Here is a 64339-nt window from a genome sequence, read left to right on the forward strand (position 1 = left end):
AAGGCTCCAGTACCAGTCAAAAGTTTGGACACACCTACTATGCAAGGGTTTTTCTTTATTTTTTACATTGTAGAATAATAGTGTGGACATCAAAACTATGAAATAACAAAAAAAAGTGTTAATCAAATCAAATTGTATGTTTTATTTTAGATTCTTTAAAGTAGTCACTCTGCCTTGGTGATAGCTTTGCACACTCTTGGCATTTTCTCAATCAGCTTCACCTGGAATGCTTTTCCAACAATCTTGACGGAGTTCCCACATATGCTGAGCACTTGTTGGCTGCTTTTCCATCACTCTGCAGTCCAACTCATCCCAAACCATCTCAATTGATTTGAGCTTGGGTGATTGTGGAGGCCAGGTCATCTGATGCAGCACTCCATCACTCTCCTTGGTCAAATAGTCCTTACGCAGCTGAAGGTGTGTTGGGTAATTTCCCTTTGAAAAACAAATGATAGTCCCACTAAGAACAAACCAGATCGGATGGCGTATTGCTGCAGAAGGCTGTGGTAGCCATGCTAGTGTGCCTTGAATTCTAAATAAATCACAGTTACACCTCCTCCACCATGCTTCACGGTGGGAACCACACAACTGAAAAAGCGTGTGCGAGCAAGGAGGCCTAGAAACCTGACTCAGTTACACCAGCTCTGTCAGGAGGAATGGGCCAAAATTCACCGAACTTATTGTGGGAAGCTTGTGGAAGGCTACCCGAAACGTTTGACTCAAGTTAAACTATTTAAAGGCAATCCTACCAAATACTAATTGAGTGTATGTAAACTTCTGACCCACTGGGAATGTGATGAAATAAATAAAAGCTGAAATAAATCATTCTCTCTACTATTATTCTGACATTTCACATTCTTAAAATAAAGTGGTGATCCTAACTGACCTAAGACAGGGAATTTTTACTCGGATTAAATGTCAGGAATTGTAAAAAACTGAGTTTAAATGTATTTGGCTGAGGTGTATGTAAACGTCTGACTTCAACTGTATATATTACACATATTTAACCTACTTATTTGGGTAGGCATAAAACTTCCTCCATACTTCCATAAATGTTTTAATCCAGTACCAGTTACCTTCAGACGAGTCTCTAGATTTTGGGGATGTCTAATGGTCTGCCAAACACCGCTCTAGCTCTGCCGCCTTTCACTGCAGATGCGTAAGAGCGATATCGGTGGATGCGGTGGATTGAGACGCATCCAATGCAAAAAAACAGAACTGTATCTCTAGTTTAAACCGACAGATTTTTATGAGAATTGTTTTATTATCCTAATTTGATTTCCGCGGGGCGTGGACATCGACCTTAGGGGGTTAAGGCCAGATCGTTGTGTTTCAGGAACATTATGGGTTATATTACATTAGTTTCCCTCAGAATGTTTTTCATTCTTTAGCATTACATTTGCTTGCGTTTAATGATACTATTGTAATTATGATCATGTACAATTTTCCAGGTGCTGTGTGTCGAACTCCTGGTGTCGCTGGGGACAGCGGTTCTCACCATTGTTGCCATGCCATTCTTCGGCATCGTGACCAATGTGATGATGCTGAACAGCATCAGCATCCTGTCCTCCATCTTCCAGGTGTGCGCTCAGTGCATTGCGAGGGAGAGGAAGCGATTCATAGTGCCCCCAATCATCTCATTAGTCCTCATACTGTCAGGCTACGTGCTCTTCATCCTCAGTTACCTGCTGTTGAAGGAAGATAGGGGGATGAACATCTGGATCGGACTGGCAATTGTGGGGACCATCTTTGTCTCGCTGAACTGGTGGGAGAACTACAGCACCCTCTTCAAAAGCGCCTTCCTGAACAGTATATGCGAAGACATAGCGAGATCCAGGAATGTGGTGAGCATCCTCTCCAGTCTGGTCCGGATTCTTGTCACTGCAGCCGTGGTGGGGGCATACGTCCCTCTGTCTGGCAGAGTCTGGTCATCGGTGACATCAGTTCCAGGGGATGTGGGGTTGGTGATCCTGATCTTGGTGGCCATCCAGATAGTGTCCTCCGCTCTGTGCCATTGGTTTGTGGTGGTGGCTTGCAAAATGCACGCCGTGCGGCGAAGCTTCCTGTTACCCATGTACCTGGCCTCGTTAGGTGTTCTGGCAGCGTTCGTCGCTCCTGTCATTATCTTCTTCCAGAATTCAAGTGACCCCAGAGGTGCTAACTACACCATCACAGAGTACTGCAATGATATCACATATGGCAGGGGCCTAAGCGGCGATACTGTCTGGTTTGAGAGGCTAGTCAGGGACATCACCCATACCCTCTGTCCCCAGGACATGACCGACCTAACAGAAATGGGCCTCTTGGGAGGCTCTGCACTCTGCTGGTGGTTGGGTTGGATGCTGTGTACTATGTACATCTGGTTCCTCCAGCTTCAGCGCATCGAGAGGACACAGAATCTGTTTGTGCGGAGGATGTACGAGGGGGCCTTTCTGGAACAATCCATACTGCTCAACATGCGTTTTGAGATTCAGAGGAAGAAAAAATTGTAAGAATATTGCAAATTCTGTGGAGGGTGGGAGAGTTTTGTATGTATGTGCATGAGAGAGAGTGCCAAATTACGATTCTAACGTTTTCTCCAGCCACAGGCAAACTGACCCAGTCACAGTGTACCTGTGTGCAACAATGTGGCATGAGAACTATGACGAAATGATGAAAATGATCATCTCAATGTTCAGGTACAGTCTGACGTGTTTACATGATTGAGAACGACACAATTGGCAGAGTTAGCAGCTTTTTAACGCAAATCATGTGTTTTTTATTTGTTTCTTTACCAGGCTGGACAAATACAGGCCAAGGAATAACTCCAACAATGATGTGAGCTTCGAGTCTCACATTTACTTTGATGATGCTTTTAAAGACGTGAATGGTAGTAAAGAACGGCATGTGAACGAATACGCAGAGAACCTGGTGGAGGTTATCCGAGAGGTTTACAAGTAAGCAGTGTAACAAATGTTAAAATAAATGATGATCCAATATGCACAGAATTAACTGCATATATACTTTATGTAATGTTTAATCTGTAAAGAAATTAATACATGATATCATAATGTCGATGTACTAGAAAAAACAAGAGACATTTATCAAGAATAAGTTTTTAAAAAAGAAACCACATATTCCTCTGAAAACCACCAGGGGGTGCTCTACCCACATTCTCCTCCATTTGTAACAAATCCCAAACCAATGTCATTGTTTGTTGAAGTGTGTGCCTGATAAAAAAAAATCTGAAGAACTGGAATGATGGCCAAATTAATGATTTTAATAACTCTTACGCAATCAGGAATGTCATTTTTGTCCAAGTAGAAAACAAACTCAGACAGTAGGGAAAAACGTTTAAAAAAGGGTAAAAAGTTGAGTCTAAAGTAAGCATAAAAACCTAATGGGACTTTCCATGACAATGTCATCAGGGTAAATTGTCACTTCAGGGAACGCGCACAGTTGACATCTCCTCTGACAGCAGACAGGTGCTGGATTGAGGCCAAAGGGCATTTGGTGTAGTGAAAAATACCTGCATGCGTCAAAGCAGTGAGTTTGGTCCCTACTGCTGTGGTGATCAGTGTGCTAATGTAACTCAATCCCAGCACTGCTAACCCAGTGTACACTGCAGATTTAACAGTACGGGTGAGAATAAGAATGTACATAAACTTTCCCTCATTTCATCCTTTAAACCTCAGTATCTTCAATGAGGAGGATTCATGCATCTTCAGAGAGAGCCCACCCCTTCCATGCCAGAGGATCCTGCGCACCCCTTACGGAGGTCGACTGGAGTACACCCTCCCTAATGGCAACCTGCTGATGGTGCACTTTAAGGACAAGCTACTGATCCGCCACAAGAAGAGATGGTCTCAGGTGAGACAATGCTGTCAATATACAGTTTACCATGTCTCTGTGAAAGGTCTAACACTATTTCAATTTTGATTGTACAATCACGAAGCTATGCTTTCATTGAAAGTGATATACTTGAATTAAAGTTGGATGATGGAGTTAAATTAGACATGAAACCACAGACTTGATTAGTTCACTCACTGTTTCAGATTATGTACTTGTACTACATTCTCGGCTGGCGACTCACCAGGAAGTATTTCAAGAAGTTTGAGCAGGGTGAAGATGAGAGCGAGCTAAGGGAAAAGATGATGGTAAACAGCATAAACAATCATTTTTTATAATTTTAGCATCTTTACTTGGATAAATTGTTAAATTACTCTTATAAAGGAAATGGGACTGATACTCGTGTATTCTGTTAGAAAGAGAAGGACAATACCTATCTACTGGCTTTGGATGGAGACACCGACTTCCAGCCCTCTGCTGTAATGCTCCTAATAGATCGACTGAACCTTTATCCACGTGTGGGTGCGGCATGTGGGAGGATTCACCCAACAGGCACAGGTAGGTAAATCTTTCGTGTGAATCGTAATAAGAATCAAATGATTGTTAGGGAGATGTCATATCTGATAGACAGCCACAACTGAACAATGTACCCGGATCATCTTTTTGGTTAAATTGTTTATTGGATGTACTCACCAACCAAGACTATTTAAGTTAAAGTTTGAGTGCAATGGTACCTGCTTTTTTTACTATATGTACCCGGTCCTAAAACAATATTGTATGTGAACACTATATGTACAGTTAGGGTATAATATACATCATCTATCATACAGATATCTACTCAGGTCCTATGGTCAAATGGAATAAAATGTGTTTAAAGTACATTCATAACACTTTTTACAATATAACACTAGAGATTAAAGGCAAGAATATATCCTATGGTGTGCTAACACACGTCGGATCATTCTGTTATATTGCCCCAGGTCCTATGGTATGGTATCAGAAGTTTGAGTACGCGGTGGCCCACTGGCTTCAGAAGACTGCAGAGCACGTGTTTGGTAGCGTGCTCTGCAGCCCCGGCTGCTTCAGTTTGTTCAGGGGTGCAGCCCTCATGGACGACAACGTCATGAAGAGATACACCACTAAGGCCACGGAGGCTTGCCACTACGTACAGTATGATCAAGGTAAATCTTTATTGCTGGACAACACTCATTCGAAGAACACAGCTGCTTGTCTGTGTAGTCCTCTCTCGTCTACAGTTCCTCCCTCTGCTCTGTCACAGGTGAAGACCGCTGGCTGTGCACTCTCCTGCTGCAGCAGGGCTGGAGGGTGGAGTACAACGCTGCGTCCGACGCCTACACCAACGCCCCCCAGGACTTCAAGGAGTTCTATAACCAGCGGCGGCGCTGGGGGCCCTCCACCATGGCCAACACCATCGATCTGCTTGGCTCAGGGTCTCTGACCTCCCAGAGGAACAGCTCCATCTCCAAACCCTTCATCCTCTACCAGATTCTCAGCATGGCCGCCTCCATCCTAGGCCCGGCCACAATCTGCCTAATGATCTCAGGTATCCATGGCAACCTGCCTGTCAGGGGCCTCATACAGCTCTAGCTTTGGGGTAGTTTGTTGTTGGAATGTAACAGGATACAAACATTTTGTAAACTGAAGGAAGATGAATATCGTTCATAATAATTCTGGTCCTTTCTCTTTTTCAGGAAGCTTGTCATTCATCCTAGACATCGATCCCAACGTTGCTTTGGTCCTTGCAACAGTGCCCCCTGTGGTGTACCTGTTGCTCTGCTTCAAGCTGAAATCGGACACACAGATCACCATAGCAGCCGTCATGAGTGTCTTGTACGCTTTCCTCATGATAGGAACGGCATTATCCATCGTAGGTAAATGATGACACTAGACTTCATCGCCATCAACATAAATTAGAACCTCAAGAATACAAACCTCAGATTTACGGACTAACCGGTCAACGTAATTGGCAATATCAAACTGGGACATTCATTAAATACAAAACGTCAATTCTTTGTCATTATGTTAACTATCTCTGTTCATCTCAGGTGCTATGGTTGAGCAGCAAACCATTTGGACTCCTAGCGGCCTGTTTATCATAGGCCTGGTGCTGATGAACATCATCACAGCAGCGCTCCACCCCAAGGAGTTCCATCTGGTCGTCTACGGCCTCCTCTACTTCATCTCTATCCCCAGTGGTTACCTCCTGCTGACCATCTACTCCATGGTCAACATGAACAACGTGTCCTGGGGCACTCGGGAGACAGGTGTCCAAGTCGCTGCGCCACCAACCAAGTCCATCACACAGCGCATCCTACAGGCCAAGTGCTGCAAGTTTCTCTGCTGGGACAGTGGCAAAGTGGCAGACCAGAATAGTCAGGCGCCAGAAACTGTTGTGTTGGCTAATGAGCCAAAGGTGAAACCTAATCTGACCTCTCAAGACAATAACAGGTATTTACATTTTGAGTGTCTGGAGTGTTTACATGATCCCACCACTTCTGTGTAAAAGCTAAGCATTGGATCTGTTGTTTTTTTTAAGCATAACTCCAATATGTGAAATACTTGACAGGTACCAATTTGTGCACCTCAATGATAAGTCCTTATTCTCCAAGGCTATATGTGGTATTCCGCAAGGCGCTGGTTCGGGAGTGTTTCATTATTTGCATATACAATATTTGTCTATCTAACGTCTTCAAATCTTTCTCTTAAAGTGTGTATTTTAATTTTCTCCTATTTTGATGTGTGTATTGAGAAAGTTGTGTGGAATGCACACCAAATAATGTTTGATTTATTTCGTTCTCATCAGTTCTCATCAGTCTACTGAACAAAGTGAGTATATTTTTTAATAGATCTATTACAATCTTTCCACTATGTGACTTTAAGATGAAGACATTAAGATACTTTCTCACATTTGTAAGATAATAACACGCACATTTAGACTTCACCTAGTAACCGTTACTCTGCACACTGTGCTAACTATGTCCCCTCTTCATTATACTGATACTCCCTGTATATAGCTACATTTTAGTGTATTTTATTTTGTTCCTCTTGTGTAAGTTACTAGTTTATTTTATATCTTTTTAAACTGCATCGTTGGGAAAGGTTCATAACAAAGCATTTCTCTGTAAAGTTTACACCAGTTGTATTCGGCGCATGTGATAACTAAGATTTGATTTGATTCTTTGTATCTACAGACTGGGTAACACAACTGCAGACTAAGTCCTTTGACTTCCCTCTAAATGAAGATTTTCTTGTCAAGGTAGATTTCCTATATTATTACCAACATAATATTATGAATGACATAAAAGTTACAAGATACATATAAAGTTGTCTAACCGCTTCACGTTGTTGGTATGTCACTATATCCAGAATCACATATGTTTCACTATACACTGTAGATATCTGACTTGACTATTTAATAAGTGTCTCTTGGTGTGCTTCAGGAAGAGGAGGACTTTTGGAGACAGCTCCAGAAGCTCTATTTGGAACCTCTGGCTGAGGATAAAGAAAAACAGAAGAAAATCACAAATGACCTAAAGGAACTGAGAAACAAGGTATGCTGTATGCATAGCTCCTGTTTTGAGTGGGCGGTTCTGGGGGGGGGGGGGGGGGGTCCCCTTTATGATAAAGCATTGCATGCATCTATAATCACATTTGTGTTGTGTCATACAGTTTAGAAGATGCGTTTTTAGGATTTCCACATATGGGCTTTTTTGTTGTTGCAGGGTCTGGGAAGAAATGGGCCTTTTTATAAACCCATTTCAACATTTACATGAAATAAGATATTAGCATTATCTTTTTTAATACCACACAAATGACAGAAATGAGTGGCTACTCTGACAGTGACAAACTGACAGCAAGATGCTTTTGGAAAACTGGGCCTGGGTCTTGAATGCAAACAATAGCCCAGGCCAATAAAGAGACACACAGATTGTACAATATTAATAGGAATATACATAAAAATGTATTACAAATAAAACTATTTAAATAAGTATTCAGACCCTTTACTATGAGACTCGAAATTGAGCTCAGGTGAATCCTGTTTCCATTGATCATCCTTGAGATTTTTCTACAACTTGATTGTGGTAATTTCAATTGATTGGACATGATTTGGAAAGGCACACATCTGTCTATATAAGGTCCCACAGTTGACAGTGCATGTCAGATCAAAAACTAAGCCATGAGGTCGAAGGAATTGTCAGTAGAGCTCTGATACAGGATTGTGTCGAGGCACAGATCTGGGGAAAGGTATAAAAGAAATGTCTGCAGCATTGAAGATCCCCAAGAACACAGTGGCCTGCATTTTTCTTAAATGGAAGAAGTTTGGAACCACCAAGACTCTTCCTAGAGCTGGTTGCCCGGCAAAACTGAGCAATTGTTGGAAAGGGCCTTGGTCGGGGAGGTGACCAGGAACCTGATGGTCACTCTGATAGAGCTCTAGAGTTCCTCTGTGGAGATGGGAGATCCTTCCAGAACGACAACCATCTCTGCAGTACTCCACCAATTAGGTCTTTATGGTAGAGTGGCCAGACGGAAGCAAATGACAGCCCACTGGGAGTTTGCCAAAAGGCACCTGAAGGACTCTCAGAGATTCTCGGGTCTGATTAAACGAAGATTGAATGCCAAGCTCCATGTCTGTAGGAAACCTGGCACCATTGCTACGTTACTACCCTGCCTGAATCTGGAGCTAGAGCCAACCAACTAAGTTCAATGTTAGCCAACTAGCTAACATTGTGCTATAACTAGCAATGCAAATGGCTCTGAGATACAAATAATATTACTACACAGATCATACACCTAACATTAGCTAGCCCTGCCAGCCAGGTAACGTTAGCTTGCTAGCTAACAGTAAGCTTTAACTTGTAATGAAAATTATTTTCTGACAAAATTAGAAACGTATAATATCTGAAAATGTAGCTAGCTAGACTCTCTTACCTGCATGTCACGTATGCCATGGTTGCCCTTAGTTTGAAGATGTAATCCGGAGTCAGATGTTTTATACAACAGCTTTCTGTGTGTTCTCTTTTTGACTCCCTCCGCATATTTGCAATCCAACGCCAGAATTTTCTTCATCTCCTTAGCTATCATACTCTGCATCAACTGGGCATTCCACTAATCTCAAAACTCAGTCCTCCAGAAAGTGAAAAGCATTAGCTAGACCTTTGCAGTTCTTCATGTTTTTCAAAAAAGCTGCGTTAGAAAGGATTACCTACACATACCGAGCAGCTCATGTTATAGACAGAATCTTGCTACATGGCAGACCAATCCGAACTCATCTCTCGGATGTCCTGCCCATACATTATCTCAGCCAATCACGGCTAGCGGGAAGGTTCCCTGACTTTTTCCATGGCTAAACCAACTAGACTCGTAATTTAACAACTTTCTTCTTTTTTACAGGATGCATAAAAGTTTGTTATTAAGGCACATTAAAGTTCATATTCCAGAAGGCATTTCTGCCCAAAAAACACATTTTAGTAATGATGCGCAACATGACTTCCTGTGAAGTAATGATGCGCAACATACGCCTTGTTTCCTGAAACGAGTCACATTTTTTAAAATTTTCTTAATTTAATTTAAGCTAAATTATTTCAATTTATCAGGGGGTGCTGCAACACTCCTACTTCCCTGCGGCTATGGCTGTATGCTGTCTTTTCATTTCAATGTACATGATATTAGCATCAAGTAGAAGATGTAGAACTTTATGTCTGTCTCTGGTATTAAAGAGATTGTTTCAATAGCACTAAACTATCACTAGTCGGAGAAATCCACTGTTTGTGCATGCTTGCCTGTCTTGTTCATATCCCTTTAAATGAAACTCATTCTCTCTTCATACAGGCGACTTTTCTCTTTTTCATCTGCAATGCCATGTGGCTGGTGGCAACGTTCACTCTTCAGGCCATTGGAACCTCACTCACCATCAGAATCCCAAAATCCAATCTCAATCTGACTCAGACTAGGGAGTATCTATTTATCGATCCAGTAGGACTGATGTTCCTTTTGGGATTTGCATCCTTACTGCTGATTCAGTTCTTTGCCATGTTCTACCACAGGTGATTATTTAAATTATTGATGTATTTATTTATAGGCAGGATCACCAAATTCTAAACCACATTTTCAAAATACTATTTTCTTAAAGTAATTTAGTTTGCCTTGATATTATGATAAATTAACCCATGAAATCGTACCCATTTTATTGCTATTACATTATTATCATTTTGTTTTTGTTCCTTTAGAATTTACACTCTGATCCATTTTGTGGCATTTGTGAACACGGAGTCCAAGACTAAGAGAAGAAAATCAGACGATGACATGCAGGTAAATTAACATAATCTTGTTGACGATGAAGAGGAACATCTCGAGGGCACAAAAAGGAACCAACACTTTGTTTTCATTTTATATCACATAATTGACATTCCTGTTGGTGGATGACTAAAGATGTGTCTCTGTACCTTCTGACTCCAACTTCACAGATTCCCGACATCCTGGAGATAGAGCTCAAAGACGACAAATACTTTGACACATTTCTGTCTATAGAGAATCCAGCAGCAATCCAGCAACATAGCTAAGAAACTCTAGTGTGAGGTCTTACTACTGAGTGTCTCTTAATGGTAGCAGTTGTAGCTAAAATAGTAGTAGGAGTCGGATAGGGGTACTGCAGTTTTGTGTTAGATGTTGCACAGTTAGATATAGTAATATTGAGGGAGAATGTTCCAAGTAGTATAGATTATAGAGAGTATTTATTGGATTTGATATAGTTAACCTTTGTTTAACCAGGAAAAGACCCTTGAACCTCTTTTGCGAGGGCAGTGTGAACATACAATACAAGAGCAAAGACGGGGACAAAACATTAAAAACAATTGCAGCGGTCAACAACATGTATTATAGCATAACGGAGTATAACAATTGAATGTGAGTTAAATCTCAGAGAAATGTGATATAATGTTATCATATTGTGCTATTTCATGTGTGATCAATTGTTGTAGCTTGTATTCTTTGTATGCTCTGTGTGCTTTCCCTTTTTTTATCAAATGCTTTATTGTGAATCACTTCCTATTAGTATTTTGGTTAGCAGTTATACTTTTCCCTTTTGAGGATGTGGAGATATTTAATTAACTTTTAGTGGAGTTATGTTTGCTATGTATTTATTATGTAACTGAATAGAACGTATAATTTCATTTTTTTAACTAGGCTAAGTCAGTTAAGAACAAATTCTTATTTACAATTTATAAGCCCTCTATACCGATAACAAATTGTGCTTTGTTTCATTCTGCTATCTGTATTCTAATCAATGCGTAATAAAACTATATACATACTGTATTTCTCTCATAGTTTCTGTGTACGTCTGATTCAACTTATCAAAGTTTTGATTGAAGACAGATAACACCTGTGATGAGGGCGAATATAATCGGATGCATGTTGGGGAGTAAGAGGGTCACTTAAAGGGGAATTTAAAAATGTAAAAATAAATGTAGTCCTGCTTTGTGGCATTTCGTGAAGGCTCTATGTTAACTGATCGGACTATACGTTTTTATGGGTGTAGATATGGTTGTCCTTGTTCGATAAAGCCATTGGACGTCTTTCAACGATGTTCCTATCACTGGATTCATTGCTAAATATACAAGCAGACACATTTTTTCCAGTTTCTGAAACACTACAATTTGGGATGGGCCTTGTTCTCTGGCCCCCGTCCGTCCCCCAAGGCGGGCTTTTTTGAAAAGGAGGTGGACACTAATAACAATCCTTTGGGCACAACTGAAAGAACTGACCAGACGCAATGGCTTCAAGTGATTCCTCTCATCAACACAAATTAGACGATGGAACATCTATTAGCTATATAGTGACATCCATGTTTCAACCGGAATATAGCGATGAGGATTCGAAAACAAAGAGTTGGATTTAGCTAACGTTAGTAGCTCAGCTACAGCCGATGTCAGCACCAAGAGGGCAGATGACAAATACCGTGCCTAGCTAAGTATTTTTTTTTTTCGTGCAAGCCACCTAGCTAACTTTAGTTTATCTACTGAAACCCATATGGTGTACTGCTGGCTAACATACTACTGTGTTACAGTGGTGGGAAATCAAATAATTTTACTGTTTGCTAACTTAGCTAAGTAACTATATACATATACATACTGTAGGTGTGTGTATTTTGGCCATTTTACCTTCACCTTGTGTATGTTGGTGGAATCAGATTCTGGATCACATACAACCAGGGCTCAAATTTTTTATCGTCCCGGGGACGTTAAAAAATATGTCTGGGACGCTTCAAAACAGACTTTGGGACAGTTGCGGGACAATAGGACAGAAAAATGTCAAATGCATACAACAGTGGTTCCATAATAAAATGTTTAAACACAAAGATGAGGCTGATGAAACAAATCACAACATTCAGCTTGATAAACTATGAATAATTCCCATTCCAAGCTCAACAATGTGTTCACTCTCTCGGCCATATGCGTGGACATTCCAAAATGCTATTACGTGAGAACACCATTCTCAAACGCGCACCTGATGCGAGCGGTTTTATACTGTGACAGAGATGGATATACATTTCTATGGTCAGATTTTGGCTGTACACTTACATTATTTAATATTTTTTTATTGAACCTTTATTTAACTAGGCAAGTCAGTTAAGAACAAATTATTATTATTTTACGTCCTGCTCCCTAAAAAATCCAAGATGGCTTAGTAGTCAGACGTCTTTGTCTTGTGTCCCTTGTATATATATTTTTCTTCGCATATCTTTAAAAAAATATTTTACTAAACCTCAACTTCTAAATACTCTCCTGCAACCCGCCTCACCCAATGTGGCGTGGATCAGTTTTTTTCCCCTAAAGTATTTATATTTACTTCGGATCTGGAATCCCTCAACTGAAGCTAGCCAGCTAACTATCTACCAGCTATCAGTCAGCAAACCACTGCTAGTCGTCATCAGCTAACCTTTAGCTCGGAAAGCTCTCGCCAGTTCGTAAAACGAGCTCTCGCCAGTTCGTAAAACGTGACTCAAACCAGAGCATAACGGACCTACAATAAGCATTTCTCTATGGCTGGCCATGCCCCGGTCAACTGCCCGGCACCCTCCACAGCAACCCGCCAAAGCCCCCACCATTTCTCCTTCACCCAAATCCAGATAGCTGATGTTCTGAAAGAGCTGCAAAATCTGGACCTCTACAAATCAGCCGGGCTAGACAATCTGGACCCTCTCTTTCTAAAATTATCTGCTGAAATTGTTGCAACCCCTACTACTAGCCTGTTCAACCTCTCTTTCGTATCGTCTGAGATTCCCAAAGATTGGATTGCCGCGGTCATCCCCGTCTTCAAAGGGGGTGACACTCTAGACCCAAACTGCTACAGACCTATATTTATCCTACCCTGTCTTTCTAAGGTCTTCGAAAGCCAAGTTAACAAACATATTACCGACCATTTCGAATCCCACCGTACCTTCTCCGCTATGCAATCTGGTTTCAGAGCTGGTCATGGGTGCACCTCAGCCACGCTCAAGGTCCTAAACGACATCATAACCGCCATCGATAAGACACATTACTGTGCAGCCGTATTCATCTACCTGGCCAAGGCTTTCGACTCTGTCAATCACCACATTCTTATTGGCAGACTCAACAGCCTTGGTTTCTCAAATGATTGCCTCGCCTGGCTTACCAACTACTTCTCAGATAGAGTTCAGTGTGTCAAATCGGAGGTCCTGTTGTCCGGACCTCTGGCAGTCTCTATGGGGGTGCCACGGGGTTTAATTCTCGGGCCGACTCTCTTCTCTGTATACATCAATGATGTCGCTCTTGCTGCTGGTGATTCTCTGATCCACCTCTACGCAGACGACACCATTCTGTATACTCTGGCCCCTCCTTGGACACTGTGTTAACTAACCTCCAGATGAGCTTCAATGCCATACAACTCTCCTTCCGTGGCCTCCAACTGCTCTTAAATGCAAGTAAACCTAAATGCATGCTATTCAATCGATCACTGCCCGCACCTGCCCGCCCGTCCAGCATCACTATTCTGGACAGCTCTGACTTAGAATGCGTGGACAACTACAAATACCTTGGTGTCTGGTTAGACTGTAAACTCTCCTTCCAGACTCACATTAAGCATCTCCAATCCAAAATTAAATCGGCTTCCTATATCACAACAAAGCATCCTTCACTCATGCTGCCAAACATACCCTAGTAAAACTGACCATCCTACCGATCCTCGACTTCGGCGATGTCATCTATAAAATAGCCTCCAACACTCTACTCAACATATTGGATGCAGGCTATCACAGTGCCATTCGTTTTGTCACCAAAGCCCCATACACTACCCACCACTGCGACCTGTACGCTCTCGTTGGTTGGCCCTCGCTTCATACTCGTCGCCAAACCCACTAGCTACAGGTTATCTACAAGTCTCTGCTAGGTAAAGCACCGCCTTATCTCAGCTCACTTGTCACCATAGCAGCACCCACTCGTAGCACGCGCTCCAGCAGGTATATCTCACTGGTCACCCCCAAAGCCAATTCCTCCTTTGGTCGCCTTTCCTTCCAATTCTCTGCTGCCAATGACTGGAACAAACTACAAAAATCACTGAAGCTGGAGACTCATATCTCCCTCACAAGCTTTAAGCACCAGCTGTCAGAGCAGCACGATCAGCTCCTTTATCTTGCTCACATTGAGGGAGAGGTTGTTGTCCTGGCACCACACTGCCAGTTCTCTGACCTCCTCCCTATAGGCCGTCTCATCTATAGGCCGTCTCATCAGGTCGAAAGCCATGCGTCCTCCGAAGCACAACCCAACCAAGCCGCACTGCTTCTTAACACAGCGCGCCTCCAACCCGGAAGCCAGCCGCACCAATGTGTCGGAGGAAACACCGTGCTCCTGGCCCCCTTGGTTAGTGCGCACTGCGCCCGGCCCGCCACAGGAGTCGCTGGAGCGCGATGAGACAAGGATATCCATACCGGCCAAACCCTCCCTAACCCGGACGACGCTAGGCCAATTGTGCGTCGCCCCACGGACCTCCCGGTCGCGGCCGGCTGCGACAGAGTGCGAACCGAGAGACTCTGGTGGCGCAGCTAGCACTGCGAGGCAGTTCCCTAGACCACTGCGCCACCCGGGAGGCCCCCTACCGAATATACTTTAAGTATTTTTATTTAACATAAGCAATAAATGGTAAATGCAATTTTCGTATATACGTGTTCACTGTATCACCACGCAGGGTAAAGCAGAGAACTGATCAAATGTAATTAAAAGTAATTCCAACCCGTCTGTTGGCCTATCACAGTAGAGGCTGAGTGTGGTTTAAACTTGCTCAGCCTATCGCCGGCGCTCAGGCTGGTCCCAGCCTCTTGGCGCACCTTGGTGTCCGGCGCTGTTGCTATGTAGATTACGCTCCCACACCCTAGAGACTGAGGTCAGACAGTTTTGTAACACTGTTGGGCTATTTGCACCTGCATAGAAAGCATACTGTTCTCGCTCAAGGTTAACCACAGCTTCTCAGCACACTGTCTGGGGAAAAATGTTACTTCCAGCACACACACACAGGCACTCATGCACAAAGCAGATACAGCATACAATATTCAATCACAAATGATGTGGTGGCGGGCTATCGTGCATAAAACACAGATCCTCACAATAGTCACTTTGCCCCAGACTACGACTAGGGTGGCTGAAGTCTGACACTTTTTAAGGCCTTCCTCTATGTTGAGCGTCAAAGTGATCATTTGAAACAGGTCCTATACACATTATTTAGAGTTACATGGCAACTTTAGTTGATACAAACCTTAGTATGTCTTAGAAATCAAAACATAAATGGGCTGCATGATGCGACTATAGGCTATTGATGATTTGAGAAAGTCGGGAAAAAGCGTCCTTGACTCAAACTGTTCTCTCATCAAATTATCACATTTTCACCCATTAGACTATTCTAAATTGAATCTAGTCTTTAGTAATATGTCAAATTAGTTTCGATTTAGAATGGCCCATTATTAAATAGGCAGGAACAGAGGCAGGGGAAAAAATACTTCATCAGTATGCACTTGAAAAGCGAATGAAGGCCGCGCGCTTCTCCGCCGGTCCATGTTTTAATGACCGAGGTAAAACAGTTTCAGGTTGGTTATTCGCCTGTAGTTTGACTTCCGTTCACCAACAGCAGTTAGGGACCGTCAACATAGTGACAAATCAAATTTTTCACATTTCAATAGCTATTACGCATAAAACTGGTTCTAGCTAACCCGATGGCATAGACACACATTGCACACGTTTATTTTTTGTCAATTTACATCTCGCACTATTTTAAATGATTTACAATTTTTAATTTCAATAGCTCATTGATCATATGACCTACTGGACTCAAACATGGTTCAGAATGTCCACTGACTACCCTTCTATATTGCACACCCTTTAGTTTGTCCATTTTCATCTCACATGATTTTACATGAATTTTTCTAAATGTAAAATTTCAATAGCTCCTTGGTCATGTGACCTAGTGACTTCAATCAAGGTTCAGAATGTCCACTCAGTGGGCCTACATATTGCACACCCTTTAGTTTGTCAATTTTAATCTCACAAGATTTTACATGAATTTTTCAACATTTAGAATTTCAATAGCTCCTTGGTCATGTGACCTAGTGACTTCAAACATGGTGCAGAATGTACCCTTCTATATTGCACACTCTTGTTTGTGTACTGTAAAATCATGCGGTGTAACGTACATTTTTCATAATTTTAAATATTAATAGCTCCTTGGTCATGTCAATGGGGTGGCAGCGTAGCCTAGTGGTTAGAGCATTGGACTAGTAACCGAAAGGTTGCAAGTTCAAATCCCTGAGCTAACAAGGTACAAATCTGTTGTTCTGCCCCTGAACAAGGCAGTTCCTAGGCTGTTATTGAAAATAAGAATTTGTTCTTAACTGACTTGCCTAGTTAAATAAATGTAAAAATAAATGACACACCTAAGAAGTGTGCAGTGGATATACACCCATTTTGCATAACCTCTAGTTATGTCTCTTCTATATTGTTGTACATTAATATTAGTTTGACAATTAGGGGGTTCAGTCCAGTGTTGTGTTTACCTTTTTCTTTCATATTTATCTATAATAATAATTGGTAGTTCAAAGTACTTATTTTCCCACAGTATTTAACAGCGGTACACAATAGGAGAGAGACAGATAATATCTCCTTTCGTCGTTAATATCAACCATAAAGGGCAAAGTACGAGAGTCATGCTATTAATTGTCCAAAGCAGGGATGGAGAGTGAGCTAGTGAGGTAGGCTGCAGTGGGTTTGCTGGTCAATACATATACTGAACATGTAACCACAGTAATTGTGGCCAGTAAATCAATGAAAAAAAATGTAATAGACAAATTAAACAGAAATTGGAGACCTTTAATCTTTTCCAAAATGTCAACAAACAGTTAACTTCAAATAAGTATGAAACATATCACAGTGTTAACTTTCTCTTTATCCCTGGTTGATGTACATTTCAGACTGCACTTCCAGTTTGTGTTCATTACTCTGTTGAACTCTTTTGTCTTCATTCCTAGTTACAGCACATGGAACCACAGTTGGCATGCAAAAAATTCTAAAACAAAACAAAGCGTAACACGTTATAAATCATATCAATGCAGTACGATGAATGACGGATTAGCCATCCATTGTGTTATATCATAAATTGTCTTACTGTTAAGACAACTGTTAATAAGAGATTATTAACATGTTAAATAAAGTTACTAACCCAGTCAGTCTTTGGGCCACATCCAGGTTCGTTATCAGTGGCACACATGAAGCAGTTGTTGGCTTTGTTGAACTCTGAAATCATAGGCATGAACTGAACATATGGCTGTCCCACACAACTACCCCACACAACTACATAAAAATAAAGAATTTACATTTACTTTGAATTAAATGTCATTACATACCAGACATTTTTAGTATATCCTCAGCCATTTCTTTTCGCAGTTGCGCCATGTGTTTTTGAAGGTTCCATATCAATTTGGGAGGGGATGTTGGGGAAGTTCTGTGCAACTTCCTTGGCCATCTACACCAAAAAATAAAATAGAGCTTTTGATCTAATTGTCACATAATAGCTAACCATTCATTATTGAAAATATAACTATCAAACCTGCATTACAAAGACACCACAGCTGAAGGTGTCCTGCTGCATGGTGTGAGTTATTTCCCCTCCTTTACACTTTATGTCCAACCAGTTGTCTTTTCCATGGCAGGATCTTCTCATTTTGAAGTATTCTCGTTTTTATGTAAACATAATGGAATTATGATTAGTTATAGGCAAATGAATACACAAGCCAAATTTGTATGCTGTTTTCCTTATCACTATAATCTAGTAGTAATTTAGTAGTAGAGGTAATTTCCTTTATGCCCCATTCTACACACAGCCTAAATTATAGGCACTGAACCATTTACAGGACAACAATAAAAGTATCATAAACGATCCAACCCTATCACAGAGTGAATAAATGTAGAGCTTTTGTAGACTTTAAGAAAAAAATATTAAGTGACAGTTTCATCAGTATACGTGCTGAAAGAAAGTCATATCACAAAGATCACAGATGACAGTGCCCACCAAATCTATGACAATAGAGAGTTAATTGTAAGCACCAAATTGTGTTAGTCAAAATAATATCTGAAAATGTCAGTTGTTGAACATAATACTTCTATTTGCAATAGCAATTTATGATATATGCAGTTGAGGAATATTCCATGTACCAACAATACATGTAGAACAGACATAAGACATTCCCACATACAGTATATATTTTTTTTTATTAAATGTTTTATTTCACCTTTATTCAACCAGGTAAGCCAGTTGAGAACAAGTTCTTATTTACAACTGCGACCTGGCCAAGATAAAGCAAAGCAGTGTGACAAACAACACAGAGTTACACATGGAATAAACAAACGTACAGCCAATAACACAATAGAAAAGTTTATATACAGTGTGTGCAAATGTAGTAAGATTAGGGAGGTAAGGCAATAAATAGGCCTTGGTGGCGAAATAATTACAATTTCGCAAATAAACACTGGAGTGATAGATGTGCAGAAGATGAATGTGCAAGTAGAGATACTGGGGTGCAAAGGAGCAAAAAAAATATATTAAAAAATAACAATATGGGGATGAGGTAGTTGGATGTGCTATGTACAGGTGCAATGATCTATAAGCTGCTCTGATAGCTGATGCTTAAAGATAGTGAGAGAGATATGAGTCTCCAGCTTCAGTGATTTTTGCAATTCGTTCCAGTCATTGGCAGCAGAGAACTGGAAGGAAAGGCGGCCAAAGAAGGAATTGGCTTTGGGGGTGACCAGTGAAATATACCTGCTGGAGCGCGTGCTATGGGTGGTGCTGCTATGATGACCAGTGAGCTGAGATAAGGCGGGGCTTTACCTAGCAAGGACTTATTGATGACCTGGAGCAGGGAGGTTTGGCGACGAAAATGGTGCGAGGGCCAGCCAACGAGAGCATACAGGTCGCAGTGGTGGGTAGTATATGGGGCTTTGGTGACGAAACGAATGGCACTGTAATAGACTGCATCCAATTTGCTGAGTAGAGTGTTGGAGGTTATTTTGTAAATGACATCGCCGAAGTCAAGGATCAGTAGGATAGTCAGTTTTACGAGGGTATGTTTGGCAGCATGAGTGAAGGATGCTTTGTTGCGAAATAGGAAGCCAATTCTAGATTTAATTTTGGATTGGAGATGCTTAATATGAGTCTTGAAGGAGAGTTTACAGTCTAGCCAGACACCTAGGTATTTGTAGCCATTTGCGGATCTTTTCAATGTCCATGTGAAAGATAGTTATTGCGAGGATGGAACATTTGTTTACTTCAAAAAAAATGTAACACCCATGTGAAATGGAGGCCTGCAAAGCTTACAGATTTAAGTCTAATAGCATGATATGAAAGTAGAAAAACAGAGTGTGCGATATTAAGGTATAGTCAGTGGACATTCTGAACATTGTTTGAGGTCAAGAGGTCACGTGACCAAGGAGCTACTGAAATTCTAAATGTTGAAAAATTCATGTAAAATCTTGTGAGATGAAAATGGACAAACTAAAGGGTGTGCAATATAGAAGGGTAATCAGTAGACGTTCCGGACCTTGTTTGAGTCAAGTAGGTCACATGACCAATAGGCTGTTGAAATTCAAATGTAAAAAAAGAAAAATGAATTAAACTAGGAATACAAAATGCTGCTCACATTTCCACATGTTTATTAGCTTTGGAAAGCGACGTAATGTCCAAATCGTGAAAATAAGACCTATGCAATGTTGCGCGCAATTTTTCCAACATAATAACACTTATTTGGAGTCTGTGGTTCAAGTGGTTTGAAAGCTATTGAGGTTTGAAAGTGTGAATATCCAACTTGAAACTGTCTTTACCTCGGTCTTGTTTGCGTAGCGATAATGAAAAGAATGTCATGTAGGCTGTAATGATCTCCAAAATTCTAATCATTACATCATCACACCATTGATATAGCAACGGACACTAACAATTGATCAAATCCCATGACAGGCCCAAAGAACCTGCAACACAACCACAACTATTGGTCTGGTGTGCATTAGCTCTGGTCGAGGGTGCAGCTAGCTAGCACTGGTTCGAAATAGCTCTGGTCTGCACTATAAATTATAACGACTCACATTTGCATAAATGTGCACATAATACCCACCAACAATAATTTTAACTCTTTAACCGTTCAAATTAGACACCAAACCAACTTTCACATATTCAGGCTATCCTATCTACCTACTTTTTCAACTATAACCAGTTACCAAATCACATTAAAAAAAACAAGCTAGCAAGCGCACCACATTTTCTTCATGAAATGTACTCATTGTTAGCCTAAAGAGTTTATTAATTAGACTTACAGCTAGCTAGCAGTAGGTCTATATACAAACCTATTCTACATAGTTCAACTTACCACAAAAATACTTTTAAAAGAGATGTCATCACTAGATGCACCATAATATTTCTCTCCCCAAATAATAACCTAAAACATTCTAATCATTACATCATACAACTAAAATCAACCTTCATTTACACAAATGTTTTACAAAAGTAAATCGTGCATTTATTTAAAAAAAAAACATTGTTTCAGAGTTGCTTTGTTTTCCTGAGATTGTTGTCCTTATGATCCTGCCTTTTATTCCCATCTTCTGACAGAAGATCATTTTGTCTCGTGTCAGCTTTCACACGCAACAACCGTAGTTTTGACATTTTTGTGATCCAACTTCCCCACAATCCAAAGTAATAAGGTTGACACACTCAAACTGGTGCACCTATCACCTACTACCATACCCCATTCAAAGTTTTAAAACGTAAATCTTCTGTCTTGCCCATTCACCCTCTGAATGGCACACATACACAATCCATGTTTCAATTGTCTCAAGGCTTAAAAATCCTTCTTTAACCTGTCTCCTCCCCTTCCTCTACACTGATTGAAGTGGATTTAGCAGGTGACATCAGTAAGGGATCATAGCTTTCACCTGGTCAGTCTGTCATGGAAAGAGCAGTTCCTAATGTTTTGTACACTCAGTGTATGTAACTGCTTTGCTTTAAATAGTATAGTAAAACTTAACTTATTCCATTATCACAAAAATTATTGAAAGAGTTCAAACAAGCTCCACAACTTTACTTGTAAAGTGATCATCTAGTTTGGTCTTGATACTGTAATGACCTGGCTAGATGATCCATAAATTAGCAAATGTCCAGACAGATTATCGCGTTTACGAATTCCCGGTTTATTAACCAAATTCAACACAGGCTACTGTTTGGCCGTAGCCCACACCAAATAAACCAAGGAAAACAGTATCAAACAGCAGTGACCCATCTCTTGTTAAGACCAGACGTAAAGAGCGAGAACAATGCCTAAGCATGGTCCAGGCTGTATCACATCCGGCCGTGATTTGGAGTCCCATCCGGCGGCGCACAATTGGCCCAGCGTCGTCCGGGTTTGGCCGTCATTGTAAATAAGAAATTGTTCTTAACTGACTTGCCTAGCTAAGTAAAGGTTACATAAAAAAAATATAATAATCATAATTTAAACTTGCGATGCTCCAACCACCTTCCGAACCCCTCGCCGCTCCACCAACCACAAGGATGCCCGGCACCGGAACATTCCAGGCATTCCCGTGGTTGGCAGATAGTAAATTGACTGGCATGTCGGACCCCGCGAACACTGGGTACTGATAAGTACAACACAACACAAATATATGGTAAATCAAACTGGATGGACATCAGAAATAGAGGAAGGCCAGGACAAAAAATAAACAAAATATAACCATTGTAAAATAGATTATGTCTGTAAAATGTATATAGTATGTATAAGCTGGAAGTAGAAGCCTAAGTGTTATTGTTTATGAATATATATATTTACCCCCCCAAAATATATGGGGGATTGGAAATGATGCAGACATTTACATTGATTGAAGCGACAATCTATCCGCAATACTAAAGCTGATCCACCCCCTAAAAAAAATGAAAGTACAACACAACAAATGAACACCATAACTCATAACACACAGCTGTCTGTGAAAGGTCACTACAATACCATGACTTGTTTTGAGGTGTTGACTGATGTCAAGTCTATGCTAATATGGTTAGAATTGTAACAATGTATTTGAGAGACTAGTGCTCATTGTTCATTTATTTATGTTTTCAATAAACATTGGAGATGAAATATGCTGTCAACAATCTAAGCCACCCCGTCTATTCTGCCCCATTTACACACGTCAGTTTTGTTGCTAAACAACCAACCACTGTATTGGAGAAGCAGTATATATTTAGAGTTTGGCCAACTTTTAGAATTTTGAATATTTACATTTACATTTAAGTCATTTAGCAGACGCTCTTATCCAGAGCGACTTACAAATTGGAAAGTTCATACATATTCATCCTGGTCCCCCCGTGGGGAATATTGTTCTAATTCTAGACATTCAGTTACATACCATTGTTTAAATCAACATGCGCTGAATACAACAAGTGTAGACTTTACCGTGAAACGCTTACTTACAAGCCCTTAACCAACAGTGCAGTTCAAGAAGAGGAAATTATTTACCAAGTATGCTAAAATAAAAAGTAATAATAAAAAGTAACACAATAAGAATAACGAGGCTATATACAGGGGGCACCGGTACCGAGTCAGTGTGCAGGAGTACAAGCTAGTTGAGGTAATCTGTACATGTAGGTGGGGGCAAAGTGACTATGCATAGGTAACAAACAAACAGCGAGTAGCAGTAGTGTACAAGAGGGGAGGAGGGGTGGGTCAACGTAAATTGTCTGGTGGCAATTTTTATGAATTGTTCAGCAGTCGAATGGGTTGGGGGTACAAGCTGTTGATGAGCCTTTTGGTCCTAGACTTGGCGCTCCGGTACCGATTGCAGTGCGGTAGCAGAGAAAACAGTCTATGACTTGGGTGACTGGAGTCTCTGACAATTTTATGGGCTTTCCTCTGACACCGCCTATTATATAGGTCCTAGATGGCAGGAAGCTTGGCCCTAGTGATGTACTGGGCCGTTCGCACTACTCTCTGTAGCACCTTGCGGTCAGATGCCGAGCAGTTGCCATACCAGGCAGTGATACAACCGGTCAGGATGCTCTCGATGGTGCAGCTGTAGAACCTTTTGAGGATCTGGGGACCCATGCCAAATCTTTTCAGTCTCCTGAGGAGGAAAAGGTTTTGTCGTGCCCTCTTCACGACTGTCTTGGTATGTTTGGACCATGATAGTTTGTTGGTGATGTTTACACCAAGGAACTTGAAACTCTCGACCCGCTCCACTACAGCCCTGTCGATGTTAATGGGGGCCTGATCGGACCACCTTTTCCTGTAGTCCACGATCAGCTCCTTTGTCTTACTCACATTGAGAGAGAGGTTGTTGCCTTGGCACCGCACTGCCAGTTCTCTGACCTCCTCCCTATAGGCCGTCTCATCGTTGTCTGTGATCAGGCCTACCACTTGTTGTGTCGTCAGCAAACTTAATGATGGTGTTGGAGTCATGTTAGGCCACGCAGTCGTGGGTGAACAGGGAATACAGGAGGCGACTAAGTACACACCCTTGAGAGGCCCCAGTGTTAATATTCCCCATGTAATGTTAATGGGGAACCTGGCTGCATGTTATTAAAGTGTCATGTAAATGTATCATAATGCTCATTACAGACGTTCAGATTTATAGTATTTTCTTCAGACTGTACTGTCTTTGGTACAGTAGCTAACGTAGCTGTTACTCAGTCAACCACAGGCAGCAGGGCAGGGGAAGGGAGGACTGACGACGAGGGAAAGTGGGGAGAGAGGAAGAACTCGTGGCCTGCCTGACCTACCACCATATATTTTCATGCGAAGAAACTGCACGATCAATAACGTTAGTAGCTGGTTATAATTATTGTTGATGCATAGCATAGTTTGTTTTACCATTAACGTTATATCTTACTGTTGGGGAAATGAATAGCTAATATGAATTGTTTCCAATCTGACCAACTAACGTTATCACCTGCGAGTTTTCTCTGGTTGGTTGTTGCACTACGCTAGCCAGCTAGCTGTACCAATGATACAAAACGCTCATTCCTTTATTTTGCACTGTCTACAGGCCAATATTTTGTCGACTCAGCGTTTGTAGCAATCTAGTTAGATAGTAATTGTAGATAGCTGACGTTAGCTAGCTAAGTGGTTTGTTATTAGCTTGTTCTGTTACCCAGTCGGGCTAGGCTAGTTAGCCAGCAAACGATATGCTTCTTGGCCAAAATGCACACATACACTAATGAGAATGGGTCCTCATGGCTCATGTTAGGGAAGACTTAACTGTCAACGCACGGGTCTCATGCCAAATGTAGACATTTGCGGCTGTTATTTCATTATTTTGTTTTGGATTTTTTTCAGCGCTGTTTTTGGTCCGGGCTCACTCAGTCCGCGGTCTTGAGTTGGGCAGGGTGATTGAAGCACGTTTATCGGTGTCGCAGCGCGTCTTTTCCACCAAGGAGGCAGTCATGGGCGACAGCAGAGGTAAGAAGGCCATCGGTGTTTTGAATGAAGTTCGCTAGCTGTCAAGCCACGTTTACACTTTGTCTTTATGTTCCAGTGGTTAACTATACTAGTTAGCTTGCTAACAATATTTGACTTGCCTAGTTAAATAAAACATTGGCTCAAGGCATAAGTTACTAACATAAGTTACTAAGCTAACGTTACCTTACTGAATAGCTTAGTTAGCTATAGCTACCAGGATGCTCTCACAAACTACACAAAAAAACCATATCACCCCAATTGTCTGATTATTTAGCATCTAATACACAATTATTGGTATATACTGCTTGAAAATAATGACCGCTAAATTGTGTAAATGTTCCTTTCAAGCCAGAATGTTGAATAAAATGATATTTGAATTTACCGGTTGTCTGTGGTGTAAGTCCTTCAGATGATCGAAATTTAATAGGAAAGTATTGTTTACCAAACTGTTTAGAGTGCTGGTACTGAATTAGAAATGTCTATCACCTGGCACATGCGTAAAACCATGTAAACACCTGGTGACACAAGTATCAAATCAAATCAAATGAATTTATATAGCCCTTCTTACATCAGCTGATATCTCAAAGTGATGTACAGAAACCCAGCCTAAAACCCCAAACAGCAAGCAATGCAGGTGTAGAAGCATGGTGGCTAGGAAAAACTCCCTAGAAAGGCAAAAACCTAGGAAGAAACCTAGAGAGGAACCAGGCTATGAGGGGTGGCCAGTCTTCTTCTGGCTGTGCCGGGTGGAGATTATAACAGAACATGGCCAAGATGTTCAAATGTTCATAAATGACCAGCATGGTCAAATAATAATAATCACAGTGGTTGTCAAGGGTGCAACAGGTCAGCACCTCAGGAGTAAATGTCAGTTGAATTTTCATAGCCGATCATTGAGAGTATCTCTACCGCTCCTGCTGTCTCTAGAGAGTTGAAAACAGCAGGTCTGGGACAGGTAGCACGTCCGGTGAACAGGTCAGGGTTCCATAGCCGCAGGCAGAACAGTTGAAACTGGAGCAGCAGCACAGCCAGGTGGACTGGGGACAACAAGGAGTCATCATGCCAGGTAGTCCTGAGGCATGGTCCTAGGGCTCAGGTCCCCCGAGAGAGAAAGAAAGAAAGAAAGAAAGAGAGAATTAGAGAGAGCACACTTAAATTCACACAGGACACTGGAGAAGTACTCCAGATATAACAGACTGACCCTAACCCCCCGACACAAACTACTGCAGCATAAATACTGGAGGCTGAGACAGGAGAGGTCAGGAGACATAAGTACGTAATTAGGACCGTGCTCCCACCCATGCAGGACGTCTACTCAAAACGTCTGCTCAAAATGGTGCCTGAGGAAAGCCATCAGCATCAAGGACCACAGCCCCGAAGTGTTCACTCCCCTATCGTCGGGCAGACAGTATTGGAGTATGTCTGATATCAACAGGCTCCGAGACAGTTTCTTTCTACAAGCCATGAGACTGCTGAACGGGATGGACCACCTACACTGACTCTACGCACACATGCACTCACACACAGATATCCACTCATACAACACAACTGCTGCTACCAGACTCTTATTATGAGTATTAAATACTGCACCATTTAAACACTTGCCCCCAAATCTCCCTTCCCCTAAACACGTGGAAATATTGGGCTATACATTGTGTTTTCCTGTATTAACTATTCTACTGAGCCTTTGACTTTGTATTCTTATATTTTATTATTTCTTATTGTTGCATTGTCGAGAAGGAACCTGCAAGTATGCGTTTAGTTGGACTGTGTATCCCGTACATACGACTAATATAACTTGACTTCAGTAAGTATGCGGGCTTTGCGTGCATGTACTTCCATCTTGTGCACATGCCTTCGGTCATGCGCAAACGATGCATGCATACGAACTGAAGTCATCAGGTATTTACATGGTTTTGCACGTGCCAGGTGATAATAGAAACTTCACTACCGGCGCTCTTAACAATAAACAATACTTTCCTGTTGATATTTTGTCTTGTATTTCGACCATCTGAAGGACCAACACCACAGACAACTGGTAGATTAAGTTCAAATGTAATTTTATTCAACATTCTGGCTGGTAAGGAACATTTACACGATTTTACAGTCATTTGTTTCATGCTGTATATACCAATTGTTTAAATACAGCCTGATTAATCAAACTACTCTGCTTTATTCAACCTCCATTGGCTTCCTGTTCAATACAGGCCCTCAAGGGTGATGCACCTAAATACATATGCCAACGTATAGAGAACTATTCTCCTGCACGCACACTACGATTGTCAGACTCAAACAGGCTGGTCACACCAGCTACAAGCCTGTGCATCATGGGTGACCTACACATGTCAAGGAGGCAGCTTCAATTTCATTTTTTAAAACACAACTAAAGACCTACCTATTCGAGCTAGCTTTTTATGTTTTATGATGGTGTAGGCCGTCATTGTAAATAAGAATTTATTCTTAACTGACTTGCCTAGTTAAATAAAGGTTAAATAAATAAATACAAAATGAATTGCTTAATCTCTTGTTTTGTATTAGTAGGCAATGGTTTGATGTATTGTGATTTGTTTTCTGTACATCTTACTGTATTGTTGCTGAATTTTGTTTTCTAACAGTGCCTTCAAAAAGTACCCCACCTCCCCTTGACTTTTTCCACATTATGTTTTACAGCCTGAATTTAAAATGTATTACATTTAGATTTCGTCACTGATCTACACATAATACCCTATGTCACAGTGGAATTTTGTTTTTCGAAATGATTACAAATTAATAAAAAATGAAAAGCTGAAATGTCTTGTCAAGTATTCAACCCTGTTATTATGGCAAACCTAAATTATTTCAGGAGTAGAAATGTGCTTAATAAGTTGCATAGACTCAATCTGTGTACAATAATAGTGTTTAACTAGATTTTTCAATGACTACCCCATTGCTGTACCCCACACATACAATTATCTGTAAGGTCCCTCAGTCGAGCAGTGAATTTCAAGCACCGATTCAACTATAAAGACGAGGGAAGTTTTCCAATGGTTTCCAAAGAAGGGCACCTATTGGTAGGTGGGTAAAAAAATAGAAGCAGACATTGAATATCCCTTCAAGTATTTATTAATTACACTTTGGACAGTGTGTCACTACAAAGATACAGGCGCCCTTCCTAATTCGAGTTGCCAAAGAGGGAAAAAACGCTCAGGGATTTCACCATGAGGCCAATGGTGATTTTAAATCAGAGTTTAATGGCTGTGATAGGAGAAAACTGAAGATGGATCAACAACATTGTAGTTATTCCACAATACTAACAGAAATAACAGTGAAAAGGAAGCCTGTACAGAATATAAATAATCCAAAACATGCATCCTGTTTGCAATAAGGCACTAAAGTAATACTGCAAAAAAGTTGTATTCAGGACAGAAAGTTATGTACGGGGCAAATCAAACACATCACTAAGTACCACTCTTCATATTTTCAAGCATGGTGGTAGTTGCATCATTTTATGGGTTTTCTTGTCACCGGCAAGGACTAGGGAGTTTTTTAGGGTACAAAGAAACGGAATAGAGCTAAGCACAAGCAAAATCCTAGAGGAAAACCTGGTTCAGTCTATTCCACCAGACACTTGGAGATACCCTAGTCATGGACTGTTCTCTCTGCTACTGCACGGCAAGCGATACCGGAGCGCCAAGTCTAGGTCCAAAAGGCTTCTTAACAGCTTCTACCCCCAAGCCATAAGACTCCTGAACAGCTAATCAAAGGGCTACCCAGACCCCTCTTTTACGCTGCTGCTAATCTGTTTATGGTCTATGCATAGTCACTTTAACTCTACCTACATGTACATATTACCTCGAATAACCGGTGCCCCCCGCACATTGACTCTGTACCGGTACCCCTTGTATATACATTTACATTACATTTAAGTCATTTAGCAGACGCTCTTATCCAGAGCGACTTACAAATTGGTGCATTCACCTTATGATATCCAGTGGAACAACCACTTTACAATAGTGCATCTAACTCTTTTAAGGGGGGGGGGTTAGAAGGATTACTTTATCCTATCCTAGGTATTCCTTAAAGAGGTGGGGTTTCAGGTGTCTCCGGAAGGTGGTGATTGACTCCGCTGACCTGGCGTCGTGAGGGAGTTTGTTCCACCATTGGGGTGCCAGAGCAGCGAACAGTTTTGACTGGGCTGAGCGGGAACTGTACTTCCTCAGAGGTAGGGAGGCGAGCAGGCCAGAGGTGGATGAACGCAGTGCCCTTGTTTGGGTGTAGGGCCTGATCAGAGCCTGAAGGTACGGAGGTGCCGTTCCCCTCACAGCTCCGTAGGCAAGCACCATGGTCTTGTAGCGGATGCGAGCTTCAACTGGAAGCCAGTGGAGAGAGTGGAGGAGCGGGGTGACGTGAGAGAACTTGGGAAAGTTGAACACCAGACGGGCTGCGGCGTTCTGGATGAGTTGTAGGGGTTTAATGGCACAGGCAGGGAGCCCAGCCAACAGCGAGTTGCAGTAATCCAGACGGGAGATGACAAGTGCCTGGATTAGGACCTGCGCCGCTTCCTGCGTGAGGCAGGGTCGTACTCTGCGAATGTTGTAGAGCATGAACCTACAGGAACGGGTCACCGCCTTGATGTTAGTTGAGAACGACAGGGTGTTGTCCAGGATCACGCCAAGGTTCTTAGCACTCTGGGAGGAGGACACAATGGAGTTGTCAACCGTGATGGTGAGATCATGGAACGGGCAGTCCTTCCCCGGGAGGAAGAGCAGCTCCGTCTTGCCGAGGTTCAGCTTGAGGTGGTGATCCGTCATCCACACTGATATGTCTGCCAGACATGCAGAGATGCGATTCACCACCTGGTTATCAGAGGGGGGAAAGGAGAAGATTAATTGTGTGTCGTCTGCATAGCAATGATAGGAGAGACCATGTGAGGATATGACAGAGCCAAGTGACTTGGTGTATAGCGAGAATAGGAGAGGGCCTAGAACAGAGCCCTGGGGGACACCAGTGGTGAGAGCACGTGGTGCGGAGACAGATTCTCGCCACGCCACCTGGTAGGAGCGACCTGTCAGGTAGGACGCAATCCAAGCGTGGGCCGCGCCGGAGATGCCCAGCTCAGAGAGGGTGGAGAGGAGGATCTGATGGTTCACAGTATCAAAGGCAGCCGATAGGTCTAGAAGGATGAGAGCAGAGGAGAGAGAGTTAGCTTTAGCAGTGCGGAGCGCCTCCGTGACACAGAGAAGAGCAGTCTCAGTTGAATGACTAGTCTTGAAACCTGACTGATTTGGATCAAGAAGGTCATTCTGAGAGAGATAGCAGGAGAGCTGGCCAAGGACGGCACGTTCAAGAGTTTTGGAGAGAAAAGAAAGAAGGGATACTGGTCTGTAGTTGTTGACATCGGAGGGATCGAGTGTAGGTTTTTTCAGAAGGGGTGCAACTCTCGCTCTCTTGAAGACGGAAGGGACGTAGCCAGCGGTCAAGGATGAGTTGATGAGCGAGGTGAGGTAAGGGAGAAGGTCTCCGGAAATGGTCTGGAGAAGAGAGGAGGGGATAGGGTCAAGCGGGCAGGTTGTTGGGCGGCCGGCCGTCACAAGACGCGAGATTTCATCTGGAGAGAGAGGGGAGAAAGAGGTCAAAGCACAGGGTAGGGCAGTGTGAGTATATAGCCTCGCTATTGTTATTTTACTGCTGCTGTTGAATTATTTGTAACATTTATTTTCTATTTCTTATCTATTTTTTTTGTTCACTTTTTTTCTTAACTTCTTAGAAGCATGGTTGGTTAAGGGCTTATAAGTAAGCGTTGTATTCGGCGCATGTGACAAGTAAAGTTTGAATTGATTTAAACAATGTTATGTAACTTTCAGCAGAACAATTACCTAAAACACAAGGCCTAATATAGATTGGCGTTACTTACCAAGACTATATTGACTGTTCTTGAGTGGCCTAGATACAGTTTTGACTTAAATCTGCCCTGGAAATCTATGGCAAGACTTAAATGGTAGTCTATCAGTGATCAACAACCGACTTGACAGAGCTTGAATATTTTTTTTTAATATTGTACAATCCAGGCGTGCAAAGATCTTCGATTTAGAAAGACTCACAGCTGTAATAGCTGCCAAAGGTTATTCTATCATGTATTGACTCGGGGTTGAATACTTATCTAATCAAGATATATCAAGATATATTTGTTTTATTTTCCATTGATAAAAAAAAAAAAAAAAACTTTTTCTTCAACTTTTACATTACAGAGTTTTTTGTGTAGATCGTTGACAAAAAAATGACAAATAAATACATTTTTATCCCACTTTGTAACACAACATTTTGAAAATGTCAAGGGGTGTGTATACTTGTTGATGTGCAATGAGCGTCGGAAATGCGCTTTACAAAATGAATTATTATTACTAGCTAGGTTTCCATCCAATTTGTGACAGATTTTCATGCAAATATTCTAAAATCTGCATAAAACAATATGTGCATTTTACCCACCAGAGATGTTTCCATCAAACTTAGTTTTGTGGCTAAAAGCCTGTGCATGATGACGTAGTGCACATGAAAATAACTTTTGCCGTCAAATTCCCATGTACAAGTAAAAAAAGACAAGTTAAATTGGTTTCGATCGCATTTTCAACTGATGGTTTTGTCACGAAAACCCTTATATAACAAATGTGCCCTCTCTGGTCTTAGTACATGCGCTCTAGCCAACAGCTCGCAGATACAGTGCGGGTAGGCTACCTATATTATGAGATTATTATGGATAAGAGCGACATTATTTGTATATATCAAACGGCAGCCAAGCATCGATCATCATGTCATCAGAATAAGACCCTCGATATTTATTCAAAAGGAGCATCAAGCTCATCATCACCTTGCAGATTCACCACCTTGTGAATGTATTTAATCTGTAGCCTAATAAACTGCATGCTTTCCCGAGTCGTAGTGGGAAGACCACACGGCATGACTTCGATATGATGGTTATGATATCAATATTTGCACATTATATTTGCACACAAAAAGATCCCACCATGTTAAACGAACAAATTGTCTGTCGGCATTTTAAATTTGTACCAACATTTCATGTTTCCATCAGCCCGGTCATTACTTTTTTCATGTTAGGTAATTCATCCGCATTAAATGGTTGGATGGAAACGTGGTTGTTGTTATTAATTATTGCTTATACATAATTATTCCCAGAGATATATAAGGCCTAGCTTCATTTCAGCTAAACCTAGGGTATGGCAAAGTGGGTTGGGGGGGGGTTTATTATAAAGTTGAAGCTCATTTATTGTATTTCTACACTGTAAAAACTACAAATGCAAAAAAAAAAAAAGATAATAAATTGACTCCAACCATTATCACATTGGCTGCTGTAACTTCATTCACCTCAGTCGATAGGGAACTTAACATTCTACAACACACGTCATATAGCAATTAGCTGCTATATGTTAACAGCAGTTAACTAGCCATCTTCTGCTATCTTCACCTCTGCACTGTTTTGAGAGAAGTTGCACTGTTCAATGCAGAGCTGCATCTATGCGCTGTCCTAAAGCCAGCCAGCCGGGCAAACAGCCTTCCTGTGTCGCAGCCGGCCGCGACCGGGAGACCTATCAGGCGGCGCAGAATTGGCCCAGCGGCGTCCGGGTTAGGGGAGGGTTTGGCCGGCTGGGATGTCCTTGTCCCATCTCGCTCTAGCAACTCCTTGTGGCGGCCGGGCGCATGCACACTGATTTCGGTCGCCAGCTGTACGGAGGAGACGCATTGGTGCAGCTGGCTTCTGAGTTAAGCAAGCATTTGTCAAGAAGCAGTGCGGCTTGGCGGGGTCGTGTTTCGGAGGACGCATGGCTTTCGATCTTCGCCTCTCCGGAGTCCGTACGGGAGTTGCAGCGATGGGACAAGACTGTATATTGGATATCACGAAATTGGGGAGAAAAGGGGTAAAAGTACCAAAAAGAAAAAGCAAGCCGAGATCTATCGCTCAGATTCTTTTCTTTAAAAATGTAATATTAACCTAATAAAAACAGTTCTGTAAGAATGAGGTTTGTGCAGTAGGCCTAATACATTATCACAGCATGTTGTCTATATACCTGGCCTGCCAATATTGTTCTTCTCAGACCATATTATATTTCAAAACTCAAGCTTTGATAACAAAATAGATCAGTTGGTGTAGCACTTGTGAGCCACAGCTGAGCATGAATTGAAATAATTCGCAAATAATTTGCTTTTCTATTTTACTGGACTGATGGTACCTGCATCTGATGGTCATGGTGCTTTCAAGACAACTGGGAACTCGACTGAGAACTGAGTTCCCAGTTGTCTTGAACGCACGTAAGTCTGAGTTGTATTGAACATGGCATTAGTCTCAGCAGAGGAAGGGAGAGAGCAGCAGTCCCTGCTCTCTCCTTTTTTGTATGGCTCCTATCACATCCGGCCGTGATTGGGAGTCCCATAGGGCGGCGCACAATTGGCACAGCGTCGTCCGGGTTTGGCCGGGGTAGGCCGTCATTGTAAATAAGAATTTGTTCTTAGCTGACTTGCCTAGTTAAATAAAGGTGAGACTGACCAGAGAGAGGGGATATCATCTTCCACCTAATGGCTAAACTTGAGTCGCACCTCATCTTCCTTCTGCACAAATTCCTGTTATTCCTATGACCAGAGAAAGTGAAATATTTATTAATATTAAAATAGACATGACGAGCCACTAATAATAATAAAAACGCAGGGTTATCGGATACACTTGGCTACTTATAGTAGTGTTTTATGTTTTGTAATAGTGTTGACAATGCTGAATAACCTTCGACATGAACTCGCTCATAGAAACAAATGCTCTTTGCTGTATTCACAGTCTCTCTCTGGTCATGATTTTAAAGTTATGAAATCTCACGTAGGCTTGTATCAAACTTTGCTGTGGCCAGGGTCGTGGAAGCCGTACGCGGTGTTGTGAGCTATCCGATTGGCCAGCGCAGAAGGCACACTCGATTTAGCCACGGATCTGCCGGCTAGGCAGAGTTTGCCTTTTCAGACAAATGAAATGGTTGAAAATGGGAACACTTTGCCTACCCGTTGCGCAGGGCTTTTGAATCAAGTGCACCCACCGCCAACACCGCAAAAAATAAAAGGAGCGCAAGCCTTTATTTTGGACTTTTCTACAGAAATGTTTGTTGATCGACTAGGAATCCATTGAAGATCTACCAGTTGGTGACCACTGCGCTACACTCTATTTGTCTTTTAATCGGGATTGGAAGTATTTTGGTTGCCTGTTTTAAATTGTTGGTGTTGAGCTAGGGTATGGCGACTAACTTCATTGTAGCTAGGGAAACTATCAATAATGATATTTTCTTAAACTTGAGTTGTATGTAGGGTATCATCACTCTCTGCCATGTAATCCCTGTCCTTTTCACCAGATTCCCGCAGCCCAGACAGCTCCTCTGTGTCCTCCCCTCCCTCGGGCCAGCGCTCACCCCCTCTGACCCCCACAGCTGCCGCCATGACGTCTCTGCCGCCCTTCACCTCGGACATCAACAGCCCCATCAGCAGCATGGGCTCGCCCTTCTCTGTCATCAGCTCCTCTTTGGGGTCGCCAAGCCTGCCCGGGACACCCTCGGTGGGCTACGGCCCCATTAGCAGCCCCCAGGTGAGCCCTGAGTTCCAGACAGGTAGCTAACACTTCTATTCTACCACTCCTCTCCTTCTGCCTTACCTTTCATCCATCACCTCTCAGGGCCATTCAGAGATGGAAAGTTAGCGTTATGGGTCAATAAATGCTGCTTTACACTAGTGGCCTGTGAGAACCAAGTGTGACTTTATAGGCTGCAGTCAACGTGTGCGTCTCTGCCAGCATCATCAGCCTCTTTGGTGATTGGTTGAGAAGAATATCACTTGTTGAGGGCACTTTTATGGTAAATAAACCTTGGCTGCTATTTTATGGCCCCCAAAATTTGCTATATACTGTGATTTATGTTGTAGGGCAATGGTGATGGGGGAAAAATTGATAGTTACATATCGGGATATTATTTGTGACGATATATTATCGTTTATATATATATATATATATATATATATATATATATATCGTTTTGGCAATATCGCTATATTATTTGTGCACTAGTTGGCTATACCTGCACCAAAACTCCAGTATTCCATATTTTTGTTTTCAGCACTTTAATTTCCATGACTGATCGTATTATCATGGCTCTGTCTTGTCTCTCTGCAGCAGAAATATGCTGAGCAATATGTTTGGAACATTGAATCGCAATAAAATCAAAGTATCTCATTTAAATTCGTATTGAATCGTGAGAATTGCAATACATGTCGTATCGACAGCTTAGCGTCGTGATAATATCGTGAGGTCCCTGGCAATTCCCAGCCCTGTAGGTCAAGTGAAATTGCGGAGAACTACCAAAGGCTAACGTGAAACAATACATATCTACACTGAACAAAAATATAAACGCAACATGCAACAATTTCAATCAGTCCATTGAAATAAATAAATTACGCCCTAATCTATGGGTTTCACATGACTGGGAATACAGATATGCGTCTGTTGGTCACAGATACCTTTAAAAAAGGTAGGGGCGTATATCAGAAAACCAGTCAGTATCTGGTGTGACCACCATTTGACTCATGCAGCGCGACATAGATTTGACCTTCGCGTAGATTTGATCAGGCTGTTTGTGGCCTGTGGGATGTTGTCCCACTCCTTCAATGGCTGTTGCGAAGTTGCAGGATATTGGTGGGAACTGGAACAAACTGTCATACATGTCGATCCAAAGCTACCCAAACATGCTCAATGGGTCTGGTGAGTATGCAGGCCATGGAAAAACTGGAACATTTTCCGCTTCTAGGAATTGTGTACAGATCCTTGCGACATAGGGCCGTGCATTATCATGCTGCAACAGGAGGTGGGTAGGGATTAAAAATAAAATACAAATATAGGACAAAACACATCACGACAAGAGAGACACCACAACTCTACATAAAGAGAGACCTAAGACAACAACAGCATGGCAGCAACACATGACAACACAGCATGATAGCAACACAACATGACAACAACATGATAGAAACACAACATGGTAGCAGCACAAAACACGGTACAAACGTTATTGGGCACAGACAACAGCACAAAGGGCAAGAAGGTAGAGACAACAATCTGACAGTAAAATGCTCATCCAGAGGCGGCGCTCCTACTGGCCGGGGACTTTAATGCAGAAAAACTTACATCTGTTTTACCAAATTTCTATCAGCATGTTACTCCACACACAGAGACGCGTACAAAGCTCTCCCTCACCCTCCATTTGAAAATCTGACCATAATTCTATCCTCCTGATTCCGGCTTACACGCAAAAATTAATGCAGGATGCACCAGTGACTCGATCAATAAAAAAGTGGTAAAATGATGGCATTGAGGAGTACACCACATCAGTCATTGGCTTCATCAATAAGTGCATCGATGACGTCCCCACCACAGTGACTGTACGTACATACCCCAACCAGAAGCCATGGATTATAGGCAACATCCGCACTGAGCTAAAGGCTAGAGCTTCCGCTTTCAAGGAGCGGGACTCTAACCCGGAAGCTGATAAGTAATCCCGTTATGCCCTCCGACAAACCATCAAACAGGCAAAGTGTCAATACAGGACTAAGATTGAATCGTACTACACTGGCTCCGACGCTCGTCGGATGTGGCAGGGCTTGCAAACCATTACAGACTACGAAGAGAAGCACAGCCGAGAGCTGCCCAGTGACACAAGTCTACCAGACGAGCTAAACTACTTCTATGCTCGCTTCGAGGCAAATAACACAGAAACATGCATGAGAGCACCAGCTGTTCCCGGGCAACTGTGTGATTGCGCTCTCCGCAGCCGATGTGAGTAAGATCTTTAAACAAGTCAACATTCACAAGGCCGCTGGGCCAGACGGATTACCAGGACGTGTAGTACGAGCATGCGCTGACCAACTGGCAAGTGTCTTCACTGACATTTTCAACCTCTTCCTGTCCGAGTCTGTAATACCAACATGTTTTAAGCAGACCACCATAGTCCCTGTGCCCAAGAACACTAAGATAACCTGCCTAAATGACTACCGACCCATAGCACTCACGTCTGTAGCCATGAAGTGCTTTGAAAGGCTGGTCATGGCTCACATCAACACCATTATCCCAGAAACCCTAGACCCACTCCAATTTGCATACCGCCCTAACAGCTCCACAGATGATGCAATCTGTATTGCACTCCACACTGCCCTTTCCCACCTGGACAAAGGAACACCTATGTGAGAATGCTATTCATTGACTACAGCTCAGCGTTCAACACCATAGTGCCCTCAAAGCTCATCGATAAGGGACTAAACATCTTCCTCTGCAACTGGATCCTGGACTTCCTGACGGGCCGCCCCACAGGCAGTAAGGGTAGGTAACAACACATCCGCCACGCTGATCCTCAACACAGGGGCCCCTCAGTGGTGCGTGCTCAGTCCCTTCCTGTACTCCCTGTTCACTCATATGACTACACGGCCAGGCACGACTCCAACACCATCATTAGATGACACAACAGTGATCACCAACAACAACGAGACAGCCTATAGGGAGGAGGTCCGAGACCTGGCCGTGTGGTGCCAGGACAACAACCTCTCCCTCAACGTGATCAAGACTAAGGAGATGATTGTGGACTACACGAAAAAGAGGACCGAGCACACCCCCATTCTCATCGACGGGGCTGTAGTAGGGCAGGTTGAGAGCTTCAAGTTCCTTGGTGTACACATCACCAACAAACTAACATGGTCCAAGCACACCAAGACAGTCGTGAAGAGGGCACGACAAAACCTATTCCCCCTCAGGAGACTGAAAAGATTTGGCATGGGTCCTCAGATCCTCAAAAGGTTCTACAGCTGCACCATTGAGAGTATCCTGACTGGTTGCATCAACGCTTGGTATGGCAACTGCTCAGCCTCCGACCGCATGGCACTACAGAGGGTAGTGAGTAGAGCCCAGTACATCACTGGGGCCAAGCATCCTGCCATCCAGGACCTCTACCAGGTGGTGTCAGAGGAAGGCCCTAAAAATTGTCAGACTCCAGCCAACCCAGTCATAGACTAGGCAAGCGGTACCGGAGCGCCAAGTCTAGTTCCAAGAGGCTTCTAAGCAGCTTCTACCCCCAAGCCATAAGACTCCTGAACATCTAATCATTACGCCGCTGCTAATCTCTGTTATTATCTATGCATATTCACTTTAATAACTCTACCTACGTGTACATATTACCTCAATTACCTCGACTAACCGGTGCCCCCGCACATTGACTGTAACGGTACACCTGTATATAGTCTCGCTATTGTTATTTTATTTCTGCTCTTTAACTACTTATTTTTATTTCTTATTCTCATTCATATTTTTTAAACTGCATTGTTGGTTAAGGGCTTGTAAGTAAGCATTTCACTGTAAGGTCTACACCTGTTGTATTCGGCGGTGACTAATAAGATTTGATTTGAACAATACATCACGCGAAGCAGCCACAACTGTCAGTAAGAGTGTCCACGATTGAGTCTTTGAATGAAGAGATGGAGATAAAATTGTCCAGTTGGAGTGTTTGTTGCAGCTCGTTCCAGTCGCTAGCTGCAGCGAACTGAAAAGAGGAGCGACCCAGGGATGTGTGTGCTTTGGGGACCTTTAACAGAATGTGACTGGCAGAACGGGTGTTGTATGTGGAGGATGAGGGCTGCAGTAGGCATCTCAGATAGGGGGGAGTGAGGCCTAAGAGGATTTTATAAATAAGCATCAACCAGTGGGTCTTGAGACGGGTATACAGAGATGACCAATTTACAGAGGAGTATAGAGTGCAGTGATGTGTCCTATAAGGAGTATTGGTGGCAAATCTGATGGCCGAATGGTGCTGAGAAGGACAGTGTACCATCTAGCCATACTCCCAAGTACTTGTATGAGGTGACTATCTCAAGCTCTATACCTTCAGAGGTCACACCTGTGGGGAGAGGGGCATTCTTCTTACCAAACCACATGACCTTTGTTTTGGAGGTGTTCAGAACAAGGTTAAGGGCGGAGAAAGCTTGTTGGACACTAAGATAGCTTTGTTGTAGAACGTTTAACACAAAATCCAGGCAGGGGCCAGCTGAGTATAAGACTGTATCATCTGCATATAAATGGATGAGAGAGCTTCCTACTGCCAGAGCTATGTTGTTGATGTAAATTGAGAAGAGTGTGGGGCCTAGGATCGAGCCTTGGGGTACACTCTTGGTGACAGGCAGTGGCTGAGACAGTAGATGTTCTGACTTTATACACTGCACTCTTTGAGAGAGGTAGTTTGTAAACCAGGCCAAAGACCCCTCAGAGACACCAGTACTCCTTAGCCGGCCCACAGGAATGGAATGCTCAACTGTATCAAAAGCGTTGGCCAAGTCAATAAAAATAGCAGCACAACATTGCTTAGAATGAAGGGCAATGGTGACACATCCATAACCTGAGCCCTCAGAGACACCAGTACTCCAGATTGCATACCAGAGAGAATACTATAGACATCAAGAAAGACAGTCAGTTGATTATTGACAAGTTTTTCCAACACTTTTGATAAACAGGGCAAATTAGAAGGTGAGCATTTTATTGTCCCCAGCACAAGGTGCACCTGTGTAATGATCATGCTGATTAATCAGCTTCTTGATTTTCCACACCTGTCAGGTTGATGGATTATCTTGGCAAAGGAGAAAAGCTCACTAACAGGGATGTAAACAAATTTAACATTTTAGAGAAATACGTCTTTTGTGGTTATGGAGAATTTCTGGAATCTTTTATTTCAGCTCATGAAACATGTGACCAACACTTTACATGTTGCATTTTATATTTTTTGTTCAGTATAGATATTGTAATTCTTAAAAATCCAGGTAACAATTCAGTTTTTGTCTGCAAAATCAACCATGAAACAGCATTATCTGGGTCCTTTTTTAACATGTTGCCCCGCTCTTAATTGTATGGTAGAAGTAGGCTATTCGTCTCTCGGTCGTACACTTTGAACGTGTTCATACTTTTAAAACCTCCAAAAATATTAAATGAATTCAGTAATGATTCATTTCTGACATTTTAGATGAAGGGTGCCAGTGGATGAATCATTGGTTGCCCTCAAAATCACACATCAAAAGGTCAAACTCTCCCTGTCCTCCTGTGTATGTCTAGAAAATAGAGAACGTATTCTGCAATATTTCAATGAAAGATATACATAAAAAGCATAAATTCACATGCACAAAGTACAGTTTTTAAATCTACTTTGAATGTATGTGCATCTGTGAACATTGTAATTATTATTTTTTTTCATCTAGGTACAATATTATTTGTCCAAGGGGCTCGCAGTGGCAACACTGTAGTGAATATCCAAACAAATTTGTTTTATTCCCTCTATCTTCTCTCATGTCAGATGGTCCTTCTCAGTGTTTTTTCCCCTCATATCCCTCCCTGGCATTTTCGCTTTCATTCTCCTCCCCTCATTTCACTTTTTGCCTCTGATTCTACTCAAACGTCCTCATGATTTAATCAGGCTATGAGGATGCCCTGAGACATAACCTGCTTAAAACTTCTTATGGCTGAAGTCCCGTTAACGGGATCGATATGACAACAGCCAGTCGAAGTGCAGGGCGCCAAATTAAAAAAACAGAAATCTCATAATTAAAATTCCTCAGACATTCATGTGTCTTATATCATTTTAAAGGTAATCTTGTTGTTAATCCCACCAAAGTGTTCGATTTCAAATAGGCTTTTCAGCGAAAGCACTACAAACGATTATGTTAGTTCACCACAAAACCACAATAATCACAGCCATTTTTCCCAGCTAAAGATAGCTTCACAAAAGCCAGAATAGAGATAAAATTAATCACTAACCTTCGATTATTTTCATCAGATGACACTCATAGGACTTCATGTTACACAATACATGCATGTTTTGTTTGATTAAATTCATATTTATATCAAAAAATCTGAGTTTACATTGAGGCGACTAGATTCACTAGTTGCAAAAACATCAAGTGACTTTGCATAGCCACATCGTTTCAACAGAAATACTCATCATAAATATAGATGATAATACATATATACACATGGAATTATAGATATACCTCTCCTTAATGCAACCGCTGTGTCAGATTTAAAAAAAACTTTACGGAAATATAAACCATGCAATAATCTGAGACGGAGCTCAGGTGATTAGCCAAATTAGCCACCATGTTGGACTCAACAGAAACCAGAAAATACATGATAAATGTTTCCTTACCTTTGAGGAATTCATCAGAATGCAGTCCTAGGAATCCCAGGTCCACAATAAATGCTTGATTTGTTCGTTCATGTCCGTTATTTATGTCAAATTAGCTACTTTCGAATTGTTTACCAAAACCCTAACCAAAGTCTCAAAGCGCGACCACTATAACGTGACGAAATGTCCAAACGTTCCGTTACAGTCAGTAGAAACATGGCAAACGATGTACTGAATCAATCTTTAGAATGTAGTTAACATACATCTTGAATAACGTTCCAACCGGAGAACTACATCGTCTTCAATTGAGAGATGGAACAGAGCTGCCTCTCACGTGAACGCATGTGTTGAATGCATGGTCACCTCATGGCACCTCATACTAAATTCTGTCTCCTTCGACCCCCCTTCACATTAGAGTCATCAGACTTAGTTCTGTTGACTGCTGACATCTAGTGGAAGCCGTAGGAAGTGAAAACTCATCCATATGTCTCTGTATTTTGAATAAGAGCTTGGTTGAAAATATGGCACCCCCAGAAAAAATACAAACAGGAAGTGGAACTTCTCAGGTTTTTGCCTGCCATATGAGTTCTGTTAATCTCACAGACTTAATTCAAACAGTTTTAGAAACTTTAGAGTGTTTTCTATCCAATACTAATAATAATATGCATATATTAGCAACTGAGACTGAGGAGCTGGCCGTTTACAATGGGCACCTTTCATCCAAGCTACTCAATACTGCCCCTTCAGCCATAAGAAGTTATTAAGCTGGTGTTGGTGAGAAGTGCTCTGTAATCTCTACTGCATTGAGGGCGAGGGAGGCGAGGCCCAGATGCTCCTTTCTCAGCCGATGATGCCTGGGCATGCGAACAGGAAATTGAATGTTGCTTTAATACTGATCAATCAGCCCACTCAAAGAGAGAACTGGCAGTATGTATGTCATTGTTAAATGCATGAAGGTAAATTATGTTTTTTGATGACAACTCTGTATCGATGACTCCAAGTAATCGAACTAATGACTGATGTGCTGCCAGTAAGTCACACATAAGTGACTTTTCCTCCCACCCCCTTCAATTCAGTAGTTCCCCTCTCACTTCTGCCCCTATCCTCCTCCTTTCTCTCGGCCTCCAGATCAACTCCACAGTGTCCATGTCGGGACTGCACGCGGTCAGCAGCTCGGACGACGTGAAGCCTCCGTTCGGGCTGGGGGGCCACAGCCCAGGGGGCCCCATGCTCTCCCAGAAGCGCCTGTGTGCCATCTGCGGCGACCGCTCCTCCGGTGAGTCCCAAATCGGCCCCTAGACCCTATGCACTTGTGGTGGAGATCGGAGAGAAATTGAATGGTGTAAGTAATATGGCAAAAAATCCCACCCAGCCTGTGAGAAGACAAGTTGAACTGTTTACTCTTCCATCTTTAGGACAGGCTGGGGTGGGATTTTGATTTGGGATTGAGGGTCTGTGTCAGAGAGAGACGCACTTGTGGTGCGATATGCTTTGTTTATTAAAGGATTGTTCTGCCCGAAATTTGACAGGCGTTGAATGAAATTTAGTTAGGTGGTGTGTGTCGATTTTCTTTTCCCATGAATTTGGGATTGACACCCACAGATTTCTGCTGTGCATAGTGGGATCTACACAACAGATGGCATTGGCTACATGGACTTATACCACTTGAGGTATGGAAACATCAGATAACCCTTGATTTTGGGGTGAACTACTCCTTTCCTCTTCATAGAACATTTTTAAAAAGCTGCATAAAATAAAAAACCCAGCAGGGAATTGTTTTTCATATCTCCCTTGTCTGTGCGAAGCATTTACTCAGTTTATTTACGAGTTCAGTTCTACTAAAACGGACCGAAACACTTCATGTACTTTCATTGCCATCACACCTGAAGAACTATGTGCTGTAGGCTTTGTGCCTGAATTATTGAAAGTTGTTTGTTACTGAAGTTACCTTCCCTCCTTTTTCTATCCCCCTCTTCCCTCTCTTTCTGTCATGTCTTTTTACATTCCTCTTTTTTGTCTTTCTCTCTTCCTCTTTGTTTCTCTCTCTCTCTCTCTCTCTCTCCCTCTCTCTCTATAGGTAAGCACTACGGAGTGTACAGCTGCGAAGGCTGCAAGGGTTTCTTCAAGCGCACGGTGCGCAAGGACCTGAGCTACACCTGCCGGGACAGCAAGGACTGCCTGGTGGACAAGCGCCAGCGCAACCGCTGCCAGTACTGCCGCTACCAGAAGTGCCTGGCCTGTGGCATGAAGAGGGAAGGTAGGGGTGTCTGGCAGTCTGCTGTCCTCAACTCGCGTTCAATATATCTTATTAAAGGGCAACGCTATCGCCAGGTAGGGTAAAGGCTTGACATGGAGGGAGAGACTGAGAGGGATGCAATGGGAGATCTAAAGAGCGAGACCGAGCAAGGGAGAGGAGAGGCTGATGAAAGCGGGAGGGAGAGCTAGGATCCTTATTGAAATTGGGTCTGACTTGCTACAGTAAGAAAGTAGAAAGAAGATTGATGGGACACCTTGTGTGTGGTCAGGTGTACCCTAACCGGAAAACCTCCACTCACCAACCGTCCTGCTGTAATAACATTGACATTGTTGACAAAAAGATTGTATAGCCTACTTGCTATGAAACTATTTCAAATATCTGTCTTAAATCCACTGAAATAATTTATGCATAATAAAGATGTCTAAGAGCCGTTAAGATTTTATTAGAATATTGTAATATACATTTCTACGGGGAGAGTATTGATTGTACTCAAAGGAGATGGAAAGAGCGAGAAAAGGAGGTGGAGAGAGGGGGATGGAGAGCCTTGTAAACACTAACCCCTGTCCCCCTCTCTCCCCTCTTGTTTCCTCTCATTTTCTCTCCCTTCTTCTGTAGTGGTCCAAGATGAACGACAGAGATGTAAGGAGAAAAGAGGGAGGGAAGGAGTGATGTGGGAGTGTGTGAGAAACAATATTTTATGTTGTTTTGTTCTGATGGCCCATTTCTGTGTGAGGTACGTTGCAGAATGTATTGGTATGAAACGGGTCTGAAACTCAAATTTTCAGGCGCAAAGTAAGTCTTATGGCCCTGCTACACTATAGCCATCAGGCGTCGGGCATTGCCGTCAGCCGTTGAGGAAATGGTTCCTTTTAAATCAATGAAAGCTGCTTCACTGCCCGTGTTGCACTCACGTTGCATCACATCCAATGTCAGCGTCCAAGCTCAAGAATCGCAGAGGTTCAATACTTGACGCGCGCGTTCATTCTATCTTGTGATTTGGAGTAATGAGAAATAAAGTTGATTTTGGTTGCATATGGCCTCGACTATACACCACTGGTTATTGTACAAAGATTTATGAAGTCAAGAAGCTAATAAACTCAGCAAAAAAAGAAACGCCCCTTTTGCAGGACCCTGTCTTTCAAAGATAAAAATGCAAAATAACTTCACAGATCTTCATTGCAAAGAGTTTAAACACTGTTTCCCATGCTTGTTCAATGAACCATTAACCGGTGGAACGGTCATTAAGACACTAATAGCTTACAGACGGTAGGCAATTAAGGTCACAGTTATGAAAACTTAGGACACTAAAGAGGCCTTTCTACTGACTCTGAAAAACACCAAAAGTAAGATGCCCATGGTCCCTGCTCATTTGTGTGAACATGCCTTAGGCATGCTGCAAGGAGGCATGAGGACTACAGATATGGCCAGGGCAATAAATTGCCATGTCCGTACTGTCAGACGCCTAAGACAGCGCTACAGGGATACAGGACGGACAGCTGATCGTCCTGGTAGTGGCAGACCACGTGTAACAACGCCTGCACAGGATCGGTACATCCGAACATCACACCTGCAGGACAGGTACAGGATGGCAACAACAACTGCCCGAGTTACACCAGGAACGCACAATCCCTCCATCAGTGCTCAGACTGTCTTCAATAGGCTGAGAGAGGCTGGACTGAGGGCTTATAGGCCTGTTGTAAGGCAGGTCCTCACCAGACATCACCGACAACAACGTCGCCTATTGGCACAAACCCACCGTCGCTGGACCAGACAGGACTGGCAAAAGTGCTCTTCACTGACGAGTTGCGGTTTTGTCTCACCAGGGGTGATGGTCGGATTCGCGTTTATCGTTGAAGGAATTAGAGTTACACCGAGGCCTGTACTCTGGAGCAGGATTGATTTGGAGGTGGAGGGTTCGTCATGGTCTGGGGCGATGTGTCACAGCATCATCGGACTGAGCTTGTTGTCACTGCAGGCAATCTCAACGCTGTGCGTTACAGGGAAGACATCCTCCTCCCTCATGTGGTACCCTTCCTGCAGGCTCATCCTGACATGACCCTCCAGGATGACAATGCCAACAGCCATACTGCTCGTTCTGTGCGTGATTTCGTGCAAGACAGGAAAGTCAGTGTTCTGGCATGGCCAGTGAAGAGCCCGGATCTTTCATATTGAGCACGTCTGGGACCTGTTGGATCGGAGGGTGAGGACTAGGGCCATTCCGGGTAGCCTAGTGCTGCAGGGTAGCCTAGTGGTTAGAGCGTTGGACTAGTAACCGAAAGGTTGTAAGTTCAAATCCCCGAGCTGACAAGGTACAATCTGTCGTTCTGCCCTTGAACAGGCAATTTAGTACAACCACTAGCAACAATGTGCTTGTAGCAGGAAAAACATCACATTGACACAACGCTAATGGCAACGCAGCGCGACGCTTCTAGTGGGGCGGAAGTGTTAGTGTTGTCAGTATCACTGACATTGTGGATAATCGTATTGCAATCATATATTACTGTGGTGTCAGGGTCTGATTAACATATTTCCCTGCCTTCTCTGATAGTAGTGCACCGATGATTGGTATTGCTGTGCCAGTTTATGTGGTCTGGGGTGACTCCAAAGATATATATAACCTGTAATGTGCCATAGTGAGAAACCTTATTGTGGGTTGATTCTAATAGGAAAATCCTCTTGAGGGCTGATGGGAATCAGATATCAGTCTTGGGGCCACATGAAAGCAGCTTGCGAGCCTGATGTGGCTCCCAGGCCTTGAGTTTGAGACCCCTGGTGTGAAAGGTAAAGAAAGCATTGTTGTTTGAACTAACTGGGAAATGTACATATCTGTGTATCTCGCTCTCTTTTTCTCTACCTGTCATTCTTTACTCTCTGCTTTACTTACATTCCTCTCTTTATCCACTTTTTTCTTGGTCTCTTTATTTTTTCCCTATTCCTCTTCCCTTTTTATTTCCCCTCCCTTATCTCTCACCTTTCTCTTTTTTTCTTCACTTTGCTTCCCGTTTGCTCTCCCCCCTCTCACTCTGCCTTTTCCTGCCCTTTCTTTCTCTTTTCACCATCCGTCCTACTCCCTCCCTTTCTTTCCCCTCTCACCCTCCCCTCCCCTCCTGTGCCTTTCTCCTTCTCGCTCCCCCGACTCTCTTCCCCTCCGCCTCACTCTCCCGCTCCTTCCCTCGGCCCTTCCTGTGCCCTTGTAGCTGTACAGGAAGAGCGCCAGAGGAACAAGGAGCGGGAGAGTGAGGCGGAGTCGACCAGCGCCGTCAACGAGGAGATGCCCGTGGAAAAGATCCTGGAGGCCGAGATGGCCGTAGAGCAGAAGACCGAGGTGCATGCCGACGGGACCTCCGAGGGGAGCTCGGTAAATGTGTGTGTGTGTTTCTGTGTGTGACCCACCATCTGGCACTGCGATGCACACATACCAATTTCTCTTACTCCGTTCCTCACACTGTCTATTATTATTCCTAGACATGGGATTGTGCGACTGCACCAACAATTTATTGTGATACAGTAGATTCTGAGACCACAGACCCACTTTAAAAAAAAAAAGGATCATAAGGCCTGTAGTCTCTATTTTGTACCCTATGTTGAAGCCAGTCTCTCTCCCTCTGTTTCTCTCTCCAGCCCAACGACCCGGTCACCAACATTTGCCAGGCTGCAGACAAGCAGCTGTTTACCCTGGTGGAGTGGGCCAAGAGGGTCCCCCACTTCTCTGAGCTGGCCCTGGACGACCAGGTCATCCTGCTACGCGCCGGTACGTTCAAAAAGCCTTCGCCTTTCATGTTCATTGCCACCAAATGGAAGAAAGCAAACTGAAGCAGGGAGGAATACCTGGACATATCCAATAAAACATTTGTTTTCCATTTAAAAAGTTTATTTCATGCACCCTAATGAGCACGGCCCTGCTCAGCTTTGACTTCATTAAAACACAGCCGTACACAGCCCTACATGGATAGGCTGATAACCCTGACTCTCCTCGTGGACTATCTTTTATAATACAGTTGCCTCACATTTTGACCAGATACAATGCTATTTTACAGTAAACAAATTGACAACAGACTTTCAGCACACTTATAGGGAAGGACGGCACATGCACGGCACTTACACAAATGACTGATGATTGGCTGAGAGAAATTGATGCTGATCAAATTGTGGGAGCTGTTTTGCTAGACTTCAGTGCAGCTTTTGACATTATTGATCATAGTTTGCTGCTGGATAAATGTATGTGTTATGGCTTTACACTCCCTGCTATATTGTGGATAAAGAGTTACCTGTCTAACAGAACAGAGGGTGCTCTTTAATGGAAGCCTCTCCAACATAATCCAGGCAGAATCAGGATTTCCCCATGGCAGCTGTCTAGGCCCCTTACTGGCCTTGAGTAAGGTTAGTGTCTTTGTATGCGGATGACTCAACACTTTACACGTCAGCTACTACAGTGAGGGAAATTACTGCAACACTTAACAAAGAGCTGCAGTCAGTTTCAGAATGGGTGGCAAGAAATAAGTCCGTCCTAAATATTTAAAAAACTAAAAGCGTTGTATTTGGGACAAATCATTCACTAAACCAATCAACTAAATCTTGTAAATAATAATGATGAAATTGAGCAAGTCAAAACATGTTGATGCAACAGTAGCTAAGATGGGGAGAAGTCTGTCCATGATAAAGCGCTACTCTGCCTTCTTAACAACACTATAAACAAGGCAGGTCCTCAGAGTTGTGGACTCAGTCACATGACTTGGACTCGAGTCTGATTTGATGACTTGAGACTCAACTTGATAGAAAATAAAATAACTCGAGACTTGACTTGGAGCCTCAAGACTCGGGACTCAACTTCAACTTTGTTTTGTCACTCATTTTGTGGCACAGAGTCTCTGTGGATTACTCACGCAGCCAGAGACAGTAGTCGCCGCATCGCCCTTGTAAAAAAACATGTTGTTTAGTGTTTACAATAGATTGTTTAGTGAAATGCAAACTCTGCACTCTGATTACACCAGCATACTGTCAATCAACACAGGTTGGATGAGCTGGCGAGCAGATTGCTGATTTTCTGTACAGCTATAGGATCGGTGCAACGCAAACGTCAAATTATAGGGAGAGAGAATTGTCATAATAAATAAATATGCAACTTCAAAAATGTTTTGCCATCAATAATATTAACTGTTTACTTTGCAAGCTCCCCAGCAATGGGGCAACAATTACTAGCATAGGCGCAACAATTACTAGCATAGGCGCAACAATTACTAGCATAGGCCTATTGGTCTTTTAGTATGTGGGCCTAACAATTGCTTGAAATTGATCATTTACTTATGAAGCGTGCATTTGCCTTTTCTCTTGATGAAATGTTTCCTGTTGCTTTCACACTTTTAAATGCATAGGCCCTATGTGGTAAATGTACAGTGCCTTCGGAAAGAATTCAGACCCCTTGACTTTTAACACTTTTAACTACAAACATTTTGTTACGTTACGGCCTTATTCTAATATATATTTTTTTAAATGGCCCTTATTAATTTACACACAATACCCCATAATGTCAAAGATAACTTTTTTTGTTGCTAAAATGTAAAAAAAAATATTTTAAAAAATGAAATATTATATTTACATGAGTATTCAGAGCCTTTACTCAGTACTTTGTTGAAGCACCTTTGGCAGCGATTACAGCATCAAGTCTTCTTAGGTATGACGCTACAAGCTTGGCACACCTGTTTTTGGGGAGTTTCTCCCATTCTTCTCTGCAGATCCTCTTATGCTCTGTCAGGTTGGATGGGAAGCGTTGCTGTTCAGTTATTTTCAGGTCTCTCCAGAGATGTTCGATCGGGTTCAAGTCCAGCTCAGCCTGGGCCACTCAAGGACATTCAGAGACTTGTCCCGAAGCCACTCCTGCATTGTTTTGGCTGTGTGCTTAGGGTCGTTGTCCTGTTGGAAGGTGAACCTTCGTGCCCAGTCTGAGGTCCTGAGCTCTCTGGAGTAGGTTTTCATCAAGGATCTCTCTGTACTTTGCTCCGTTCATCTTTCCCTCAATCCTGACTAGTCGCCCAGTCCCTGCCGCTGAAAAACCTCCCCACAGCATGATGATGCCACCACCATGCTTCCCGATTGCTCAGTTTGGCCGGGCGGCCAGTTCTAGGAAGAATCCTGGTGGTTCCAAACTTCTTCCATTTAAGAAGGATGGAGCCCGCTGTGTATTTGGGGACCTTCAATGCAGTAGACATTTTTTGGTACCCTTCCCCAGATCTGTGCCTCAACACTATCCTACGGACAATTATTTTGACCTCATCCCTTGGTTTTTGCTCTGACATGCACTGTCAACTGTGGGGCCTTATATAGACAGGTGTGTGCCTTTCCAAATCATGTCCAATCAATTGAATTTACCACAGGTGGACTCCAATCAAGTTATAGAAACATCTCAAGGATGATCAATGGAAACAGGATGCACCTGAGCTCAATTTCGAGTCTCATAGCAAAGGGTCTGAATACTTATGTAAATAAGGTATTTCTTTATTTTTTTTAAATAACAACCTGTTTTCCCTTTGTCATTATTGTATTGTGGGGGTATTGTGTGTAGATTGCTGAGTTTTTATTTTTTATTTAATCCATTTTAGAATAAGGCTGTAACGTTTCAAAAGGTGGAAAAAGTCGGAATACTTTTGGAAGGCACCATATATTCCATTTAATAGTAAAGTCATTAATAGCGTTTCATCATTCCATCCCGTACCATTTATTGCAACACGTAGACATTTCTGTTTCATGTTTGATAGGCCTACAACACATTTTCATTTAGCCAACCATTTCTTACCCTGCTCTGAGTAGGCAGTGCACTTTATAGTGCGTATGAACGTTCGCAAGACTCATGAGGTAGAAGTTCTGTTTGTTTAATTAAATATATGGTTTCCTTTGTTCAAATTTTCCGGGTCATGTCAGAGTTCGGTGTGTCTGTGTCCTATATTTCTGTCATTTCTGTTGTGTGCATAGAACGCACTGATTGTTCCATGTATGCGTGGGTTTGAAAAATTATTAAATCTGATTAAGACGATTGTAACAATTGATGTGAAAACTGCCTTTTACATTGTAGAATCAGTTGATTGGTTGTAATTGCCAGTTGGGTAATTGTATGGTCCTGGGAGCCAAGTTCGTATATAAATGTAGGCCTACCTGTTTGAGCTCCTGTTAGACAGATTCCATGTGGTTTCTCCAGGAGAGGCTGCACAGTCTTGCCCTCTACCTGTGTCTGTTAAGATAGAGCCGGTTAAGCCTGATACAGGGACCGAGGTTATTTCTTTTGGGCTATTGCCCGTGTATATTTGGTAAATCTACTTGTATATTTGGTATGATATGGCGCTTTCACCATTGGATCATCAAGACCTGTAAATAAATCTACACTCTGAGCAGTCAAACTGCCTTGCCTTCTGCTGATTTCATGCCTGCTACAAGTAGACAAAATAATGAAAATGGCTGTCTGGTAGCCTCAATAAATAGACAAAGTTGTTGCTTGTATATATATATTTTTTACTTGACTTGAAAAACGTGACTCAACTTGATTTGCTCTTAGAATGCACGACTTGGACTTGACTCGAGTCTTGACTTGAGACTCACACCTTGTGACTTGAGACTTGCTCGGGACTCGAATAATAGTGACTTGGTCCCAACTCTGCAGGTCCTACGGGCCCTGGTTTTGTCGCACCTGGACTTACTGTCCAGTCGTGTGAGTAGCTGCTGCCTTGGCAGCAGCTTATGGGGATCCTTAATAAATAGATGGATGACCCGGTCTCTCTCTTCTCTCCAGGTTGGAACGAGCTGCTGATTGCCTCCTTCTCTCACCGCTCCATCAGCGTGAAAGATGGCATCCTACTGGCCACCGGCCTGCATGTGCACAGGAACAGCGCCCACAGCGCTGGCGTGGGAGCCATCTTCGACAGGTAACAGGCACACACATACACACACACACACACGCACACACGTGCCATGGACCTCGGTGAAGAACATAGAAGCAACCTTTTGCATGTTCATTTTCAAAGAGAAGGTCGTATACTGCAGGGAGAAAGATTGAAAAAAGGTGCCTCTGAATGATTAAAGCATTCTTCATTGGTTTAAACAATAAATGTCTAGTGTTTTTGTAATGGCCGTTTGTTTTATTTGATCATACACGCCGTCATATATACACTGTCTGTCATAGTTATCCGTTGAAGCATTGAAATGGTGGCCAATTATGCCTGATGCAGTTTACTGTTCATTTAAATGTCCGTTTCTCTTTGGAGTCCAGATGATTTGTTGAAATGAGTTGAATCATTTTCCTGACTGAAGGGAGTATTCATCTATTCTGTTTTACATTGGCAGATGTCAGTATTTTATTCAGTAGCATGGCACCTGTCTTGAGTAAAATCCTGCGCTCATCGCAGCTCTCAAGGAACAGGCGTGCCCACCCCAACTCAGTAGGGTTGCCACATCACATGGTGTGAATTCATTGTTTATTACACAGTAACTACATTTTTATGAATAGTTCATAAGCTGCAAGACTCCCAATTCCCACAGGAATTTAAGCATATCTTGGATTAACCGGTCGCAGGCTTTTGTTTCAGATTCATCACAATCTAGACATCCTTGTGGTCCAGTGAATGTTTTTTTTTAAATTTTATTGACATTTCTCAATTCTCATGTTTTTATCCTCACAATATTATTTTCTTTGCATTCTTTTACGATTTATGCCAAATCGGTTGAATTTACATGATTAAACAGCACTGATCATATTACTGCATTGTTCCTTTGATGCCTATTTATTACGCTCTTCTATTTTCCTATTCTTCTGTTCTACTGCCATAACCCTTTTTGTGCTGATTTGGATAAACCAGTTACATTTAGAATTTTTTAAATGATGCGTACTTACCAAGGAAGTTGTATATGATAATTATCGAGGGTACAATGAATGAACACTACAGTAGTTAAGTTAAGCAGAGGTCTTGGGTAATACTGCATAGAACTATTTATCTTGTTTCAATCTGACCCAATATGAACGTTTTCTCCTCTAGATCTTGTCTCTGCTCAAACATCTCAGATCTATTTGTTGCTGTGTTACATTGTCATATCTTTTGTATTTTTGTCATTCCTCATGCTTTACTTCCTGTAGTTTTGGTGCTTTACTTCCTGTAGTTTTAGTGCCTTACTTCCTTTAGTTTTAGTGCTATCTAAAACCTTTTCATCAGGTCAAGTCTCCATCAACAAGAGCCTGTAGCCTGTTACTCCCATAAGTGGAACTGGGCACCAAAATTCACTGCAGAGTCTAACTTACCTGTTCCTCTGGGCCCAAACCAACGCAGAGGGGACAATGTAATAACATTGTAACTGTGTAATAACATTGTAATAACACATTGTAATTGCATACACAGGGAGAGTGCGCACAATGCAGAGGTTGGGGCCATATTTGACAGGTAATGACATCACTACACACCCACCTTCCCCTATCAACAACGAACAAAACAAATAACGCCACCCCCCCAAAAAAAATAATCTTGGCCCAGTTGTTGAGAATGAGCGAATCTGGCAAAGAAAGTGCTGTAATATGCCCAGGAATAAAAGCGGGTCGTGTGTATCTTGTCCACACGTGTTTCAGTGAGTGTTGTGTTCTGTTTCTCCTCTTTTCTGTCGGACCTTAGGCTCGACTGGTCGCTGGCGCAGTGTCGACAAAACACAGGCTGCTTACTTTCCTCCCTTTTGTGTTCTTTACATTACCCAACATTATTGCGATGTGCCGTAGTCTATAAATACGTGGTGGTTTGGGCTATTGCTTTGTTGCAATTTCTATCATTTATAAGGTTATGTGTAGATTGTGTGTAAAGTGTAAATACAATGTGTAAAGAGGATGTAAGACTTGTATCCCAGCCCCCCTGCCCTTGTTAATTTCTCTATATAACTGCTGCATCGTTGAGTGGAACTGTGGTGAGCGCTAGAGAAGATGCTAACCCATCTCCTCCCGCTCTCTCGTCCCTCTGTCACACCTCCTTCTCCTCGACCCCGGTTGTAGAGTTCTCACTGAGCTGGTCAGTAAGATGAGAGACATGCAGATGGACAAGACCGAGCTCGGGTGCCTCCGAGCCATCATCCTCTTCAACCCAGGTAATTATTTCAGCTCGAATAATAATTTGAGACAAGATAAGCCATTTCGTCCCAAATATAGCATGATGTCAGGAAGAATCACACGTTAATTAATCTCAGTGCTATAATGCAGGTGTTTGTTCCTGCGTTCAGATGCCAAGGGCCTTTCCAGCTCCAGTGAAGTGGAATTGCTGAGGGAGAAGGTGTACGCATCGCTGGAGTCCTATTGTAAACAGAGATACCCCGACCAGCAGGGCAGGTACAAGAGAAACACACAGACATACTATAGCACTTATCCACACAATACTCCCACGTCACCGCCATGATTGACCTCACTCGTTCTCCCCCATCGCCCCAGGTTCGCTAAGCTCCTCCTCCGGCTGCCAGCGCTACGCTCCATTGGCCTGAAGTGCCTGGAGCACCTGTTCTTCTTCAAGCTGATTGGCGACACCCCTATCGACACGTTCCTCATGGAGATGCTGGAGGCGCCCCACCAGCTGACCTAGGAACCAGGTTCTGCTCTGGTCCATCAGGGGTTCTAGTTCTGGCACCCTGGTTCTGGGACTTCACCATGTCTGCTGGTTTTGACGTCTCGCTCACACAAACCCCACCAACCTTCTTCACTCATTAAATCCCCCCAAGCTGATACAGCTCCAAAAGACCATATGCTGTCAAAAACAAACACTTTTTCACAGTAGTGGTTAAGACACATGGATATATCTCATTATTAACCACATATACAAGTTTTATCCTGAGTTAGCTATCAGTTTGTAGCCTTCAGCTTTGAGTGTAAACGCTTCTGCGATATCCGGTAGACCTCTCAGCTTCTTGTGGGGTTCGTAGGTTATTCAGATACATTGCTGTACGCATAGATATGACGAGTGGCTTACTCTGTCTTTGGTTTTACTCTTGGGTTTACCCCAAATCCGTCATAATCAGGTGCGTAATATTTCAATCAAGTCTCCCAACTTTTCCAGCTTCTATTGGTCGGGACACAACCAACGGAGGCAGACGCGCCCCTCTCAGTTCACCAATCCGAATGTGATTTGAATACTATGCTTTATTCACGCTGAAATGCGCTGAATTTGTTTTGAAGTACTGTACTCATAAAAGGAGACATTTTTAAGGCATTGAAATCCAAGGAGCGGGCACTTTGATTGGCCCTTCTTAAAGCTCACACCAGGCTTTCAAAGAAAGAAGGTGACTTATAGGATGTTTTCTTTTGTTTCTTTGTGGCGTTTGGTCTTCAAGTCCCAACAAGGGCCATTGGGCACAGAAAGTGCAACCTTGATCAAGAGCACTGCGCTCATTGGTGCTGTTGTAGATCTTTCTTTTGTTTCATACCCTATCCTTGCTAATGGTCATTTTTGCACTCTGTGAAACGTTACTGTGTAAGTAAACATTTAGCAGAAACCCTTCTGCCCATCTTTAAGAAACTGGGGGGCGACCACAACACACACGTCATCGAATGAACCTCTGCCCATCTTTCATCATATGTCTTCTTAAGAACCAATATGTTAATGAGGGTGCTTCGTTCTGTGAAATGGCCGTCCGTTCTAAGAAAGCCAGGATATCATTGGATATCTTGTTCTATTGGCTTACAATACCCCTACAAACCCCCCTTCTGAATCCTCCGCTTGTTTCATTCCGTGCTTGCAGCCTCTTTCCGTTCACTTTTTACCACCTGTAAATAAGATGACACATCTACTCCTTCACTAGAGTACGATTGGGTAATCCCAATCTATGCATACAGTAGGGAAGACACAGGCGTTAGCGAGCATATTAATACCCACACACAACAAAAAGTATGTACCGATAGCACGAGCTACAGCTATTTTACACATTCAACATGTACTGTAAAAAAAACTTTAAGGGTTTTACCAATAGACTGGATTTTAAGCTTGAAAAACCCACCTAATTGTCACTGACTAGTAGGTTGCTAGTAGTTGTACTAGTAGTTGTGATGGTATTCTTTCGGGCCACTGTCGGCAGTGTCACGGGCAGGGCGATAGACCCTGCCCCCTTAGGCTGACCAGCTTCAGACGATACTTCCTGTTTAGCAGGCTTCAGCGGATGTAATGTGTGGTCTGCTTACACAAAGCTATGCACCAGGGGCTGATTCAGCTCCCCATAACAGAAATGGATGTCAACACATTAGATACAAACTATGAACAGAAATATAAAAAGAGCATCATTACACACAACGTAAGCAGTATCGGTGGATGCATAAAGAATGAGACCATATACAGTGGCTTGCGAAAGTAGTCACCCCCCTTGGCATTTTTCCTATTTTGTTGCCTTACAACCTGGAATTAAAATTGATTTTTGGGGGGTTTGTATCATTTGATTTACACAACATGCCTACCACTTTGAAGATTAAAATATTTTTTCTAGTGAAACAAACAAGAAATAAGACAAAAAAACAGAACTGTTGAGCGTGCATAACTATTCACCCCCCCAAAGTCAATACTTTGTAAAGCCACCTTTTGCAGCAATTACAGCTGCAAGTCTCTTGGGGTATGTCTCTATAAGTTTGGCACATCTAGCCCCTGGGATTTTTGCCCATTCTTCAAGGCAAAACTGCTCCAGCTCCTTCAAGTTGGATGGGTTCAGCTGGTGTACAGCACTATTTAAGTCATACCACAGATTCTCTATTGGACTGAGGTCTTGGGCTTTGACTAGGCCATTCCAAGACATTTAAATGTTTCCCCTTAAACCACTCAAGTGTTCCTTTAGCATTATGCTTCGGGTCATTGCCCTGCTGGAAGGTGAACCTCTATCCCAGTCTCAAATCTCTGAAAGACTGAATCAAATCAAATGTATTTATATGGCCCTTCTTACATCAGCTGATATCTCAAAGTGCTGTACAGAAACCCAGCCTAAAACCCCAAACAGCAAGCAATGCAGGTGTAGAAGCACGGTGGCTAGGAAAAACTCCCTAGAAAGGCCAAAACCTAGGAAGAAACCTAGAGGAACCAGGCTATGAGGGGTGGCCAGTCCTCTTCTGACTGTGCCGGGTGGAGATTATAACAGAACATGGCCAAGATGTTCAAATGTTCATAAATGACCAGCATGGTCAAATAATAATAATCACAGTAGTTGTCGAGGGTGCAACAAGTCAGCACCTCAGGAGTAAATGTCAGTTGGCTTTTCATAGTCGATCATTAAGAGTATCTCTACCGCTCCTGGGGTCTCTAGAGAGTTGAAAACAGCAGGTCTGGGACAGGTAGCACGTCCGGTGAACAGGTCAGGGTTCCATAGCCGCAGACAGAACAGTTGAAACTGGAGCAGCAGCACGGTCAGGTGGACTGGGGACAGCAAGGAGTCATCATGCCAGGTAGTCCTGAGGCATGGTCCTAGGGCTCAGGTCCTCCGAGAGAGAGAAAGAAAGAGAGAAGAGAGAGCACACTTAAATTCACACAGGACACCGGATAAGACAGGAGAAGTACTCCAGATATAACAAACTGACCCTAGCCCCCGACACATAAACTACTGCAGCATAAATACTGGAGGCTGAGACAGGAGGGGTCAGGAGACACTGTGGCCCCATCCGATGATACCCCCGGACAGGGCCAAACAGGAAGGATATAACCCCACCCACTTTGCCAAAGCACAGCCCCCATACCACTAGAGGGATATCTTCAACCACCAACTTACCATCCTGAGACAAGGCCGAGTACAGCCCACAAAGAAACAGGAACAGGTTTCCCTCAAGAATTTCCCTGTATTTAGCGCTACCCATCATTCCTTCAATTCTGACCAGTTGATGCTGCCACCATGGGGATGGTGTACTCAGGTCCCTGATCTGTTTGGAGAGCTCTTTGGTCTTCATGGTACCGCTTGCTTGGTGGTACCCCTTGCTTAGTGGTGTTGCAGACTCTGGGGCCTTTCAGAACAGGTGTATATATATTGAGATCATGTGACACTTAGATTGCACACAGGTGGACTTTATTGAACTAATTATGTGTCTTATGAAGGTAATTGGTTGCACCAGATCTTATTTAGGGGCTTCATAGCAAAGGGGGTGAATACATATGCACCCACCACTTTTCCGTTTATAATTTTTTGAAACAAGTAATTTTTTTTCATTTCACTTCACCAATTTGGACTATTTTGTGTATGTCCATTACATGAAATTAAATTACAGGTTGTAATGCAACAAAATAGAAAAAACGCCAAGGGGAATGAATACTTTTGCAAGGCACTGTAGGTATCCCTTTCCATATTGTGGCCATAAAAAGATTTAGATGGGTGATTTCTGAAGTGTATTTAGAGATTGGTATTATTTACCATTCAGAAATGATGATGAAGAATAGAAGTTGCTGTATCACCTTACTGGACAGTAGTTCAGCTGTCCTAAACTGGGTGCTACTCATATGGTCTTACAATTATAGACATGCTTGTTTACACCAGAGGAGGCTGGTGGGAGGAGCTATAGGAGGATGGGCTTATTGTAATGGCTGCAACAGAATAAATGGAACGGAGTAAAGCATATTTGGTACCATTCCATGAATTCCATTCCAGCCATTGCAATGAGCCTGTCCTCCTATAGCACCTCCCACCAGCCTCCTCTGGTTTACACCAACGCAGACACAGTACAAACACAAGGCTAAGAGTGTGCAAGTACACACACACTTCACCTTTTTTGGTCTTGAAACCGATGGCTACTTAAAATTGGATTCCCACTCAGCTGTACTCTTTTCAGCCGATCCCCTAGATTTACTTGCTGTCAGCCCTTTCTGGCGAGAGGAACACCTCCCCCATGTAATATATGGATATGGAGGATTATACCTGTGTCCTACTCCAAGCCTGTGAACAAGCAATAGGAGCACTGTAGACTATTTACATACCTGTTGGTTTATGCATGTCTATACATGTGAAAATGCTCTGTTCCTCAGTGTCCAGATTGTGAATGTACAGAGGAGAGGTGCGGTTGCTTGTTGACGCACCACGGTTTCAGAGTGGAACCTCAGGGTAGACTATCTTATGTGTGCATCCCCAGTGTGAACCATGATCTGGTCACACCTCCACGATGCTGGCAACAGCCCTTTCTGCAATTCCCTCATGTTTTTATGGAGCCTCCTCAGTTTAATGTGATCTCCCATTTCTTTAACACTAGAAAATACTGGCCTCGAGGGACCAAACGAGTCATTTTGACTCCAACATTCTAAGTCTAACAAGTACATTTCATATATGCTATCGGATAAATAATATTTTGGTTGTGTTTATGGATGTCTTGTGTAATATCAGAATACGAAAAAATGATAATTTCAAAGAACAAAATATAATTTTCGTTAGTTTATGTTACTGTAGGCTATCTGTTGCCTAATGTTCAAGTGTGGAGCTCATGGAACAGTGGTTATTATTGGGAAACGTGATATTTTGAAATGGAGCTAATTCTGGATACTATATCGAAAACAAAACGTCTGTGTGACTCTGTAGGAGGATTTGAAAAAGTCACTTTTTGGCACTCTGAAAAAGACATGTCCTCTTAAAACTGCTTATAACACACATTCTGTTTGTGATATCGAAATGATAAAATATGTGTGTTAAACAGACTTATTTAGGAAAAGTCAAGGACAGACTTTAAAAATGGCAGAGATATTTCAATTTAAAATTAATATTAAGTCAAAATTACTCACTTGCCTCTTCTAGTGCTAAAACAGTGCATTTAAAGTGAATCCCTTGCTATGCTGTGTTTTATCCTATAAAATGCAGTTTTGCTATGAGCAGAGATTATTTAGTACAGTATACATATAACAGCTCTATGCACATTCTACAGGTTTTATAAGCTAAGCATTTTCAAGTTGTTCAGGCAGACAGTTTATCAGAAGATGGTCCAAGTATTTTTTTTATTTTTTTTATGTATTCTGATATGTCACTGTGTTGATATGTAGCTATGTTGATATGTCATGATGTTGACTGCGTACAATGAAGCCTTGTTCTGGTTATACCAGCAAACTCGGGTCTGCTGCAGCATGGAGAGAGGTTTTCAACAAAACAACGAGATGCACAGAATAGCAAGGCGCAAGCGAAGGGGTGTAAATTGGCAAACACGTTGCCCGGCCCCTTCCTCTTCCCTTGCCAACGGAGTGCAATGGCCATTTGGTATTACTTGATGGCAGTGCGGCTGCGGTCGTCGCCCTTGGAGACAGACCGCCGGCGTGCGGCCCAAAGATGCGTGTCCTTCGTGACCGCGTGCACTCAAGGCAGACGCCTGGACCTTTGATTACGTTCAGTATCTCCAACTTACTTTTGAAATCACTTGCTTTAAATAAATAAAAAACGCTTCTTTATTAAAACTGGGGCTGTGAAGCTGTCATGTATTGGTATGTAGCGGGGCGCAATACTTATTTACATAGGCACCCTGGAGCAAAGGCCCTCTGCAATGATCTAAACACCCCATGCGGTTGGCTGGTTTGCGCCACCCATGTGATGATGCAACACTGCCAAACAGGTGCGAAGGCCAGTGTTGATGCTGTGCCATGCTGAGGGGTGTGCTTTGTCACTAAAGGCCCCTTTATAAGAAGGGTGTCACAGCAAGGGGGGAGGGCCAGTGGCCCCTATGGTGCTAATGCTGTACATTGGTGCTTTTTTTAAGGGTCAACCTTGCTTTGATTGCCAAGAGGGCAGAGTTACAAGCTAGGAACGTGCACAGATCATTCGGCTTTTTGGATCACGGTTCTATCTTCCATGTCCAGCGCAAACAGGAGTGTTTACGTCGAAAAATATGTGTTGGGACACTGCAGCAAACCTTGGCTTCGGCTGAGAAAAAAAGTGGAGCCAATGCATGGACTCCAAAGGTGCGCGCTGAAATCACGCCTCTGGATAGTGTCCCATTACATGGAATGAACTTGAGGGGAGGGCCAACTCAACATGGTAGACGCCACTCTTTATAGGAGGGAGGTCGTGCTCTCCAGTTGAAAGAATGCTTTCAAAGTTGGAGAGGTGTTTAGGGTGGGGCACTTTGACTTGATCAGATGATGATTTGTTGATCAAGAAAAGCTGTTTTCTTTTTAATTAGATCTAGAGATGTCCTGTCATTGACTCCCACCACAATACACTGCTTCTTTGTCTGTTTGACTCTTTCCCATGACCGCGCTGTTCATCTTTCTGTATTCAGGAGTATTAAACAAATGCAAAAACTTCATCACCTGGGTTTCCTTTTTCTCGTGTTAATTCCTTGTCTAGTTTTTATCTCTGACTCCAGCATACATGTGCAAATTATAGACTTTTGTGTGTTTTGTTTGGGGAAGGAAAGCAACAACAACAAATTGTCATTCGGAATCTGTTTCTGTTTGTTGTATCATTTCCAAGTAAAGGTTTTAATACTGTACCATGCTTTTCAGTGCATGTTTCAAAAGAAGCATTCAAAGAACAATGTGGACCATTTGACTTGTTGGAAGCTTGACAACCATGTACTATTAGACTACATTTTTATTGTATTTAGATAAATTATACATTCTGATCTTCTGAGTTGATATAAATCAGTGTAAGCATTTTCCCCAACCTTCATACATAAAACAACTTGTTGTCCAATAAATGTAATGTCCCGATTGGCCTTTGTATTCCCCATGCCAAGAAATCGGATGGTATGGTCCTCAGTCCAGCAGGACCCCCGGGCCTCGAGTGACCAGTGGCGCTGTAGTTTATTGATGAACCCAGCAGAGGGAGCGCCGACCTATGTCCGCCCATTCATTCAACTATATGGTGTCCATTCTACCCCGGCCTGTAACCAACTGCCCAGCCGCGGAGTGTCTGTCAGTCGCTCGTCGCTGTTTGGCTATGACCGCTTCTCTGTACAGGTTTATTTTTTGTTCTCTCCCCCCGCCCCTGTCTCCTCCCTCAATTTTGACTCATTGGTTTAAATTTCTTCTCGGTCAACAATTGTTTGCCTTTCCCCTCAAAATTACAAAACACGTCTAAAACGATATGCACAATTAACCCGAGGATTTGGGCCCATTGACAGTACATTTCGAGTCGGTAAAATGCCGAACATAAATCACAGGCCACGTCACTAGCCTAAATAGCAGACTATACAATATAATTTAAAACAAGTCCTCGGACTATACAACTTTCTATAACACATTTTCTGTAATGGTCCCCATTTATTGAGGCTACAGTCCCTCAGATGTATCTACAGTGTTACAATTGAATTCCCCATTATTTTGAAATAGTTTCAAACATGTCTTGTTCAAAGTGACGTTTTGCAGGTTTGGTCAGCGTAAAGTAGCCTAATGGCAAATGGCGGTATGCTAGTCTAAACGTCTTAGTCAATAACTGTCACGCAGCAGCTATGACTGAAATTGAAAAGGCTTTTTTCTATGTACTCGCGTTATTTCGGCACCATACCGAGTCAAACGTTACGTTACACACGCAATACAAATGTCCAACTTTATTGTGATTCGGTGGCATTTGACCGAAGTGGAGCCTGTCCTCATTTAGTAGTAGGTCTACTCAGGAAGCTGCGTCTGTTGTTCCAATTGTGTCCGGCAGAGGGAGCACGTACAATAAATAACCTCACACAGAGACATGATGAGCTTGATGTCAAGCAGTGGTTCAATTGTATTCTAGGCCTATGTATGGACCCCCATGTACAGTTGAAGTTGGAAGTTTACATACACTTAGGTTGGAGTCATTAAAACTCGTTTTTCAAACACTCCACAAATTTCTTGTTAACAAACTATAGTTTTGGCAAGTCGGTTAGGACATCTACTTTGTGCATGACAAGTAATTTTTCCTAAAATTGTTTACAGACAGATTATTTAATTTATAATTCACTGTATCACAATTCCAGTGGGTCAGAAGTTTACATACACTAAGTTGACTGTGCCTTTAAACAGCTTGGAAAATTCCAGAAAATTATGTCATGGCTTTAGAAGCTTCTGATAGAGTAATTGACATAATTTAAGTCAATAGGAGGTGTACCTGTGGATGTATTTCAAGGCCTACCTTCAAACTCAGTGCCTCTTTGGGAAAATCTAAAGAAATCAGCCAAGACCACAGAAAACAAATTTGTGACCGCCACAAGTCTGGTTCATTCTTGGGAGCAATTTCCAAACGCCTGAAGGTACCACGTTCATCTGTACAAACAATAGTACGCAAGTATAAACACTATGGGACCACGCAGCCATCAAACCGCTCAGGAAGGAGACGCGTTCTGTCTCCTAGAGATGAACGTACTTTGGTGTGAAAGGTGCAAATCAATCCCAGAACAACAGCAAAGGACCTTGTGAAGATGCTGGAGGAAACAGGTACAAAAGTATCTATATCCACAGTAAAACGAGTCCTATATCGACATAACCTGAAAGGCCGCTCAGCAAGGAGGGAGCCACCGCTCCAAAACCACCATAAAAAATCCAGACTACGGTTTGCAACTGCACATGGGGACAAAGATCGTACTTTTTGGAGAAATGTCTTCTGGTCTGATGAAACAAAAATAGAACTGTTTGGCCATAATGACCATCGTTATGTTTGGAGGAAAAGGGGGGAGGCTAGCAAGCCGAAAAAACACCATCCCAACCGGGAAGCACAGGGGGATGGCAGCATCATGTTATGGGGTGCTTTGCTGCAGGAGGGACTGGTGCACTTCACAAAATAGATGGCATCATGAGGTGGGAAAATGATGTGGATATATTGAAGCAACATCTCAAGACATCAGTCAGGAAGTTAAAGCTTGGTCGCAAATGGGTCTTACAAATGGACAATGACCCCAAGCAACCTTCCAAAGTTGTGGCAAAATGGCTAAAGGACAACAAAGTCAAGGTATTGGAGTGGCCATCACAAAGCCCTGACCTCAATCCTATAGAAAAGTTGTGGGCAGAAGTGAAAAAGTGTGTGTGAGCAAGGAGGCCTACAAACCTGACTCAGTTACACCAGCTCTGTCAGGAGGAATGGGCCAAAATTCACCCAACTTATTATGGGAAGCTTGTGGAAGGCTACCCGAAACATTTGACCCAAGTTAAACCATTTGAAGGCAATGCTACCAAATACTAATTGAGTGTATGTAAACTTCTGTCCCACTGGGAATGTGATGAAAGAAATAAAAGCTGAAATAAATCATTCTCTCTACTATTATTCTGACATTTCACATTCTTAAAATAAATTGGTGATCCTAACTGACCTAAGACAGAGAATTTTTACTAGGATTAAATGTCAGGAATTGTGAAAAACTGAGTTTAAATGTATTTGGCTGAGGTGTATGTAAACTTCTGACTTCAACTGTATCTTTGAGTCATATTTAGTAACGTTTTGAATGCATCGGCTGAAATTCTTGAATTAAGGGAATATATACAACGCTGTTAAGGCCAGCGAATCATTCTTCAGAATCTGCAGTGGCTGGTTTTTCACACTACCTTGCTCTCAGCTGCACACACTGTGGAGGCCTCTCTTGCAAATGGCTTCTTAACCTCTCTCAGGTTATTTTTAACACTTTTCCTTTCCAACTCCCAGTCCCTCCCCAATCCTGTTCCTCTCCTCCCACCCCTCTCCATCTTCTCCTCCTTGTCCATTTCCCTATGTGTTAAGGGTGGCATAATGGGGCCTTCATGGAGGGACGCAATTCCACATTCTTTTTAAACTCTCATGCCTCAAATGTTTGATTACTCTAAATTAATATTATTGCTGAGTTTTGAGAACTAAGCAATTTGTTTGAAGTTATATGCCAGCATTTTGGTGGGCAATGTGTGGTTAAGGAACTCCCACACCTAGCTGCATGCAGTCAAAACTTTATTGAACCTGTGTACTGATCACTTAGACTCAGCAAATATTCACATATGGAAAGGCTTGAGGTTTCTGTACTATTTGAATGCTTTAATCACAGTGCAATTTAAGAAACACTATACTCACGTTTAAGATATTGAAGCATGTATTTGCATGTTATACACACTATCACTGAAGAACTTGGTTCGAAGGTCATGCTCTGATATCTGTTTTAATCAAATCAAATCA

General features: G+C 42.6%; 2 protein-coding genes and 1 long non-coding RNA gene across 12 annotated transcripts in view; 2 read left to right on the plus strand and 1 right to left on the minus strand.

Annotated features, from left to right (window-relative positions):
- Positions 1-10412, plus strand: part of LOC139558477 (chitin synthase chs-2-like) — a 15178-nt gene extending 4766 nt beyond the window's left edge. Inside the window, exons 4-17 of the mRNA XM_071373634.1 lie at positions 1452-2488; positions 2589-2678; positions 2778-2936; positions 3675-3849; positions 4035-4136; positions 4245-4386; positions 4809-5009; positions 5108-5392; positions 5541-5720; positions 5895-6323; positions 7270-7400; positions 9682-9896; positions 10080-10161; positions 10317-10412. Of these exons, the coding sequence (XP_071229735.1) occupies positions 1452-2488; positions 2589-2678; positions 2778-2936; positions 3675-3849; positions 4035-4136; positions 4245-4386; positions 4809-5009; positions 5108-5392; positions 5541-5720; positions 5895-6323; positions 7270-7400; positions 9682-9896; positions 10080-10161; positions 10317-10412 (3324 nt within the window). The remainder of the gene's footprint in view (positions 1-1451; positions 2489-2588; positions 2679-2777; positions 2937-3674; positions 3850-4034; positions 4137-4244; positions 4387-4808; positions 5010-5107; positions 5393-5540; positions 5721-5894; positions 6324-7269; positions 7401-9681; positions 9897-10079; positions 10162-10316) is intronic.
- A 6548-nt stretch (positions 10413-16960) lies between these two features.
- On the minus strand, positions 16961-19076 carry LOC139559170 (uncharacterized). The gene is made up of 3 exons (XR_011671705.1): positions 17753-19076; positions 17569-17642; positions 16961-17415 (listed from the first exon to the last, which is right to left on the minus strand). It is a non-coding gene; the product is annotated as an uncharacterized lncRNA (long non-coding RNA).
- Positions 19077-23787: 4711 nt separating this feature from the next.
- Positions 23788-60539, plus strand: rxrba (retinoid x receptor, beta a). Of its 10 annotated transcripts, none has more exons than XR_011671675.1 (13): positions 23790-24200; positions 24716-24838; positions 34216-34445; positions 42181-42328; positions 43130-43309; positions 43925-43948; positions 46507-46673; positions 46931-47060; positions 51087-51219; positions 52684-52725; positions 53319-53410; positions 53523-53648; positions 53748-53883. XR_011671675.1 is itself a non-coding variant. In XM_071374546.1 (13 exons), exons 2-13 carry the CDS (start codon positions 24823-24825, stop codon positions 53893-53895), a joined length of 1416 nt encoding a protein of 471 aa, XP_071230647.1. In that variant the 5' UTR covers positions 23794-24200; positions 24716-24822; the 3' UTR covers positions 53896-60539. The 10 variants fall into 10 exon arrangements, 8 of the variants coding, with proteins under 8 accessions (XP_071230653.1, XP_071230649.1, XP_071230651.1 ...); XM_071374546.1 differs by having other exon boundaries at positions 23794-24200; positions 53543-53648; positions 53748-60539; XM_071374547.1 differs by having other exon boundaries at positions 23798-24200; positions 46507-46667; positions 53543-53648; positions 53748-60539.
- The last annotated feature ends 3800 nt before the right edge of the window (positions 60540-64339 follow it).

This window comes from Salvelinus alpinus, chromosome 29 (assembly GCF_045679555.1).
Source record: "Salvelinus alpinus chromosome 29, SLU_Salpinus.1, whole genome shotgun sequence".
In the NCBI taxonomy this organism is placed as follows: domain Eukaryota; kingdom Metazoa; phylum Chordata; class Actinopteri; order Salmoniformes; family Salmonidae; genus Salvelinus; species Salvelinus alpinus.

Bases quoted from the DNA above. Each gene is read 5' to 3' on its own strand.
- rxrba (XM_071374546.1), top strand. The intron at 43,949-46,506 runs GTAAGGAGAAAA...GTGCCCTTGTAG, and splicing joins CCAAGATGAACGACAGAGAT to CTGTACAGGAAGAGCGCCAG. The intron at 46,674-46,930 runs GTGTGTGTGTGT...TTCTCTCTCCAG, and splicing joins CCGAGGGGAGCTCGGTAAAT to CCCAACGACCCGGTCACCAA.